This window comes from Populus nigra, chromosome 6, assembly GCF_951802175.1.
Source record: "Populus nigra chromosome 6, ddPopNigr1.1, whole genome shotgun sequence".
NCBI classification, from domain to species: domain Eukaryota; kingdom Viridiplantae; phylum Streptophyta; class Magnoliopsida; order Malpighiales; family Salicaceae; genus Populus; species Populus nigra.
The window spans coordinates 9,273,987-9,343,858 of record NC_084857.1 but is presented as its reverse complement, the minus strand read 5'-3'; the positions used below and the strand labels follow the sequence as shown (position 1 = coordinate 9,343,858).

General features: G+C 33.7%; 8 protein-coding genes, 1 long non-coding RNA gene and 1 other non-coding gene across 13 annotated transcripts; 2 read left to right on the top strand and 8 right to left on the bottom strand.

Moving 5' to 3' along the window:
* Positions 1–2,279: 2,279 nt before the first annotated feature.
* LOC133697539 (U-box domain-containing protein 11-like) lies at positions 2,280–5,596 on the bottom strand. 2 transcript variants are annotated; one of them, XM_062120168.1, is made up of 4 exons: positions 4,874–5,596; positions 4,209–4,325; positions 3,722–4,129; positions 2,280–3,597 (listed from the first exon to the last, which is right to left on the bottom strand). In XM_062120168.1, the coding sequence occupies exons 1-4, from the start codon at positions 5,198–5,200 to the stop codon at positions 2,527–2,529; spliced, it is 1,923 nt and encodes a 640-aa protein (XP_061976152.1). In that variant the 5' UTR covers positions 5,201–5,596; the 3' UTR covers positions 2,280–2,526. The 2 variants fall into 2 exon arrangements, with proteins under 2 accessions (XP_061976152.1, XP_061976153.1); XM_062120169.1 differs by having other exon boundaries at positions 4,209–4,320; positions 4,874–5,140.
* A 9,103-nt stretch (positions 5,597–14,699) lies between these two features.
* On the bottom strand, positions 14,700–16,333 carry LOC133696513 (transcription repressor MYB4-like). Its single transcript, XM_062118722.1, has 3 exons — positions 16,098–16,333; positions 15,807–15,936; positions 14,700–15,526 (listed from the first exon to the last, which is right to left on the bottom strand). Exons 1-3 carry the CDS (start codon positions 16,225–16,227, stop codon positions 15,106–15,108), a joined length of 681 nt encoding a protein of 226 aa, XP_061974706.1. The 5' UTR covers positions 16,228–16,333; the 3' UTR covers positions 14,700–15,105.
* A 3,577-nt stretch (positions 16,334–19,910) lies between these two features.
* TRNAN-GUU (transfer RNA asparagine (anticodon GUU)) lies at positions 19,911–19,984 on the top strand. The gene has a single exon. It is a non-coding gene; the product is annotated as a tRNA-Asn (tRNA).
* Positions 19,985–20,359: 375 nt separating this feature from the next.
* Positions 20,360–22,043, bottom strand: LOC133695904 (uncharacterized). Its single transcript, XR_009842573.1, has 3 exons — positions 21,489–22,043; positions 20,984–21,415; positions 20,360–20,863 (listed from the first exon to the last, which is right to left on the bottom strand). It is a non-coding gene; the product is annotated as an uncharacterized LOC133695904 (long non-coding RNA).
* Positions 22,044–22,538: 495 nt separating this feature from the next.
* Positions 22,539–24,071, bottom strand: LOC133696255 (uncharacterized). Its single transcript, XM_062118389.1, has 2 exons — positions 23,242–24,071; positions 22,539–22,800 (listed from the first exon to the last, which is right to left on the bottom strand). Exons 1-2 carry the CDS (start codon positions 23,554–23,556, stop codon positions 22,783–22,785), a joined length of 333 nt encoding a protein of 110 aa, XP_061974373.1. The 5' UTR covers positions 23,557–24,071; the 3' UTR covers positions 22,539–22,782.
* A 132-nt stretch (positions 24,072–24,203) lies between these two features.
* Positions 24,204–28,096, bottom strand: LOC133696254 (uncharacterized). 3 transcript variants are annotated; one of them, XM_062118386.1, is made up of 9 exons: positions 27,817–28,096; positions 27,567–27,701; positions 27,302–27,418; positions 27,060–27,188; positions 26,481–26,657; positions 25,495–25,635; positions 24,829–25,014; positions 24,536–24,607; positions 24,204–24,445 (listed from the first exon to the last, which is right to left on the bottom strand). In XM_062118386.1, the coding sequence occupies exons 1-9, from the start codon at positions 27,928–27,930 to the stop codon at positions 24,284–24,286; spliced, it is 1,233 nt and encodes a 410-aa protein (XP_061974370.1). In that variant the 5' UTR covers positions 27,931–28,096; the 3' UTR covers positions 24,204–24,283. The 3 variants fall into 3 exon arrangements, with proteins under 3 accessions (XP_061974370.1, XP_061974372.1, XP_061974371.1); XM_062118388.1 differs by having other exon boundaries at positions 27,567–27,696; XM_062118387.1 differs by lacking the exon at positions 24,536–24,607.
* A 1,823-nt stretch (positions 28,097–29,919) lies between these two features.
* LOC133697276 (multicopper oxidase LPR2-like) lies at positions 29,920–33,536 on the bottom strand. Its single transcript, XM_062119744.1, has 3 exons — positions 33,213–33,536; positions 30,968–32,425; positions 29,920–30,231 (listed from the first exon to the last, which is right to left on the bottom strand). The coding sequence occupies exons 1-3, from the start codon at positions 33,420–33,422 to the stop codon at positions 30,178–30,180; spliced, it is 1,722 nt and encodes a 573-aa protein (XP_061975728.1). The 5' UTR covers positions 33,423–33,536; the 3' UTR covers positions 29,920–30,177.
* A 10,365-nt stretch (positions 33,537–43,901) lies between these two features.
* LOC133696349 (heavy metal-associated isoprenylated plant protein 33-like) lies at positions 43,902–47,106 on the bottom strand. The gene is made up of 4 exons (XM_062118522.1): positions 46,722–47,106; positions 46,489–46,568; positions 46,229–46,304; positions 43,902–45,565 (listed from the first exon to the last, which is right to left on the bottom strand). Exons 2-4 carry the CDS (start codon positions 46,525–46,527, stop codon positions 44,256–44,258), a joined length of 1,425 nt encoding a protein of 474 aa, XP_061974506.1. The 5' UTR covers positions 46,528–46,568; positions 46,722–47,106; the 3' UTR covers positions 43,902–44,255.
* Positions 47,107–55,367: 8,261 nt separating this feature from the next.
* Positions 55,368–60,805, top strand: LOC133698006 (uncharacterized). The gene is made up of 12 exons (XM_062120863.1): positions 55,368–55,575; positions 55,674–55,776; positions 55,948–56,023; positions 56,119–56,215; positions 56,640–56,742; positions 56,864–56,997; positions 57,595–57,772; positions 58,083–58,237; positions 59,111–59,320; positions 59,639–59,986; positions 60,084–60,210; positions 60,458–60,805. Exons 1-12 carry the CDS (start codon positions 55,462–55,464, stop codon positions 60,607–60,609), a joined length of 1,797 nt encoding a protein of 598 aa, XP_061976847.1. The 5' UTR covers positions 55,368–55,461; the 3' UTR covers positions 60,610–60,805.
* Positions 60,806–65,945: 5,140 nt separating this feature from the next.
* LOC133696533 (heavy metal-associated isoprenylated plant protein 20) lies at positions 65,946–67,916 on the bottom strand. The gene is made up of 3 exons (XM_062118748.1): positions 67,725–67,916; positions 67,543–67,618; positions 65,946–66,581 (listed from the first exon to the last, which is right to left on the bottom strand). Exons 1-3 carry the CDS (start codon positions 67,806–67,808, stop codon positions 66,289–66,291), a joined length of 453 nt encoding a protein of 150 aa, XP_061974732.1. The 5' UTR covers positions 67,809–67,916; the 3' UTR covers positions 65,946–66,288.
* Between the last annotated feature and the right edge of the window lie 1,956 nt (positions 67,917–69,872).

Sequence of the window (69,872 nt, the reverse complement as noted above, 5' to 3'; positions counted from 1 at the left end):
TTTCTTTTTTAAGAAGTTAAAAATGTAATTATCATGAGTCTCCTTTTTATTAAAATTTAATATTATTTTTAATTATATTTTTTATGGAGAAGTTTCAGTTATTTATTAGGTTAATTTATTTACCCATTGTCAAAAAATAAATTAAAAAGTTTATGCATAATCAAATTAACTGAGAATTATATATGCTAATAAATAAATAAAAAATTATTAACAATATTTAAAAATTAAACTTGAAAAATCAAGAAACAAATGTAGATTAATATATGTAATCTTGTAAAATGAAATATTTACCTGGTTATATTTGTTAAATTTTATTTAGTACAATATTTCTTTTATTCAAGTCCCTCCTTTTCTAACAAAAAAAACTAAAAACTAAACAAAATAAACTTGAACTTGAAAAATATTAAGGTGCTGAAATTGTATAATTTATATTATTTTTTAAGTTTAAAGACTATAGAGCATCTTTTTTGAAACTTAAAACATGTCATCCATGTTTGATGTTTTTTTCATTCAAGTCTCTCTTTATTAATTTTACCATTTCATAAAACATTAAATTCAATTGGTTTTTAATTAGAATTACATCACTGGAAAAAAAAATATTTGAGGAGTAAATTGAAAAAATAAAAAAAATTACATATAACGTGGGAGAGGATAAATAGTGAGATCATGAACAGTGAAAGACATGTATTTTAGTTTTATACCATAACTGACACTAACTCAATCAAACGGAAAAACAGTAAAGGAACTCAAATCAAAACAATTCACGACCTATTCTGCTCGAGGAACTCATAAATTGACAAGAACTTTCCATCCACGATGGAGCTCACAGTGGTGCAAATGGGGTACCTGACGAGGACCTTGAAAAGTAGTTTCAGAATCTTGCATGCATATAACAGGCATGGTAAAACTAGTTCTTTTCCATTTTCCCCTGTTTCTTGTGATCTAAACCCGAGAAATAATGCAATCAGGGCAGTCCATTGGTACAGTTATAGGCATTCCCTTTTTTAACACAGCCTATAAACCCATATCAATCTCTGAAAATAAAAGAAAACGTTTACATTTATCCTTATTAATGCAGCAATTAATCCTCCTGCTGTGTCCAAGGCATCACTTGTAATCCAAAAGAGGCTGTATAGGCCAAAAATTATTTTGGCTCATTAGATATTGCTTCTTCAAAATCGTTGCCAAATTTAGCCTTTACCCCCTTGCCTGCAATACCTGAGAACTACTATTACTAGTGATCCGAGCAGGATAAATAATAAATTAAGGTTGATTTTGTTCATTTTCATTTCATTTGAAATGATAAATATATTTCATTTTACTTCGAAAAAACAGAATAAACTGCAATAAATTTAATCTCACTTGTAATCTTGACTTGTTATGGAAATCCTGAAGTTCCGACCAAATTTTTTTAATTTTATTCTTTAACACTTAATTTATTGGATATTAAACTTCATAATTTATTGTAATTTTTTTTCTATAGTTATCTCAATCTTATGATCCACATCACAAGTTTAATTGATTAACTCAATTGACTCAAGTTTTTTAAAAAAAAATTATTTTTTTTTTATAATTTCATCATTTAACATCTTAGATATTTAATTGATTATGAATTAAACTTTATTATTTGTTTCAGTTTGTTTTCTATAAAATTATCCTAATCTCATAACCCGAGTCATGAATTCTGCAAGTTAACTGGAGTAAACTTAAATAATTTTATTGTATCTTTTTTTAGATTGAACTTTTTTTAATTTCATCATTCATCAATAAATTTATTATAAGATGAATTTCATAATTTATTTTATTTAAAGTTATCATAATTTCATAATTCAGATCATAAATTTAAAAAATTAACCTAAATTTACCTGTTTTGATCTAATATATTATATCTCAACATTTTTTTTTATAAATATATTATCTTAAAGTTTTGTAAGTCAAATTATATTTTTATTAATCGTTCTAAGATATTAAGTATATTAAGTTATATCGGTTCAACTCTTATTTTTTTTTAATTGAATAATTTAAAGTTAATTTATTTTTAGGTTTAAATTGAAATTATATATGTTAAATTAATATTTTGAATTATATATATTTATATATAAGCCAGAAACGACAGAAACCAAAATATATCATTCAAATTTTTTTTTTTAAAAAAACAAAGTACCAACCAGAACAGAGTTGCCAAGCTTGCAATAAACAATCGAAATTGGCAGTTTGTTTTGACATTGGCAATATGAAAAACATCACACATGAACATAAGCTTCAGTTCAGACCCATGCTAAAAGATCAAACAGGAAAACAACGTAAAAATTTCCATGACAAAACACGATCAATTGTATTTTTTTACACACATAAAAAAGGAAACAATACACAGAGAGCAATGAGAATGGCTTTGTATCTCATGCTCGTATCCTCAGTTTTCACACTGTGATGAACTAGTGCGGCAATCATTGCCAAATAATAGGGGAATAAGGTTAAGAAAAAAAATAAAAAAATAAAAAATGCCTCTCCATACAACTACCTCTGTTAGTTCTGTTGTAGTCTCCGAAGATGTTCCAACATTGAAGTAGCCTTTCGCTTCGCCCTCTCTGTACCATTTTTAGCAAGCTCCGTCAAAGGTATGACAGCACCAAGTCTACTCATGCAGGCAAGATTCTCAGGATCTCTCTTGCACAAGGAGAGCAAAATGGCTGCTGCATTCTCTTTGTTGCGGGGCAGTCCCGTCCTCAACAAATCTATCAGAACAGGTATAGTGCTGGCTTTTACTATAGCAACCTTTGCTTCTTGGTTGCTAGCTAGAACTGACAGAATAGTCAATGCCTCGTCAACCATACAGTTTCTGGAGTCTGTAAGCATCTTTAATAAGGCTGTGATGATCCCTGCCCTTACAGCCCTGCCCTTATTCCCTTGATAAATGCAAAGATTGAACAAGGCTGTTGCAGCATCTTTCTTTCCTCTAGTGCTTCCATTTTCAAGCAATTCCACCAAAGCTGGTATTGCTCCTGATGCACCAATTATTATTTTGTTCTCATCTGCAAGTGACAAACTGAAAAGGGTTGCTGCAGCGTTCTCTCTTGCTTCCACACTCCCAGCTCTGAGAACTTGGACAATTGAAGGAACCGCACCGGCAAGCATTATCAGTGCCTTGTTATTTTCATATATAGAAAGGTTAAGGATGGAAGTAACAGCATTTTCTTGTATTGACGTATCTTCAGATGTTAAAAGGTTGACAAGAACAGGTATGGCTCCTGCTCCTGCTATCAGTATTCTGTTATCTGTGCTTCTTTTGGACAACGATCGGACTTCAGAGACTGCAGCTCTACGATCCTCAATCAATCGGCTTGAGAGCTTGCGGACAATTGCCTGGATGGGTGCAATGTCCCCGCTAACATCACGGAAAGATCCATCACTTTTTTTTATCCTCCCATTTGCTAACCCTGTTGGTTGCTCAACCTTGTGCTCTGCACACCACTGAGTTATTAAACTTCTAAGAACATAATTTGGGGTCAATGTCAAATGTTCTAGCTTCTGCTGAGTTTTTGGACATGTTGAGTTGCCGGTATCTATCCATCTCTGTATGTAAGACCTTTCATATGTCTGCAGAATTAAAAGAGAAAAAATCAGAAGACAAGGATAAAAGGGTTGGTTAGTTTTTGATATTTACATGCAATATTTGCTAAAGAAAGATGGAAATTTTGGTATTTGAGATTGCCAACTACACCTGTCCTGTAGCCACAATAACAGGATCCCTCATTAGTTCAAGAGATATGGGGCACAGAAAATCATCAGGGATTTGAAGTGTATCATGCTTCTTTAAGTCTTCACCACTCTTGTTGCCCAAAGAATCTTTCTCGCCACCATCAACAACATTCAATTCACTGGCCACTTGATATGCAGAGTGATCTTTTGAGCCATTACTTCCTGAAACTGCAGTCTGAATGTTTTCTGCAACTTTATTACTGACACCGCCACTATTCTCAATATGCCGACTTCTAGTTAACCTGTTGCCCATTGGTGATTGGTCACCATCTTTTTCTATCGGCTGGGCAAAGGCAAAAGAAATCTCCCTTGAGTTCTTTGATCCATATCTTTCCGTGGCTCTCCGCAACTGTGCCCTCACCAATGCAACCTGGAAGAGCAACAATAGATAAAGCCAAACTCGGACAGTAGCATAAAAAGGAGAAAACCACTCATTTATCGACCCATACCTGTTCTTGCACTTCCTCTGATATGTCAAATTGATCGTATGGTATGTTAGCCAAAGACTTCTCCAGTTTCCATGTCACGCTGTGAAAGAGGGTCGCAATTTTCTTGGCAGCACTATCCTTAATTAGATCAAGATATAAAATACTTCAGAAGAAGTACCTCACCACATTTTCAAGAGAATGTGCATGAACACAAAATAATTTTGGCAAACAAAAAAAAGTTTTCCAAGCCCGAAATCTTGCAGTGTCAATCATCAACACCTGAAACACTGGTTTTCATCATGACATAGAATCAGCACATGCAACAAACACCAATTCTCCGCCTTCCTCGTATTCATTTAGAGGAAGATCATAAAAATTTAGTAGTAACATAATTACATAATAGGAAGATTTTGCTATCATATTCAAATACATCCCTACAAAATTGTGTGGTAATTATTTGTTATCCCTGGTAATTACCCAAATAATTGACTTAAAACATTGTTCGATTCAATCACTAGTGGGTTCAAAAGACAAAAACCAAAAGATCAACCATAATGGAAAATGTTCAGGCATAAGATGAAAATGTCCAACAAACATTCTAGGCCAACCTATCTCATTTCTTTCAAGTTCCCAAAATAATTAAGAAAAAATGCAGCAAGAATAAAAGAAAAGAAAAGAAAGCATACAGAATCATTAGTGGATTGAAAAATTCCAGCAAGCGATAGGAGATTCTTAGCAGACTGGAGGGCAGCGACCAGATCCGACGACCAATTAATTTCCTTGGACGAAGACGAACAAGAACCCAACGCATTCAAACTCCCTAATTGCCCACTTATCTCTTCAAGAAAATGTGTCAACAGTGAAACCCTGCGCACCAGATCCATGCAATCCTTTCTGAAAACATTGTTGTTATTATTCTTATCGCCGGCACCGGGTGTCCCCACAACACAAACCTGGCGGACGAGGTCGAGAAGGAAGACGGACGTGACCAGGCTTTCCTCTCCGCCGGCCATTTTGGCAGGTTGGCTGAGGTAGCTATTAGGCCGGCTAGTAGGGTAGCTAATGAGTTAGGTGTGGTTTGTTTAGGAGGAGGAGGGGCTTTTAGATAAGATTTTAGAGAGGTGGAGAAATAAGGGTGAAATGTCCAAAGCTGAGGAGAAAACCAGGAAAGGAAATGTTATTGTGTGTTGCATTGGATTTTATTTTATTACAAGGACACCAACACTGTTTAGTTTCGTTTAGTTTAGAGAGAGAGAGATTCGCGGAACCAAGTTGCGTTGCTGTTGTGTAAGATGAAAGGTTGGGGGTGGCGTTGGATGTGGAATATTATGAATTGGATTACAATAAAAACAGTCACAACGAGAAGCACTGTCTTGTTTTAGCTTTTGTGATTATCATTTTCTTTGTGTTTTTGTGTGTGAATGTATGAGGTGGTCGTGTTTATCACTCGAATTATTATTGTCGTTGCCAGGCTGGAAAGGAGAGGGAGGGGGGTGTGCCTTATTTGTTGCTTACTGCCTCATCTTTTTTATATATATTTTTACTCTACATTATTGTTCTTCATACTGGGAATAAAATGTTCACCTTGGTGAGTTTAGATTTTTTTTTAAAAAAAGCTTGGAGAGCAATTGAGGGTTGATTAATCGTGCAAGAAACAGTCCTGGGAACAACTCAGTTGATTAAATCTCAAGGAGATAACCCAGAAGAGAAGTGCAGAATGTCAAAATGCCGGGCTGTACAAAATATTTTAATGAAATGATAATCAACTCAATAGAAAATGTCTTTGGTCTTCATAACTTGTAATTTTGAGAATGGAGGATGCCGCATGCCATGCAGCGATGTGGTTGACAATTTGTGTCTGAAGACTAGACTTAGAGGCTATTGAATGAAACATGCTGACAGGCTGGGGATAAAAAGCCTCCCCGGGCTCCAATGCAGGGAAAAGATTTGCCTTTTTTCAAGACGCGGAATGATCATTTTTCAATCCACCGGAGAAATAGTATTTGTCAACAAGACGCGGAATGATCTAACGTGCGAGCTAGCACCCTGCAGGTGAACTCTTTTCCTCCTCATTTTCACGATCCTGTACCGAAATTTCCATGAAAGTTCAAGAAAAGAAATGTGAGAGGGGGGTCACTCAGGCTATCCCAATTGCTACAGAACTGTCTTGCAACTGATCATGTTGTAAGATTCAGTCCAATATCCCATTTCTCTGCTTTTTATATATATATAAAAAAAAGCATGTTCATTTAGTAGGAAAATGTTCTAAAAACGGAAAATGTTATCATGTATAAATATATCATATAAAGTTTTCTTATATGCCAAATGAACAAGTATAGATCTCAGAATATATTAAATTATTGATTAAATATGTGATGATTAATTATCAGGTCAACTTGTTTAAATATTCTGTATCATGATTTATTTGTAAAAAATGTCAAATGTACCTAGCATTAGTGAAATATTATTTTCATAATTACACCTCACGTTACATTTCTAGGATATATTTTTTTTTCTCAACAGATTTTGTATGGGATCCTAGCTTGAACAGTAAGGAACAAAGGAGTTGAAGCGCATGCAGAAATCAAAGTTCTAAACCCCCTTAGCACACACCGATATTCCAAAAATTTTCATCAAAATTCTCTTTAAAAAATAATCAAGACTTTCTGTTTCTAAAAAAAATAATGAAATTATTTATTTTTAAAAATTAATATTAGAATTTTTTAAATCGAGAAATTGCCTGTTTTTAGAGATTAATGTTAAAATTTTCAGGAATGAATGAAATCATTTATTTTTATATATTAACATTGATATTTTTTTTAAATCGATAAAATCCTTTATTTTTGGAATTATCATTATATTTTTATTAAACCAAAGAAATCATTAATTTTATGGGATTAACAATAATTTTTCTTTAAATAAATGAAATCACTTATCTATAGGGATTAGTGTTAAAAGTTTTATTTATCACGAGACTTTTAATTTTAGAAATCAATGTTTTTTTTAATTAAAATAAATTATAAATAAACTTAGAAATAATTTTAGAAAATTAATAGCATGCACATAATAAATTTAGAAAAAACAAATATGGTAAATGTAACTTTTTGTAAGGGTAATGTTGATATTTCCTGAACATATTTAATTTAGTATCTGAATCTTTAAAATTAGTGTCTATTTTAGAATTTTTAATTTTTTTAATTACTAAATGATGGCTTTATTATTTATTTTAATTCCGGAGAGCTGATTTTTTCCCCTAAATTAAGGCTATACTACATAATTAACAGGAGGTAAACCATCTAATCCATTGTTTAATCTCGCTTTAAGGTTTAAAATCTTTATCAATCAAAATCATCGAAAACAACTCGATAGTTTTAATAATACTTGGAGAATTTACAGTACATATCCTCGTGGTGATCTGTCCTATCTCCTTTGATAAGATCCCCGGCTATATACATCGAACAAATTAAGGGGAGAAAAAAAAGACACATAAACATCAAGTAGTTGTGTCTTTCTTCTTTAGGGTGGTGCTACAATGAATGAATCATACAGGGACCTCTCCTTCCTTGTACAGTTGCGGGATCCACTAGCAAAGGAGAGTTCATACATGGAGATTTCGGTGATGTAGACGAAGCATTGCAATCGATATACAGCTAATTTAATTGAATTTTTTTTTGTGGGTCAATAGGGATTACGCTGTTGGACCTTTCTAGCTCTTTCAAAGATCTTGACGTGCTTACAACAGGTTGTGTTCATGGTGGTATGCTTGAGCTTGACGGCCATTGGCTGTGTCCCCGTTTTAAAATGGTTTCTTTTTATGGATATCCGCGTGTTCAACATGTCTACCATCTTATCTTGCTATTCACTACACCAAACATTTTCTGTCTTTGTTATCGTTCCCTTCTTAGCAATTTTTTTATTATTATATATATGTTTGTTCGGGCAGTTTATATAATCTTACGAGTTTTAAAATTAAAAATCATTTAAATTTTTAAAATAATTTAAACTCATGATCATTATATAACAAATTTAAGACTTAACCCATTAAAAAAATAACCAATTAAGATATCTTTTTATTACATCAACTTTGTCCATTGGCAAAAATACTATCTGATGCATTTGGAACCCGTCAGTCCCCTTTCACACTCGAGTAAAAGGTTGGGAGTGCTGCAGGATGTAATATGCTAATTTTAATTACATATTATAATTTTTCTCTTTTGATTTTTAAATTCAAAATTCGACATTAGTTATTAAAAGAATTTATTAGAATACATCGGATTTGTGTAAATAATGTATATTCTTAAAATTATTCAGAACGAGAATTAATTTCGCTTAATACATAAGTTAATCCGATAATACCTTACTTTTGTTTTTCTAAACGAAGGAAAATGGTGTAACTCAAATTTTAACAAATAATTCATGACACGACCTTTTCAAATTACTTGTAGGAAAAAAAGAAAAGAAAAGGAAAATGAATGCTCCATTTTCCACTGAACAGGTTTGGACGGTATCTGGGCATTTGTACAAGGCAGTTGATAAATTAGTGGTGACGGGGCCTTGCCAAATCCATCGATCTGCCTTTGTTTATCGAAATTCTTAAATTAAAGCCCCTGGCGTTAAAAAATAATTTATTCACTCGAACCTTCAATTCTTCAATGTTAAGTAGTAGTCCATTCAACCCAATTTGACTCGGTGTTAGTATTTATTGATAAATTCCTGTTTTTTTTTTTTTCGGAAGACATTTTTCGATTTTTGAAGAAGCTATTAAAAAACAATCAAGATGGTAAATTTCCAATCAAAGGAGAAAATTGGGAAGATGAGGGGAATAGTTTTTTCAACCTTAAAGATTGTGAGAACACCTTCCCTATGGGGATTCAAGACCCAAATCCTAAAAAATGCAAATTCCATTACAAAAGGAAAATTAAAGTTGTTCTTATCTATTGTAAATCAAACACAATAAAATGTTTTTCAATTTATTTTCATGATGTTTTTTAGTATCATAAAAAATCATTTTTATAGATTGTTTTTCCTACAAACAAATAGAATGAATTATATATATTTTAAAAAAAAAAGCACCATTCTCTCTGTATTCTCTGTCATTCTTTTTTTCATTTTTATACATAAAAAAAATTAACATTTTTTGGCATACAAGTAAGAAAAGCCTTGATAAAAAAATTCCAAACATGCAATTATAAAAAAACAAGATCCACATCCACCATATCTGCAACAACCAAAAAAGAATTTTGGAGCCTCTATATATTTATGTTTTTATCTTCTAATTTAGGATTTCTTTTTTTGTTTTCATTTCTTGAGATAACCAAAAAATAATGTTTAGAAAATTGGCATACAATCAGGTTGGTTCATCCCAGTTCGACACCAGGTTCATTGCTCAACAACTTAATTAATCAACCAGGCCCGATCTAACACCTATATATCGACCTCGGCGTACTCATGGTTCCTCCAGCTAGAGGGTGATCCCTAAGTCACCCTACTTAACTAAATCTTTAATAGACCTCCAGGGTCCGTTGACATGGGTGTTACCCCGGTGACTGAATCCAGGTTCAACCCCAAGGTTACTTGGCTTCAACCTGATCTCTGCTTCCATCGGCTATGTTTCCAGCTCGAACCATCCTGCTCGAGCTTTACCTCGTGGTCTGGCTACTGCATCAAGTCAAACTACTCGTGGGTTAACCAAAGAAGACAGCACATTACTCTTCTTTGGCCTTTTCTCCTCTTCTTCATTTTAATCATTTCTTATTTATTTTAATTTAATTTCCTTCAGAGTTCAGCAATCTGAGTAGAAAACGTTCTTGGCATGTAACACCAAAAAGTCAAACCGAACTAAGACCAAGACAAGGCTGTGATGTGTCTTATAATCTTATCAAAATTTCAATTTCAATTTACCATGGAAGTTAACTTCTATATCATGATACAAAGTACAAACAATATTTGAGCAACTATATTCAATACAAAAGAAGAGTGGCAATGGGGCCTGAGAACTGAACTGAAATTAGGATCTCCGTGGAAGCTTTGGGCTTTAGAGAAGAGGATAACAATCAAGAGGGGGAGCTATCTATTCAGTGCTAGGCGTTGGGCCTAAAGCATTTCATAAAAACCGAAATGAAAGGGCTAGTCGTCTGGTTATTACATAAATAATATATTTCTCCAGCAATACTTCTATCCACGAAATTGAGCTTTTTAGCCAGGAAAAATATATTATAAAAGCCATTAATTGCTGTAGTCATATAAAATATAAATGTAGTGCTGTCATAGCCTGTTTGAAAATGTAACTACGGTTAATTTTTAAATTATTTTTTATTTTAAAATATATTAAAATAATTTTTTTATTTTTAAAAAATTATTTTTGAGAACATCATATCAAAACGATTCAAAACATTTAAAAAAATTATATTTTAAAAAAATATAAATTTAACTTTTTAAAAAAAACCCGAATTGATCCGTGTTTTCAAACACTTTTTAGCTAGTAGTTGGCTCGTGAAACCTACAGGAAGCACTTAGCGTGCACTAAGTGCTATTGATAACAAGTTTTGGAGTTAAAAATAATAGAGTTTGCATAGAATTTTGTAATAAATATTTTTTTAAATATTTTTTTATTTAAAAATATATTAAAATAAAAAATTTAATTTTTTTTAATATAATATATCAAAACAATAAAAAAAACAAAGAAAAAAATAATTTAAAATAAAGAAATTTTTTAAAAAATATAAAAATAAACAGTATATTAGTTATGAAGAGTGAATAGGTTTGAACCCGTTATTTGGATAATTGTGAATTTCTAACTCTTCTGTGTCACTAAATCCAAGACATCTTCTTACCAAAAAAAAAAACAGAAGCAAAACTCGTTGAGGAATAATATGGTATGAATCACCTCACCGATCTGAAATTGTAGAGGAGTGGTGTGGATCTTGAAGCCCCAACAATATTACCCCACTATTTGTAAATGTAAAAGAAAATAAAAAAGTTCGTTGGTTCATGAGATTATATATAATGCTTTTCGATGTTCACAGGGAGAGAGACAGAGAGAGAAGAGGGTGTTTCTACAAATCGGGGACTTTTGTGACTACCTAGCTACCAATCATAGCAAGAACTTTTCCAAGCCCTGAATGACCAAAATATGTGGAGGTAAAATCGTGCGGTTCATATCCAGTGTCGTTTTTGTTTCTTTCTCGTGAATGAACACACATGTATATGTATTCAAACCTTCATTTGATAATGTAATTATTTATTTAGCCAACATCAGACAAGATGTAGGTCACGGTGAGAGACCTTGTCTTTCCTTTTTCTTACCGTGCAAGACTTGAAGAAGAAGACCCATGGCATGAAGTGGTTATAATTAGTATTACACAGGGAAAACAAAACGTAGGAGAGGGCGTACATCAACTGCAATTTAATTACGATTATATATTTAGTTCCTCACGGTAACTGGTGTTTAAGTGGGTTATTTAAATACGTAGTCGATCGTATCGGACTTGGTATGCGTACATACAATCAGTACATAGGATTTGAGAGATTGTTTAAGGTTGTCTTTGGAGACGGACGCAAGAATGTTTCTTCTTCGTTGGCCGTAGAACCTTTACACGCTTTATTGACAATATTTTCATTATTTTATTTTCATGTCTGGTCAAAAGAGTTACGCAAGATATATAGCAGAAAAAGAAGTAGCAGCTTTAAAAATATTTAGTTCTTTATTTCTAACAATCAGTTGATGATTCTTGACCGGATCCTCTTAGGTTAATTATCACCATACAATATACAATATGTATACATATACCCTTAACAGCATCCACGCATATCTGAGCAAAATTAATGTCAGATGAAAATTTGGTATAATTAAATTACCAACCCAATTTTTAATTTAATGCTTAAAGATTCAACTTTGATTAATCTTCAAGTATCAAAAGATTGAGCCAAAATTAAGATATACTACATGATGTCTGACTGCAGAAAGTGATGAAATCTCAGTAGGTAGCATTAACACTTGGTAAAGTGCATTTAATACAGTGCTGTTTCTCCGAGCTGTAGCGGTGCTGCTGGCTAGGTTGAAATCTGAGCACCTCCCGTAACTAACATTCTACTATAGTTGCAACTCCTGAGACGGTGAGATATACACATGGACCTAATTCGACCCCATCAAAATTATCTTTTCTCTTCTTATTTTTATCTTCAAAGCAATAAATATGTGATTGTAAACTGACATGGAAAACCTGCAAATTCAGCAAAGTCAAACAGATTTGGTAATTTCTCATTTGTTTGAATATTGCAGATTAATTTTTTTTCATGAGAAATTAGAACCACAGGATTTTCCTGTCAACATTCTTTCTCGGTCTTCTCCCAGATTATAACTTTTCTGGTGATGTATGTGACAGACAGCAGACCTAATTGAAGATGGAAAAAAAATATTATGATAAATATGAATGCCTTTGTTCCATTGAATGGTAGCTGAATTTATACGTTCGCCAATAGTTCCGCTCATGCAATTTTCCTTCAAGTCATGTTAGATGGTACGTAGCTTCTTTGGTGCACGTGTAATTAACTACTAAAACTAATGTAATAGAAACGGAAGTTTGATATATCTTCAAGCTACATTAATAGGATTTATTCCCAGCAGTTTCTTACTTGAAAATTCAACATACATCTTCGAACTTAATCTCCATTCTCAAATATGTTTACTCTTGTTCAATAAAAAAAAAATTATGTTTAACAAATGAGTTTATGCAGTGATATGGTGACCTATACGATTTCGCGGAATATGGTTTTCTAAATATATATATATATATATATATATATATAAAAACCTTGAATAAGTACAGCACATACAAGAAACAGGTGATTTATGTGTTTTGAAACCAGAAATTCTTCATCCAATCGATTCGGCGTAGGAGACAAAGGATAATTAAATAGATAGGGTGGCTGAACCCATAGTCTGATCAAGGCCTGTGTTTCTAAATGCCTTAAGGCTCAATATATTAAAACATCGTCTTTATTCTTCTATAACTAAGAGGGAATTAAGAGATTCTTAATGAAAATAAAAATTCAGTTAATTTAATATTGAAAATCAGAATAAATTACAAAATAGACTCACAGACAGAAGCCACCGTCCTACGTACCATATCTTTGATGAAATTTGCCAGATCGAATCATCAAATCCAAGACAAAGTTATATCTAATGGACGTTTCATGAATCTAATTAATATTGGTAACTTAGAAATTTTTTTTATCTTCTTATATAGAAGATCTTAAGTTATAAACAGCGCAGCAGATGACGAAAAAGTCTGCATATGGGGGGAAAATATATTTATTTTTTTATTAAATCTGTATGTGTCTCAGCAAGTTTCTGATCGATCTCAACGCTACTGACAAACATATTTTTACAGAAGGTACAGTACTGTATTCGTTTTTTACAGCTTTATATTTGTGTGAAACAAATACAGTAAAATATTTGATAATAAATCAAATTATGTTTTATACTGTGAAACTTATAAAAAGATTAAGTTTGAAACGTAATTTTTATATTTTTTTAATTGAATTTTGTAAAATTTTGTTTGTTTTTGTGTTTCAAAAATAATTTTGAAAATTTTGATTTTTTTTACTTCAAATTGATATATTTTTTGTATTTTCAGATTATTTTGATGCACTGATATCAAAAATAATTTTAAAAAAATAAAAAAAATATTATTTTGATGCATTTTCAAGTAAAAAATTATTTTGAAAAGCAACCACAACCACACTTGCACCAAAATATTTTATACATGTTTTTTGTTAAATATAAATTTCTATTATATTTTTTACCAAATACGTATTTAAATCTAATAACTATAATTAACCATAATTTTTAAAATTTTTTATTTTAAAATCACAATCACAAAAATATCCTAAAACACAAACACACTCGAAGTTGCTCTGCAGAGACAACAACTATTAGAAAATTCATGTACTGATAAACATGAACCTCTCCTAATTGTATGCATGAACTGCATACATTAATTCATGAACTCCTAATAAATAACGCATACATGAATTCCACATCTAGATTTTTCTTAATTATTTCTAATATCTTTTAATACTCAGATTATTAGATTTATGAGCACTGCCTATGGCTAATTGGAATTAACCTTGACAGGCAATGTCAGGAACAATATTATTAATGAAGGTAAAAATATGCGTGCATGTTCAATATGATCCCCAGGCGATAGATTAGTTTCTAGCATTTTTTTCAGGATCTACTCTATTTAGAGCGATTGCATGGCTCTTGCTCGATCTTATTTTTGTTGAGATAGATACATAGATGTATATCTTTATGCCAGGATTCACATATTTGTTATTGTTGCATTTCATTCTCAATTTCAAGCAATACTGTGCTTATTAACATTTTTTTTTTATGATCTATAGCCACGCAAGCGCAAGCACGCATATACTCTAAGGTTTGGGATTAGATTTATCAAGGAAAGAGAGTAAAACATGATATCATACTCGATAGAACAAAATCCAAAAATATGAAGAAGAATCAAAATTTCAAATATTAATCATGTTTTCTGCTATTCTAAATGTAATCGATACAACATACATGTCCAACTCAGCTATTTTAACATGGCGACAGAAAATTAATTATTCCCTTCATGAATTAATTAATCCATGCCCAATGTGAATGAACAATGCTTGATCGAGATCGCACTTCAGGTAACACCAAGCAACGGATCACTACTCATATATAATTAATAGTGACCTGAAACCATAGCATCTCCTGATCCGTCAGGTTGCCTTGCTTCTTTTCTCGTGATGTTTCCAAAGGGAATTCATTTCATTGTTTCCAAGTCAAGATTTACAAATGAGGCTTAATTCACCCATCAGTCCCTACTAAACACATTCTTCAGGGTGTCCAGAATTAGAAAGGAATTGTTTGCTACTGGGAGAGAAGAAGGTTGGAAGAAGGGGCAATCTTTTGTGGCCTCAAAAAATTAGACTCGTTATCCTTTTGATTCCCTTCAACATGGGCAATTGAAGAAGAAGGAATGCTCATTGTGAGGTCGAGGTTTAGGTCAGGCAAGGCACATTGATCATCCTCTAAGCAACTTCCGGCATCCGATGTTTGCTCACTGTCAACGCGGGGCTTTGTCGGCTGTTGTTTGGCCTGAATTTTCAATCCAGATGATGTTGCATTAGCAGGATTTGGCGGGTTACGTGAACGAAGGAGATTCTGGTTCAAGCGATGATTATTTGGATCAATCCCCATGTTTATAAGCTTTCTCCTTAAATGAGAATTCCAATAGTTCTTTACTTCATTGTCTGTTCGTCCAGGCAATCTTCCAGCTATTAATGACCACCTGAAAACAATTTTACCGTTAGAATCTTAATAAAAAAAACAAATGTGATGTACAGTTGTGCAATATTAAGAACAATACTGATTTTTCTTCGTAGAATTATTAGAATAGAAATTTATGCCTAGACAGTAGCGAAATTAAATCTTTCTAAAATACATGTCATGCATGGTGCAATTTTATTTTATTTTATTATGTGGAAAATAGTCTCTTCTTTAATTGCAGCAGTAGGAATGGAAACTGAAGGCAACGAAAAATTAAATTGTGGAGTGTTAATATATTTCACCTGTTTCCCAGGAGCGCATGAAGCTTGATGATGAGATCTTCTTCATCTTCACCAAAGTTGCCTCTTTTAAGGTCTGGCCTAAGATAGTTTATCCATCTTAGCCTACAACTTTTGCCACAACGAAGGAGGCCTGATCAATCAACAATATGGAAACAAATATTTTTTATAGGTTTCCAATAAATTGAATTAAAGTATTCAAACCATTTTTTATTTTTATTTTGAAAACAAAAGGGAATAGAGTAATGAACTTAATTAGTTCGAAAACAAGTAGCAGCTAGGAGAAGGAGAAACCTGCAGCCTGAGGAAGAGAACGCCAACAACCTTCGCCGTGTTTTCGAATATAATCTATGAGTTTCTGGTCTTCTTCCTTAGACCAAGCTCCTTTGTTGGTATCTTGTTTATCACAACACGGCTTCCTCATTATCTTAATCCAAAGTTTCTAAGAACAAAAAAGAAATTCCTCAACTGGAAAAGAATGGGAGAGCAGATACCCAAGAATCCGATAAGTTAGAAATAAGATCAAGTGGTGGTATTTATTAGGATGGTTGCTTCCATTTTTGCAAGAGAAAAAAGGTTGACTTGGACCGGTTGTTTGGCCATGCGTGTGCGTGCAGGTTGTATGGCTCTCCCTTGAAGGAGAAGGTACATCCTCAGAAGTTTCAAAAAAATAAAAATTATTTCTTTATTTTTTATTTCTTTGTGTTAGGTAAGTCAGTGGCCGTTCAGTATATGTCCCCATCCTTCGTGTTCAGTAGACAGTATTCACATTTCATGGCACTCATTTTTTCCAGCATTTCAGGATTATAAAATTAAAATTTCAAAATTTGTCTCTAAATTTTGGTTTGTTTGTTTTGAAAAAAATGATATTTTTTAATGAAAAATAAATATTTTATCCATATTAAATAAAACACAAACAAATGTAAAATGATATTTCTAGCAAAAACGAAATCCTTAATTCAAATGAATGAGATGGATAAAAAACTTATTGTTAACTAAAAGCTTATAGATGAACTTGAGTCATCATAAATTAACAAAGAAGCACAAAGAAGCAAATTGCACGATTGAACTCAATTGATGAAAGTTCCAAAACCACCAAATAGAATCTATCGATTTTACTCAGTTAGAAACTAGCTGTGGTAATGAAAGCAAGTTACCATGATGACTTGTTAATCTAATTTTCAACTTGGGTTGAGTTTGAAGGTAAAACAAGTTGGGTGACACCCATTTGACCTAACGAGTATATTCATGACTTAATCAATGATGTTGAAAATCAATATGAATTGTTTTTTAAAAAATTAAAAATAACATCAATTTAACATTATTTTAGAAAAAAAATATAGAAACAAAAATGTTTGGGATAGAACCCGGTCAACCCGATTACCTAAGGAGTATATTCATGACTCAAAAATTATTAATGTTATAAAATCATGTTAAAAATCTATTAAAAAAATAACAAAAACAAGAATTTTGTTTTCATTGAATCTTCATGAACAATTGTTTTTTTTTTTTTTTGCATATTAGGTATGTAGTAGTAATTGGAAAAAAAAAATGTTAACATTCCATAGAAAACTTTAATATTATTTAAGAAGTATGCCAAAATTAAATATTTAAGAAATATTTTATTTATAGTTCATTTCAATCAAAATAAAATAAAATAAGAAACATAGGAAGAGGCTGGGTGTCTAAGCCTAAAAGATTGGTCCGAGTATCCAGCTCAATAGAAAGAAGGCGTGGCTTGTGCCCCTGGTTTTCTTAACTATTTGTTTTTATTTTTAAGGGCGGAGTGACCTTTTATTAAGGAAAAAATAATGATAAAGCATACATAGTGCTGTGCTAGCAAAGGTTATTAGAAAGTCAAGTCACAGATTTTTTTTAATTTAAAAACTCATTTTCATAATATTTTCATCTGAAACACCTAATAAATACTCTAAGAATTTTAATAAATCAATTGTCAACCTTAAAATATTTTTAAATGAGTTAAAAAAATACAAAATTAATCCGAATAAAAAACTTCTTTCTAAATCCCAATTTACCTTCTTTTTTTTACCTGAAAAAAAGAGAGGATAACTTAGATTCTTGAGATTTCAAATAAGATGAGTGGCTAGTGAAGTTAATTATATAATAAATTCTTGGGACAATCAATTAGTTTAATTTTTCGTAGGTGGTAGATATGACAAGAGATAGAGAGACTGGGATTCCGTCAAGAAAAATAAGTACGAGAACAAGGGAAGTTGGCACCATCACATGTTCTTACGTTGACTGATAGTTTCCAATTAAAATCAGTAGATAGAGGAGTATGTGACAATTTCATTTAATATTTCTTTAAGGAAACAGTTCTTCTGGATAGCTTGGCGCTCTCTCGTCTCTCCAACTTCCACCGACTCCGGTTCCTTCCCTGTATGTGGCAGTGTGACCACTAAAATTGCTTGGTGTTGCTTTCAAAATATACATTTATCTCAACAAATATAAGTGTGTGTGTGTGTGAGAGAGAGAGAGAGAGGGAGGGAGGGAAGGAGTACTTCATCATTTGGCGTTTCAGTATTGATGAAGTTTTTTCTTTTCTTTTTTTGAATTTTTTGGATTAGAAAAAAAGGCCACGTACGTATATATATATATGTGTGTGATAGTCTGTGTGTAATGCTCTGTTCTAACGATTGGAGATACTAAAATTTTGAGTGACCATCTATGAAAGAGATGGGGGGAAAGGCGAAAGGAAACAAACTCACTCTGACTAGCTAGGGTTTCTATATCCAATGTTAATATTTCTTTTGAAAGCAAAACAGAAAATGGTAAACCACACTATTTTATGTCGCCAGAAGAACGGGGCTGTTTTTGTCGTCAATGCTGTGACACTGACATCAACACTTCGAAGTGGAAGGGAAGGACGTCATGTGCACCACCGCAACTACTGTTCATTAATATTACAACGAGTTCCCTAGCAAATGATTCCTTTTAATTTGGTGTTTAATTAGCTATATATATATGATTTCTCTCTTTGATTTTTTCTCAAATATGTTCTTCTTCTTCTATTTAATATCTAAGGAGTAAGTTCGAGCATTCACTGTTACATTTATGTGATATGAATGTGTGTGTTAGGGAATTAATTAATTGTTTTATGTTGGAAGGTATAAAGTTTTTAAACTGCTATAACAAGAAACTAGTCGGGAATTAATTAATTGATTGATTATATTATGGTAATTCCATTTGAGTATTGTAATAGATCTTAACCTAAATTTAATATTATAATTTGATAACATATTATTTTCTTAACTTTTATCAAAGGACAATTAGTGCAAGCAATAAAATCAATTTGGTTTTTGTTATTAATTCCATTGTTTTCTCAATGAATTTTCGTTTTATTTTCCAGCCCTTCATTTTTTTTTTTATCCAAAACATCACTGCAACTTGTAGGGTAGTGATTCCACGAAAAGTACAGATGTATGTTATGGAACAGTAAAATAACCCAATCCAAAGTCGCATGTCTGAAATTGTCGTTATGAAATATATATATATATATATATATATATATATATATATATATATATATATATATATATATATTTCATAAGAGAAAAAACGAAAAACATGTTGGGCATTTGGGCTGATTTCATTATAGAAAAACTTGTAACTATATTGCTAGCTAGAAAGGTAGTCGTACGGTTGTTTTGGTCAAATCCAATTTTCGAAAAAGAGAGAGGACTATTGATTAGTTCTATATAGAGGACCATTGGAATCTTTTATTCATAATTTAATTACTAAAAACTTTATATTTTGCAAACCATACAGGATAGTTTATTTCCTGGGGTTTCTGCCCTCTACTACTACTACATCCAGCAGCATTTCAGATATATTTGGTGACGCGATCTAAACTATGTTTTTTTTATTTAAAATAATTTTTTAAGTTTTTAAATTATTTTGATGTATTAATATTAAAAATAATTTTAAAAAATAAATAAATTATTTTAATATATTTTCAAATAAAAAATACTTTAAATCCGCACCGCTACCACGACGACTTCTCCAATGTGACCATGTTGGAATTTGGCAGGTCGTGTTTATTGATATAAAATATAAATATAAAACATCAAAAAGCTTGTGCAAGAAGCTGGAATAGCTCAGTTGGCTAGAGCGTGTGGCTGTTAACCACAAGGTCGGAGGTTCAAGCCCTCCTTCTAGCGATTATTTTAGCCGCTCCCTCTTTCTTTTTTTCTTTTATTTTTTAAAAAAGCCGGTCAGTCTATCAATATCATTCATCTACCTGAATGTAAGTTAAGTTAAACTCATTTTTTTTTATCTGTTATATGTTTTTTTAAAAAAAATAAAATAACAGATTTTTAAAAAATATCATTTTAGTATTTTTATTGTCGGTGTTTTATTGATTATTTTATTTCATCCAATAAAAAATATTGTTCCATTTCATGTATTAGAGTTTATCATAAAACCCATATAACTATTATTGCAATATTAATTATTTTGTACGAGGAGTGCTCAATATGTTGTCAGTAAAGAAAAATGAGTAGGAATGCTATTTAGAAGGAAAAAACAAGGGTTCATGCTCACATATAGGCTATGGCATTACACTTCATGAAGATGCAATGGTCACACATGCATTTTCTAAATCAAATTATAAACACAGAATCATACAAGTAAAGATGCAGTCTCTGTTATCTTTTTTGTTTAAACAAAAAAAGAAAACCCAAGATTTCCATACAAGTAAAGATGCAGTCTCTGTTATCTTTTTTGTTTAAACAAAAAAAGAAAACTTAAGATTTCCAGTGTCAGCAGTGACTAGACCCTGTGAAAGTGCTATTTGGACCATTAGGTAAGCTATACGGACACAAGAGCAGAACGTTTATCATGAATCTTCGATACCTGCCACCTACTGTTAGGTTACATGGTCCCTCTGCTACCACCGAACAGCCTAACTCCCTACCTATCCCGCCATTGGAACTGTAAAAAACCAGTTTCACGAAAGCTTGTCCCTTGCTAAGTGGGTTAAGGTGGTCGAAGATAGATGTTGGCTGTCGTTTTCTTCTTTCTTCTGTTTTTTTTCTTCCCTGTTGATGAATGTAAAATTTGGAAGAAATTCATTGACATGTACAGATAAGGGGAAAAATTGTGAAATGTCTAGGACTTTAGGAATCAATCAAGAAAAAAAAATTGTTTGGAGACTTAACTGAGAATCTCTATTCCCTGCGTATAAGAGTTGGAGAATTTATTCGAGGTTGCCCTCTTTCCCCCCCCCCTCCATTTGAACTGTCCTTTTCTCTTCATATGTGGTTATAGTAACATAAATTTATCTTAGGCTTCATTGGATTTGAAGTGAGATCAACGATAGAAAGCAGTCTTCTTGATGATCTGATCAGTATCGGGAACGAAAGGGGACCTGGACTTATGATCCATGTTGGTACACTCGGTGGATTAACATTGACGATGCTTACCATCAGAGCGTAGAGTGATTTTTGTCCATACTCGTTGTTCAGTAATTGAATTCTTTTTCTTCTTTTTTTCAGTTGGTATAGCAAGAAGAAACCTTCCCTTTGTTTTCTTGTCACTCCAGGAAATTACTGTATACGAACTGGTTGTTCAATTTGACGACAGCGCTCCAGCTGCAGGCCAAAACTAACTTGATTAGTTGAAGCACAGGCCTGAAACTAACAAAACATCAACATGTTTTCTTACCATTTATAACAAGACAGCTTATTCCACTTTTACGCTGGCGAGTTGCCAGTTAAAATCGCCAGCAGCAGTTCTTGATGTGTGTAGTTTTTAGCTAAGAAGAAATCTACTCCCTGCATGCTTTGTTTGTCGGTGCACCTGAAGACGTGAGCTTATTCCAATATTTTGCATGATTTATGAAAATTGATTTTAAAGTTTGGGTTGTAGTTTAAAAATTGTTTCTTCTTAAATAACTTGTAACAAAAACAAGTACATTTATCAAAGAAACCACTGTTAGAATTTAATGATTTGAAAACTTTTACATCCTTCACTGTCACAAATCGTCGCAGCTAGACCCCAGCACCAACGGCCACTCTCTTATCTCTTTTGAAAAAGAAACCACTTTGCCCCTGATTTTACTAAATAAGAAATTATTTTCGAAACTTGTTCCAAACACAGACTTTATAACGAAATTGAAATCAACTCTAAAAAATTCGATCGAAGAATTGGTTCCACAAAAAGCTTAAAAGTTTGATTTTTTAATTGAAGCAGGACTTTGACTCGATTTTGTATATATATATATTTTTTTAATTGAAGTCAAGAGTTATATATTTATAATTTTTTATTAAGTTAAAAGTTAAGAAACTATTTAAGTCAAATCACAAAAATTATACAAGACTAACTTTAATACTTTAGAAGTGATCAGTGCTCATTGGATATCCCTAAAAATGATTTCTTTTCTTATATGATCCACTCATTGATCTCAACATCACTATTTTTAATTCTCATTTATGCAACTGAAAAGGAGCGGAAAAAGAAGGTGAAAAATTATCAATTTCTACCCACTGAGCAGAAACAATCCAAATCCAATTCCTAGGATTGAATCACCAGATCTTTTTTCACAGCTCAGAGACCAGCTCAGTCAATTCAATCAAAGAAAGATGAGCTTGAAATAGTCTTTTTGACGCAATGCTAGATGGAAAAAAATGAATCTTGTGCCACCACGGAATATTTTTTTAAAATTCCCAGAAGAAAATAAGCAGCAGTAAACAGTGTATGAACCAGAGACTTCAATAATCAAAATGAATAGCATCGAGCAAGCTTTCTCTTATAAAAATATCCATCATCCGGGAGGAAACATGTTAGTGGTCCATCAAAGAAATTAATTATACTAACAATCGGATCCAAGGACTTGATGTTTTCTGTTCCTTCGTATTTTATGACAATACTGGTAACCGGAAGAAAATCCCACCACCCTAAACAGGTGATTATATATCTGTATTACCTACCAATCTCTGATGTTGCTATCTTCCGAGGATTAACCGTCAAGCCAATCCTATCATGCCACACCAGCACACATGAGTTGACAATAAGGGTTTAAAAATCACCATCTAACCAACCCATGTTGAATTACAACCTAGAGTTCTCTATTTTCCTCTTCCACGTTAAGAATAAAGGTATTGAACCTTTTAACTAGAAATTATTGTGGGTAAATCACTGTCCACGTAAACACTGTTTATATTCTCATGAATTTACTGGTATTGACTAAGAATAAAATTAAAAGATAAATAATCAAAATTAATTTGCAAATTATACATATTCAGTCCTTTTATATTTTTGCAATTTAATTTTAATATAAAAATTTATTTTTGTTATTTTTTAATTCCTGATTTGAGGAAAAAAAAAAAGAAAGATAACTAGAATAATTTTTTGGTCTTTGGGTTTGAATATAGGAATTATCAACAAGGATGAAAGAAGACTTTACTGAAGAACTTACAGAGTTGTGAATCCATGAAACAATCATGTCGTTGCATCTTTCCCATGCTTCTAGAAGAGGATCGTTGGGATCTGAAGGTTTTGTGATACTGCCATCAACAAAACCAAGTTTGTTCTTGGCTCTAAGGGCCCTCTTCATGGCTCTTGCCCAAGTAACATAGTTTTCTGTGGTTAAGAGATCAGTCACCAAACCAAGAATTGATGTGTCACCATGATCAAGTCGGTATGGATTGTTTGGGTCAGAGAGGTTATGGAAACGTGAGGTTGATTTTGCAGTAAATGGTGGTGGTTGTTGATTTTCAGCATCTTTTTCCATTTTTAGTTAAATGACCGAAGCTCTGATACCATGAAAGAAATGCTGAGGGTTGCAGAGGCTGAAAACCAAAAAGAAAAAGAAAGGAACAGAGAACAAAGACGTTTTGGCTGCTAACTTTCCAATGCAGTTTTATTATTCTGATTGTCTCTTTTCTACTTTTCAATGAAGAAACAGAAGGAATATATATACACGTATCAAGGCTGATGAGCCAGCCTTTCCCATGCAAAAGGAAATTATTCCCACACCAGCAGCATGGTTAACTAAGTTGCTATAAAAGAAAAGAATGCATAACTGACTATAGCTGAAAAACAGGGAAAAACTAATCATCCGTTTTCTTTTAACAACTTTGCATCCTCATCCTTATTCTTTAACAACTTTTTTTATTAGTAACACAAATGGTTCTCAATTTAATTAATTAGATATATACATGAATTTTTTAATTTACACTTAATACTTTTTCCTGTAAAAAAAAAGTGTTGAAAAAACATGTATGTTCAATTTTTTTATTGGGAAAAATATCTAACCCCGGTAGAGCATGGTCAAAAAGCTAGTTGATGAAATTCGCTTTTGAAAATAGAGTAGCAAATCCTGTGTTTCCCTATATTCAAACCCAAAGACCACGCATCTGACTCGAACCTATAGTGCGATGAATAAAAGGATGATATTTTTAAATAATTAGATGAAAAATATTAGTAGAAAAAGAAAACTAATGTCCAGACTTCTCCAATCAAGTCGTTTGAGTGGCACTTGAAACTGCAAATCCATTAGCTGGAATTGCAAAAGTACGTTTAATGTTACCAATTCTGTTTCTTCGGAGAGAATGTGGATTTATTCCTGCCTTGTGAGCTGCAATAACACCAATCGCTTCCCAATAATTTGCGACCTTGACCTGCACAACAGATTGCATTGCATTGTAAGTTCTGAAATAATCATAGTTTCCTAGGGGTATATTTGCAGTCATAATGATCATTAACCATACCGTTTCAATCCCAAGTTTATCTGGCGTATCATCGAGAACTGTTTCATTTTCTTCCACAGTAATTATGAGTGGCTGAAAGGAAGAGCAGTGATTCAGTCACAGGGATCCAAATACCAAACACAAATTGTCAGAGTTGAAGGGATAGCAGGTAGAGCAAGTTGGAAGGAGCTGGAACGCTATTATTGAAATTTGCCTCTAAAGTCTAAAGAGTTCAGTAAACCAGTCATTTTTCTTTCCCTGTTTTTTTTTTTTTTAATCTAAGGAACATGTAAGAAACAAATTCTAATCTCTACCTTGTTTATTTTGCTTCTTGCAAAAGCAAGAGCACCATCTCCTGCACAAGCATTGATAGGAAGAACAACACTGTCAACGTCGCTGGCTAATAGGCAACCCTTCTCTAGGGATTGGGAATCCTTCACCAAATATTGCGGTGCTTTACTCAGACCAGTTAGTACGCAGGGCAAGAATGTATATCCTATCTGTTGAACAAGATTTAAATATAAATGAATATAGATAATAGAAAGAGAAATGCTAAACCATCAGCCTGCAAAAGGTTACATATGGCATATAAATTGACAAGACTACAGGTAAAAATTAAGTTATTTCTTATCCAATTTGGAACAATGTAATATACGGTAGTTATGCGCATTGATTTCTATGTATACTTTGCCAATAAGGGCACGTATGTTATTGTGGAAATATCAGTGAGGATGTTTGCATGGTTGAATGAGGCTATTGATCCTTATAATTATCTCCAATCCTATCCAAATAGCACACTGGCTATGATCAAGAATCAAGAAAAAGAAGATAGCACGTTAGTTATGTCAGTCAATTTACGAGGCAACAGAGAAGTTGTAACTTAATGGTTAAACACACTATAGTGTACACTTGCTTGCACTGAGGTTCACTCCTATATTTCAAATGCCAATATGTTATTTCTTGTCTTTAACTTCACAAACCTCCTCAGCAGCTGATTTGGGGCAAAGATCTTCAGTCAAGAGAAGCGGTAGCATTGCAGGAGCATGTGCACAAGGAATCTGGAATTCCTTAACCACCAAGTGGCTTATAACTGCTTCCACTCCTGCCAACAAATCTATTCCCTGCAAAGTGAAGAAACTAAGATGGAATGACAAGAAAAATTCAAGAACAACTACACCTTATTGCTTCAGTCAGAACCAGTAATGGAAAACAGCCAACATATCATGTTTACTATTTTAACAGAACTATACATAAAAGCAATTTGGTGACCGAGCAATGCTCAAAAGAACAGAAGCCACATAAAAACATTACACTCTATAACTTGTTAAGTTCTGTGAAAGAAAATAAGAGCCACAGACCAAGCTTTTCATCTCACTGGGTAGAGGAGAAACAGAATAGTACGATATATGCTTGTAAATGGCTGGCTTGCACTTTAAGTCCAAATTGTAGGATAGAGGATCGTTTGGGTACTGGAAAAGTATCTGAGAAATGAGTCTGGATTCGTAACAGGATTCTAAATTTAGCTCTCTTTTTTTCCCATTATTTTACTTTGCTTTTCTCCATGCTCCAAACCCAAATCCAGGCTAAATGAACCAGGAAACATGCATCATACTAATTTTCTAACTTAAGTAACAACTTTCAAATTAACAACACCCGTATCAGGATTAAAAATTTACATAGTAATATGAGGAAGGAAGTAGTACAAAAAGCATCCTTTCTTATTCCAAAAATATTTAAATTTTAAACACCACTTCACCATTGAAATATTTCACAGGATTTTCAAGATATCCAGCAAGTTCTATAATTCTGGAAAATAAAAAAATATAATTTAATATGCATGTTCAAAAACAGAGGGGGCACAACACAGTGAAAGGTCTTTCCACAAAAATTCTATCTTGGAATTTAATCTGTTCATGCAAATATTACTTTGACATTGTACGGTTGTAGAACAGCATAATTCACGTACCACCCCCTGTCGATAATCATCAACATCTTCAACATCATCATCTGGAAAGCGTCCCACCACTGCAACAGCATTCACCTGAGATCGGTTAATTAAAGTCTTCACAGCTCTGAGTAGCGCACCAGGATGCTTAATTCTCCCAGTTGATTGCCCTGTCTTTGAATCAACCCACTTTTCCACCTGTTAAAGAAAAACCATGAATCATATTGGTAAAAATAAAATAATTTTTCTTTTCTCTTCACTAAGCAAATCCCAAACATAATTTCAAAGACCAGTAGTTAACAGCAAACAAACTGACTTGATTGGCAAAACTGCCATCACTAGAGACATATCCATTTTGAAGTTTCCCTTCTTAACTAAGAGCAAAGACAGATTCATAATGTAGAAAAATTATTAACCATAAGCAGTTAACTACCCTAGATTTATATAATAGACAGCTCAATAGTTTACGGTACATCCAACAAATGGCGCAATTAACTGTGAATGAAAAGAACATTTAGTATTATTTAGCATAGTGCAGAAATTGATCTATGTGTCATCAATAACAAGAAGAATTGTCTGTTGAGTTGTAAGGAATGATACTTCTAGTGGGGTGTCAGTGACAATATACTCCAAAACAGGCAATCCAAGAGAAGCCCTGGTGGCATCAGCCACCTGCAAATGATGGATTCGAAGCTCTTCCTCTATTCCACCATCAAGAACCAATCCCACCTACTTGGTACCACAAGCTCAAACCATGGAAAAATGCTAATCAGCAACTAAATAATTTGACAGACGGCAGAAACAGACGAGGGAAAAAATAAATGAGAGATGAACAAAGGCACCTTATTTTGGTGAACAGGCTGAAGGGCCCACAAACCTTCTGCAAACCGGTCAAGAGCATAACCTTCAACATATAGAACATTAGGCATCGGCCAGTACAGCATTGCAGCATTAAGCACCTGTGATTTACATTCAATTTAAAAGAGCTTTAACCACTTCCTACCAAAACGAGAAAACGCGCAACCATAGACTAATCTCTCGTACTCAAATTATTTGTACCATCAAATTGTATTTGCAGAGTAAATACTAAAGAAAAAGAAAACGTACATTAGGATGCGTGATAAGGCAATCCACGACGGTGGATAAAGCACGAGCAACAGGCAAAGCATCGCCGGCGAATCCACCTATGCTGGCTCCTACTCCAGTTGGTACTATCATCACGCTAGTGTACTCCCTCCTGAACTGTGTCCACCCCGTCCCCCCATTAACCAAGATAAATTGCTAACATTTAAAATTTATATATATATATATATATATATATATATATATATATATATATATAGATAACGAAACCGACCTTGTTCGAGCAGTAGGGAGGAGCAAAACATGAAATTCTCAGCCGAGTGGACGGTCGTGATTTGGTCGTTAATGGAATGAATGGACGGCTGTTATGGAGCTTTGCCGTAGCCATTTTTTCCTTTCCCCCTTTTTTTTTTTTCTTCTTTTTTTGGCTAAGGTAGCTGCTGTCCTGTTATTGTTGATTGCTGCAGTTCAGTGACTCGTTTGGGATTTTCCCTCTCTCCCAAGGTTTTTACAATTTTGCTCTTATTTTTGCTGATCTTTCCCTCTCTGCCTGCAGGCCCTGCACTGCTTGGTGGTTTCTATGCTCAATTATACAAAAAGCTAATGAGCCCATTGGGCCTCTTTCATTTTCTATTGGACTGCCAGAATTTTATTATTCGGTTTCTCTACTCAATTATATTTAAAAATAAAAACTATTGAGCACATATACGCTCTTACTAGTTGTATCACTCCTGTTCCACTATTGGTTAAGTATATTTATTTTTTATAAAAAAATTATATATGCATGTTTTTCAATGTATTTTTGTAATTTAAAAAATGTAAGTTCAAATCAAAATTTTTATGTATTTATGTAATTAAATAAATCAAAAGTTATGTATGTAAATAAATAAATAAATAAAAAGTCATTAACAATATATAAAAAATAACTTGAGAAATCAAGAGACAAGTATGGATGAAGATATTCAATCTTAAAATACATGATATTTATCCGATTGTATTTGCTAAATTTATTCATTAAAATATTTTTTATTCAAGTAAACGATAATAAAAATAGAAACATAAATTATAAACCTTTTTATTTTGATCTTGTTTCAATCTCACCTTTTCATAAAAAAAAAATCAAAAAGCAAATGGTCTATAATTAGAACTAAATTGTTAGGAAAAAAAAGTTTGAAGATCAAATTAAAAAAATAATAATTTGCACAACTCAACCGTAACAAGATGAACAGTGGAGTCTTGCACAATGAATAACCTACAACTATTAGAGTTATATTTAATTTTTGTTTGACAAGGTTAGACCCTTTTTTTTTCTTTGAAAAATAAACTGAAAGAGAAAAATATTTGGATAAAGAAAACAATAGAGGATATTTGAAAAGAGAGAAATTAAATTCTTATTTCAATGCCTCTACCTTGTCTATAAACCTCCTTTGGTTTTTATTCACTCAAACCGGACCACTAAATAGATTTGAAGGTTTATTAATATTCTCAAAAAAATCCTTTAATATAGGATCATTCAAGTCAAACGTTTTTATTATTATTATGATTATTATTCAGAAACATTCCCGACAAATCTCTGATAAGTTATTTCATTTTTTTCATCGAGTTTGGATAGAAATCAAAGGTCCTCAACAATTGATATGGCAAAATGACTCAAAAGATAAAAGAAGTGTAATTAATGTCTTCATACTCGTTCCAGGTTTGAAGTATCATTTCTACAAATAAAAATCCATTTCGTTGCATGATTTCTTCTTCGCATAGGTCGATATAGGATCTATAAAGCAATTAATTACCTAGAAATATATTTTATGCAACAATTCTTCTTATATGATAGAAAAGGATCCTATCATCATGAACAATCTTGCCTGGGATTAATAGAAATCTCAAGTTTTTCTATGAATAACATATCTAGTTATATTAGAGTTTATAATTGATTTATTATGTGTAATAAATCTAAATGATAGGGCCTCAACCATGCAAAGATTTACCTCTGTGAAAAGGATGAGTCCATCTTCATTAAATAGCTTAATTCTTCTTATGATGAACGATTTACAACGTAACTATCGCTTGAAATTCAAATTTAATCTCCTTCCATACTTCATAGGCAGTTGCTAGTTCAGGGTTTTATTTGTTAACCTCACGGATAATTTTATTAGTCAATCATCAATCGACCGGAGGGGTAAGAATATTATTTAGCTGCTACAAACAAGGCTTTACTGTAGCAAGAGCATGAAAAACTAAGTGTTTCTTATAAAAACCTATTTTCATAGCCAAAGTATTGATTTGCATCTCTTTTTACCACGCATCATAATCTCTCCACTGACCATCTAGATTCATACAAGGATCTGTAAGTAGAAAGTCTAAGGGGAAAAAAAAGTAATAGAAAGTGAAAAGTGTCTCTTTTTTTCATTTAAGGGATAATTCTTATTTGATTCTGAGATTTTTATTTTATTAATTAAACATTATGTACCGAGCACCTCAAATTTCATATATACAAGAGCATTGACATCGTTGGTAGAAATCCCAGAAGGAATTCGGTCAAGCCCAAATATATTTTTAATACTCGATGACACCTACTCTAATGAAACAATCACCGGATTAGGTAGTGACATTTTGAAGTTCTCAGCTCGCCTCCTGATCAACTTATCAGCTTCAATGGTCGCATCATCACATTGTCTTCATGATCCAAGATCTGCATAAATAGAAAGGCCATGTTCATTCTCACTACAAAAGAAGTAGCTATGAAAAAACATCAGTTCAATGTACAAGTTAAATTTTAATAGAACAAAAGAACCATTTTTGAAAGCAAAGTGTGTGTGTGTGTGTAACAAAAGAACCATGGCCGGCCTCTGTAAAGCTAGAAACAAGCATGATGGAGACAACTCAAAAACCTCGGGATACCAGTGGACAAGAAAGTTCACATTGGAATGTGCAACACGTTCCTGCATTTTGTTTTGTTATAGACAGATCCTGGATTCTATAGACGAGTACTAAGTGGCTCAGACAATTACTTTACAGAACTCACAAGGAAGCTAATCAACCACTTAGACTGCAATATGTTTTCTTGAGTAGAGAGATGAATTACTTTCTCATGAAACGGGCAATAAAAACAAAGACTAGATTACAGTGGAGCGGCGACGATCACAATTCGACAATTTAGCTTCTTGTTGGTTTGCCAACCACCCACCAAGAAGAATAGAGTGAGGTCATTAGCTGTAGAGCAATAGAGTACGGGCAATCACAGGGGATTATTCGGTATAATTCAATTTCTTATGCTCTCTTTTCACCCATAAAAGAAAAATTGAGATGTATGAATTACTTTATAGAAGTGAGGGGAACGCAGCTCTCCTAATATCTAATAAATTGTCAAAATTTAGATAAGCTAAGCTGCAAAATCACAAGATTTGTTCAGGAGAAATATTACTTACGTGGCAATGGTAGACGTAACCAGGCTGAGCAGTTGCATCAAACGGATAGGATTCATTTGAGTGTATAAAAGCAAATCTGACAAGAATCTTTGTCACAAATCCGGGTGTCATCTTGTACACATTCTTCCATCCCTTCTCATGGGCCGGCACCTCTATCTTATCTCCACGTGCATGCTGATGTATTTTGCACTTGATGGCATCGTTCAATTTCAACATGCACGCCTTAAACTCCTCCTCCTTGACCAACTTGGTTTGATCAATCACCTTAAACAATCCCAAATGAATATGCAACGGGTGATTATCCTCCGTCAGATTGATCACGTTCCATATCTCACTGGTCCCCACTCTTGGGGTCTCGGTAACTGGTTCATCAAACGGTTTTCCGTTGACGTAAAGATGGGTTGGCTCATCAATGTCGCTCGTGTACTCGTACATGGCAATGTACCGTGTCTTTGATGCACTGGATATATCAGCATGAGGGTATTTTACCAAGGTTTTGGGTACTCTCCAAGTGTCAAGCTCTGGCTCCTTCTTGATGATAAACTTCATGACCTTGCCATTGGCTTCATTCACTGCGTCCCCGGATGGGTAGGGATACACTGCATCATTGCCTAGAATTGCACTGTCTGACTTTGACTTTGAAAAGTCAACCATCACGTCAGCGATTTCAGATGGAGCCAAGAGGGTTTCATTGGTTATCACTGGCTTCTCAAGGTATGCTGAATCAGCTGCCACATGGATGAATTTCAGACCGTTGCTGAAAAAAAACCTGAAGAATCTTGCATTGCTGGCATTGATGATACGAAATCTGTATTTACGACGTCGTACGGTCAGACGAGGCCATGCTTTGCCGTTGACGATAATTACATCACCAAAATACTCTGGCTGCCACTGAGGGTGTATAGAGGGATTATTTCCTGTGGAACTCATGTATATCGAACCATTAGTGAGAAAGCTACGATCGAACACCATCAACGTCCGATCGAATTCATCATCACACGGCAGTCTAAGTGGGGTCTCAACATCACGATCACGGATAATGTAGGCCCCAATCAAGCCAGCTAATAAGTTGACTCTAGTTAAACCCATGGCATGATCATGGTACCATAAGTTTCCTGGATGTTGCAAGTTGGGGTAGTGATATTCCTTCTTGGTCCAAGTGGGTCCTACCTCTTTAAATCTACGGGTGAACCATGAGTGCGCATGTCCATCACTCTCAGGCTCACCAATGCTACCGTGGAGGTGCACCACTGTAGGAATGCCCTTCTTGGTTCTAGGTATAGCGGTTGGTATAGTTGGGTCCCACGGAAGTATATGGTTTGAAGGGAGATGATTTTGCCACGTGACGAAGGCATCGATTCCATGAATGGCCTCGATGGTTGGACCAGGGATAGTTGCATTGCGCTTGGATGTACCATAAGCATACACTGGTGTGGGGGGGAGGTCTCTGTGGAATTTCTGCGACCAAAGATAGTCAAGAATACAGCATGCAATGGGTTTTTGCTTTTTTAGAAAAATAAAGTATGAGAGAAGGCCTTTTCAGATAAGGCGACAGTTCTAGCAGACACTGGGGACGGTGCAAACTAGGAGCATTCTAATAAGCATCGAATTCGGTTCTTTTTCCAGAAAAAAAAAAAAAAAAAAACTCCTAGTGACTCTTCCAAATTTCCGAATAGTATCATTGTATGATGCCTGTATTTGGCGCATCGAAACTTCGTGGTGGAAAACGAACAACTTTGTGAATTTTTTATGAATTTATACATAGAATCATCAGAAAAGGATAGCCTATGATGCAAAAAGGATAGCCAACAAAACAAAGAACAGTAGTCCTATATATATATATTAAATGCGGCTCCAAGACGTTGGATTTCAGACCGGGAAGTGGATGTTTTTATATATTTCCTCTTCTATTCATCAGGGTTTTAACATAGTTCGCCAACCATCCACGTCGAAATAATTTTTTTTTCCTGGGGATTTTGATTGTCTCAGAGGCAAGAAAATGCTTTTAGAACCCTCATAAGCAGTAAGCATGATAATAAACAAAAGGAGACTCTATGTAATTAACTAAAAACTTCAATTCACCAAAAAGAACAAGAGTTCCACACATCGGATTGAAAAGAAATACATGTGTGTGTGTGTATATATATAAACTAGGAATCCTGCAGTTAGGTAATTATGATATCGAAACATGCCAGATAATCAATTAAACACGTACGGCAAAGAAATAAAGGCATAGTGATCTTACCCAATGCTTCTTGAACATGCCAATCTCCAGCGGCTTGGATTTGAAAACACCATTCACTACTTCAAAACTCTGGATCTTGGGCATGTCTGGAAGTTCATCGACGAACTTCTCCAATTTAGATGGACTAATAAGATTGTCCTCGGCCCGTATTGTAGGAAGCACTATAAGCAGGGCTAAACAGAAGATGTTAAACACCAGAATTCTCTCCATATTAAACAGCACACACAATGGCTGGAAGTGATAAACACCTAGCTACTAGATAAGGAGAGAGACTTTTTGAAGGAGGGAGGGAGAGATTGGTGAATATGTTGAGTGAAAAATTATCCAAGGGAATATATAGTGATAGAAAGTAAGAAAGACAGGAGTTGCTCTTTCTTTGGCATTTCGTGGGCTACGATGACTTGGAAAAAGTAAGATCTAAACAAGGACATGTTCTGTGCGGGGCATGCTTGGGATTTTTTTATACATCGTATTTTGTCGGGTTTCTTAACTTGTATTAAAGAGGTAATTAACTTCTTTCCTTGAAAAAAAAATTGTCATTAATTTTACCTAGGATTTCCATTTCTTTAATTTGCGGTTTTATATCTTTCCATTGCTAACATTTTTATTTTATTTTTTTAAATTGGGGCTCCATGCCCTGAGAGAATTAAATTAGTTGGGGTAAGCTGAAAGTCATAGTACAATAAAAAAATACAAACTTATGGAAGGGTATTTTACTATTTTAGCATCCAAAGTTTCCTCTCTAAGATATTTTATATATATAACCTGGAATATTTGGACTAACTTATGCGTACCATTATTAATTTTTAGATTTACTAACACCCTACCAATCTTTCTAGTAAATAAATAAGACATTGTAAGGGTAACATGCATAATAAAAAAGGAAACAAACATGGGTGATGAGGAAGGAGAGAATTCCCTGTCATTACCACTGAAAGACGAACTCCAAGGGATTTTTGGTTAGACTGAAGTTAGCCAACCAATTTGTTGATGCATTTGCTTCACGACAGCCATGTTGAACCTTGACCTCCCTGTCTCTTGCCGACAAAGATTTCGCTATGGTGATCAAAGCATGATTATTGTCCACTCTACTAGTATCCTGTGTAACGAGTGTTAATGCAATATTCATCAAATCCGATTCCAGCACTAGTTTCCTGATTCTTAACGCCGAGGCCATTTCCAGCCTTGTCATAATTGCCCACAATTGATCCGTTGTGACCGAAATGCAAACTCCAGTGTTGATTGCAAAGCCCTTTACCTATGTCCTAAAGCTATCCCTTATAAGACCTCTAGCTCCTGCCAAAATAATGTTCTTGCATGGGAAGAAGATGAGAAAGCCTTCCATTTCCATTCTTTATTAGTTACCATGTATGCTATAGTCACATTAATAAATTCCCCGGGCAGCCTTGCGAAACCAAATTCTTCGAAAGAGCCAAAACCATTTAACTAGATATCCATCCAAAACCTCACATTCTTACCATTCCCTATTGACCAGCTTGTATAACTTGGGCCAAATCTTGCAAATAGCTTTCCATAAAGGGGAGTTTTTGCCTTTAATTAGCCTGTACTTGAGGGATATGATCCTTGGAACAGATATATTTGCCTCTTAAAACTCTCGCCCAAAGACTAATACAATCATGAACTATCCCCCATCCTAGCTCCATCATGGAAGCCTTGTTCATACCATATATACTGCGAAGTCACAGTCCACCCTCCAGCTTTGGTTGGCATAGGGTCTTCAAATTGATGCACCATTTTTCCTTTCCCCTCGTTATCTCACCATGAAAATCCACGGCACACTTTCCCAATCTCATAACATATGGATTTAGAAATCAGGGCCGATTGCATAGGATATAAGGGGATCATGGAAAGGATTGATTTACATGAAGTATTTTATCCCACTAACGAGAGGCTCTTAGCTTTCCAAGAAGCTAGTTCTGTATGCATACCCTCGATAATGTAGTTGTAAGAATGCTTAATAACTCTCTAGTGCAATATAGGAACGCACCAAGGTCATTTGTGATGGTATACCCCCCTTCGTGAACATCCCTGCCGCCAGCGGTGAAAGAGAAACAACATCTCAACCTTCATCATCTCTTTCCTCATTGTCGCTACCTTCTTTCATCATCAACCAACATCTCCTTCTTCTCAAAACTTCGTGGTGCCACCGTGAGTGACAACACCCTCATGCACCAGCAATAGCAGTGTCCAGTAGCTGCTTCTTGCTCAACTGAACCGTGAGCCTCCAGCGTTCCTTTCGCTTTTCCCCAGGCCGATAGCTACATCTAGTAAGTTGTCCACAGCAAACAGGAGCACCCAACAACACTTCCTCCCTTTCCATTCATGGAAATAAATTCTCAATTAATCATTAAATTTTTTTTTAATTTTACATCTAATTTTAATTAATTAAGTTCTTATAGTTTAACACATTTTATAAAATTTATTTCACTAGTATCAAAATCAGAAATACTAATATTCATTAATGTCAGAATTAGAAATACCTTCAACATTCACTAAACTTAAAAATTATGAATATAAACACCAAAATCAAAAATAATTTTGACACCCTAATATTTATTGATGTCATAATAAAAAATATCATACATGTTCTTTATGTAACACTTGCTAGCACCAGAGTTTAAGATATTTATATTTAAATATTCAATAACATTAAAATTAGAAATATTATAGATAAATCATTAATAACATAATATAATAAATTATTAGCAATTTAAGATAAAATTAGCGATGCAGCTTACAACATATAAAACATTTAAGGAATGATAATATTTTTATTTTTTTTGCGTGATCAATCTCATATCATAAAATCTTTATTGATTGGTTAAAGCTTCTAGTAATTATAATACTATATATTAATTCTTTAAACAACATACCAACTATTTATTTTTTTAAAATTACCATGATATCAAGTGCGGCAATCATGAACTATATCCATCCTCATCCATCCTCTCCTCTAAAAACGAGGACCCCGTCAATGAGTATGTGTAACTGAGGTTACCCTTGTTTTCTGCTCCCTCTTAAGACTCTCCGATTTCCATTCCACCACTAAATTTTGTTTCCGGCCCCTCGTTAACGTTGATTTTTTTGCTAGAGAGGGATATCAAATATGTTTCTTGGATAAAAATTCTCGTAGGTTCGCCATTGACAGACATGATAGTTTTTTTCTACGGTGTTTCGAGTACACAAACAATTTTCTATTAATATAACTAGAAGTGAATAAATACACAATAAGCTTGATTAGATTCTATGGTTGCTCCCCTAATTTGTCACAATCATGAGTGCCATTTTATGCAAATTCAGTGGGGGAAGTCAGGTTTCATCAACAAAATCCAGTGGTGCAGTGACCAAAGAAAAAAAAAGGACAGTCATTAATATTCAGTTAGTAATTGTTTGTTAATGTGATATACAATGATTGTTTGTTAATGTGAAATATAGTGTTTTTTAATTGGTAAATATATTAAAATAATATTTTTTATATATATAATTTTTAATATTAATATATTGAAATTATTAAGAAACACCTAAAAAAATAATAATTTATAACTTTTCAGGCAAAAAAATAATTTTTAAAAAAAGTGCTAAACGGACACTCCAATAAAAAGAGTGATGCTGGCTTTTCCCCTTTTTAGGGCACTAACAAAAACAAAAAGAAATCGATATTAATTGTCTTTAATTATTTATATTATTTTCCATACCTAACCTTTGCATTTATAGTTTTTCTAATTGCATTAACTTGGTTTAAATAATTTCTCAAAAAGAGAGTCTGTTTAATAAAAAAAAAGTTATTTTTTTTTTCGGAACACATAAAACATTCATATTTGAAGTTTTCTTTAGTAACTAATGACCAAAACAATAATTTATTTGCAAGTACTTGTCATTTTGTAATACAAGCAAATAAATCTTACTCTATCAACTATTTGTTTATGGAAAATAAAATTATTTTAATATGTTTATGTTAAAAATAATTTTTTAAAAATAAAAAAAAAATATTTTGATTTATTTTAAAGAAAAAAACTATTTTAAACCGCAACTATTACCGTACTCCCAAACAACCTTTAAAATTAAAATTATTTTTTTATACAACAAATATTGCTGCTAAGAAAGTCTAGATTTTTTATAAAAAAAATATCACGTCATATTATTCAAAAAAAAAAAGAGACTGCAAATACATCACCAGTTACAGCAACAATGCACACCCAAAACTACTAACGACCATATAATTTATACCCTGTTCGGCTCATTTCTCGGTCCTTCTGCTCGAGCGGGGAGCATCCACCAGTTTTTCAACTAGAAACCATTCGTACATGTTTCTTCGCGATCACCATTATGCTATCTTTGTTATCTTTTTGCAAAGGTCAAAGTTATCTATTATATAAACTTTAAAGATATAGTTGAAATTATATAGATATAGATATTTTAATACTACCATCAAATAATTCTTATCGACAGTTTTATTGCTAAATCTTTTTCAAATTCTTAATGATGGACCTCCATCGATTTTTAAAGCTTTTTGTTAATACTCTCATTTAAATTGTACTTTAAAAAAAAAAAAGAAACAAAGTCATTTTTATAGAGAATTTAACATTTTTTGTTAAGTATTTTAAAATAAGTCCTTGTTTGAAAACAAAATAATTTGATGGTAAAAACGAAACAAAATTAACAATACTTCAATAATTTGGTGATATATTTGGAGTTCGCCCTTATCTATTTTAAGAAAATTAAATAAAAATCTTTAAAACACACACATGTGTAAGGGATTATTTTATTTCTTTTTAATTTTGAAGATTTAATAAAATATATATAAAAAAAATAAGTGAGGAGGAGGAGGAGGTAATTGGGATATCCCACCTTCCACTTTTGCTATGGTCTCCTCTCTCCTGTAAGATTAAAAATTTATGTGGATATCACCCCCCACCCCCCCTCGTTATACGCATCAATGAATGTAGGCCACATAGCATGTTAAAAAAATCTCATCATGGGACCATTTCTTCTTTCACTCGAGAATGGTTCAATGATTGAGGCCTTTTTCCTCTGTAAAGTATAAACACAGCGGAAAATGAGTGTGACAAAGAGACTATAAAAATATCATATCACCACCAAGTCTTCCACCTACTGTTGGACTTGACGTGAGCCCTGACGTTCTGAGATGAGCGTGACAGTTCTCAGTATTTAAATGAAAACTAAGCATGTTCTCCTTTGCCTTACAATTTGGATAATTCAAGTGTGAAAAGAAAAAAACATTGACATAACAAATGCATTGTTCCCGTTACATCATGCTTAGCCTTGTAATTTCAAATTAATTATGAGATCACTAGTGAAGGCAGGATTTATTATACTGAAGATTCCTCGGTTGCTACTTACCGAGTCTTTATTTTGTTGTGCAATAGGAAAAGATTGCTCTTAACGGTCAAAGTAAACCTTTTCATTTTAAATTAAAGAATTTGAAATGAATCAAATCTCCCCCAGGTAGAATTCGAGTCTACTTTCGTTTACTTTTTCTCGACTCGTTTTATTAATTAATTTTGACTTGTAGATAAAAAACGGGCAATATTGAATAATAAATAGACTTTATGGTGCAAGATGAATAGTAAATGGGCTAGCTTGTTTTTCTCTCTCGGCAGGGAAGATTGACTGAAGAGTTTGATAGGCTAGCTGGAAAAAAAAATATTTTCGTGTCAATAATTTATTAAGCACGCAGCCTGTCCTCATATGTCAGAATGCCAGTTATGAAAGAAATTCCCATAGGATGAATAGCACAGCAGATTCCATCAGAAACTTCAACGATTACATTAAAGTCACGGACTTCTTTGCGGGGTTGTCTCCCCGTCCAAGAAACATGGCTAGTCAAGAAAATACAGGGCTTTCACTTTCGAGGTTTCCTCCTGTACAATTAATCAGCTCGGTCAAGTGATCTCCAACGTGTAAACCACTGGCTTGAGTGGTGAGAAAGTGACCATTATATGCTCCGCTCGGCATAATCTACCAACCTTCTCCTCTCTTTTTTTAATGAATGAAGGCAAAATAAATCTTATACAAATCGGGTGGATACAAAATTATCTACGAAGTTAGTTAGATAATGATAAATTAATGAGAGGAACCGGGAATATTACCAAGCGGGGGGCGTTTGATAAGTTAATTTTTCTCTATTGTTTTGAACAATGATTAGATGTTATGTAAAGATTGATGAGAATAAAATAATATTAATTAATCGTGCACAGCACTGATCAATGGATTGAACTATTATTTTCTAAAATAAAAAAAAAAGTACTAATTAATTCGTTTGTAAAAACTAAAACTAATTTATAATTTACTCGTCTTTTTACTAAATATCATAGGAACAACAAGTGTGAGATTTCTAAATATACAACCCTCCATGCAGAAGATGAAACCTGTAGCTTATCACTACCTGGAATTGCTGCACATTGCAAGGTCTTGCTCGGAGAAAGAAAATTATACCAGAAGATGAAGCCTCTACACATTACTATTTGGAATGGCTGCATGGTACAAGGTCTTATTTGGACAGAGAAAAGGATAGGAGGACATCACCATGTGCACGCATTGCTGAGGTATTAGTTTTTCATTGGTCAAAGATTATAAGCTTGGGACACATAAACGTGACGCTTAGGGTCCAAATTTTATACCAATTAATCAGACGTGAGGCATCTCTGCAATGGCCGCACGTACAAATTTTATAAGGAAATTCAACCCCCTCTGGTTAAAACAAAAGGATGCTGGACTACTGGGGCAGAGTTGTCCTGCTAAATGATAATTGGATTTGACAGAGGATTGTTCGGGATGGCTTGAACAATTAGATTTCGTTTTTGTTCTATCATTGTAATTTCATTGACAGGAGGAAGTCCTTAAACGACAGAGTTCAAGGAGACTGCAGGAAAGAAGCGTAGTATTTTTTTTTTTTAAGCCTGCTCTGATATCATGTTGAATATGGCAAACATACAAACGAACTTTTTGTTCTGTGAATATTTCTCTGCTGCACATTTTATTAATCTTTTCAGGAAGTATATATATACAAGGAAGAAAGAAAACCTAGTCTACCTAGACTCTTATTCTAGGTAAGACAATAATATGTATAAGGAAACAAATAAACTTCCCTACAATCTTGGGATTCACACATATCTCACCAGCTAATACACAAATCTTCCCAGCTAACAAGTTCTTTAATATTTAACTGAAAAATCCTGAGATCATTAGTGAAGGCAGGATTTATTATACTGAAGATTCCTCGGTGGCTACTTACCGAGTCTTTATTTTGTCGTGCAATAAGAAAAGGTTACTCTTAACGTCAAAGAATACCCTTTCATTCTGAATTAAAAATTTTGGAATGAATGAAATCTCCCCCAAGTAGGATTCGAACCTACTTTCGTTTACTTTTTCTCGACTCGTTTTATTAATGAATTTTGACTTGTAGATAAAAAAAAAAGGGGCAATACTGAATAATAAATAGACTTTACGGTGGAAAATGAATAGTAAATGGGCTAGCTTGTTTTTGTCTGTCGGCAGGGAAGATTGGCTGAAAAGCTTGATAGGAAACATCAAATTATTATTCTAGCTGGAAAACAATATATTTTCGTGTCCATAATTTATTTAGCACGCGGCATGTCCTCATATGCCAGAATGCCTGTTATGAAAGAAATTTGATTATCGCAAGCTACAAATTCCCTTAAGATGAATAGAGCAACAGATTCCATCAGAGAAACTTTGACGATTATATTTATATTGGGATGTTTGTAGATATGATAGTGGTTATTTTTTAAAGTGTTTGTTGTTTGAAAATATATTAGTCATGTATTCTCTTGCTGGGTTGTCTCCCCATCCAAGAAACGTATAATTAATCAGCTCGGTCAAGTGATCTCCAGCGTGTAAACCACTTGGCTTGAGTGGTGTGAGAGTGACCATTACATGCTCGGCTCGGCATTATCTAGTAACTTTTTCCTCTCTTTTTTTAATGAATGAAGGCAAAATAAATCTTATTTAAATCGCGTAGATACAAAATTATCTACGAAGTTAGTTAGATAATGATAAATTAATGAGAAGAACCGGGAATATTATCAAGCGGGGGCCGTTTGATAAGTTAATATTTCTTTGTTGTTTTGAACAATGATTAGATATTATGTAAAGATTGACGAGAAAGAAAACATAGAGAATAAAATAATATTAATTAAACATGCTCAATATTAAATGTGATGCTTAGGGTCCAAATTTTATACCAATCAGACGTGAGCAATTTCTCTGCAATGGGCGCACGTACATGATAAATTTTATAAGAAAATTGAACCCACCCTGGTAAGGTGTGTTTGTAATTATAATAGTGGTTATATTTTAAAGTAATTTTTACTTAAAAATATATTAAAATAATTTTTTTTATTTTTAAAATATCATTTTTAACATTAACCTATCAAAATAATCTAAAAATATCAAAAAAATATTAATTTCAAGCAAATAAAAAAATTATTTTTTAAAAAAACAATTATGAAATATAAAAATAAACATACTCCTGAAATAAAAGGATGCTGGACTACTGGGGCCATTCTGGGGCAAGCCCGAGCCCTTGCAAGTCGTAACCTACATTGATTCTGTGAGCGATGTCCGTAGTACCGGGCTTGGTGAGTGGGCTTTGTAGTGATGGCCTCATCAATTCTGCTGCCACGTTCACCCCCCCGAGCGAAGCCTATGATGGACCAATGGCGAAATAAAACTTCCTCTCCCTTAGCTCTCTGACAAAACAAGCACCTTACCCATAATTACCTATCTGCATGTCATTATCACATATACGTGATCAATTTAACTATAGATTGCGCCATTGCGCGGATAGTGATAGACTTCCAGTAGTTAATCGGCCCCCCTGCGCAGTGCCTGTGATTGTTTACGCCTTGCTGGAGTGTTTAGGAGGGTGTTTTCATTTACAAATGCATGTCTTTCTTCTTTGGTTTCATGTTTCTCCCATCCACGAATGCACCCTGTCCTATAATCTATCTTCTCATGTGAAATAATCACTGTTTCTTTGATTTCTCCACCATTTTTGTACATGGTTCCCACTTTAGCACTGGTGGGCAAGTATGCTATGACCATTCCACCTTTAAGGCGACTCTAGTAACCCACTCAGGTATTCGTCCAGTCACGTCGTCTGCCTTTCACTGTCCACAACATTCTTTCTCAGTGCCTCTGTGGCAGAGGTTAACGCTTTATAATGGCTTCAATTCTAGACGCTCTTGTAAGTCCCTTCCCACTTCTTTACAAGGTGATGCACGCTTGAATCATTGTTTTCGTGGTGGTGGTTCGAACAAACATGCATGAACTTGCATTTGACAAATAATAAGTTGAACTTCAAAGTAATCATGATTGATCATTTAGGCATCTGTTTAAAGGAATTGCTTGCTAATCTTACCAGCTTCAAAGAATTAATTTTGAAGTGTATACTTAAAGTGTCCTTTTTAGTTATTCTAGATACATGCAGGTAGAACATCATTATTAATAATGTGATTATTTAAATTTATAGGCTTGCATAAATACATGCATTGAAAGAGTTGGAATCCAAATCCAAATCCATCGAACTTCCTCTCTCTTAAGAGAGTTATTTGATACACGAGTTAAATGTGTTTCACCTTGCTTCCCTTCCCCTTCAATTATCTCCCTGAGATATAAGTTAATAGGGTGTTTGAATGGTGACTTTTTAAAATATTATTAGCTTATAAATATATTAAAATAATATTTTTATTATTTTTAAATATTAATTTTGATATTAACACATCAAAATAATCTAAAAATATTTTAAAAAATATTAATTTAAAGTAAATAAATAAAAATAAAAAATATTTTTTAAAAACATATAAGCAGCTCAACATCTACTGATGTGTGAAATTTTTGCTTGCGAGATCTTTCTTGCAGCTCTGATTGGTGTGTTTGGTTTGGAGTTATAGTGGCTTTTTGTTAAAGGTATAATACCCTTTAAACACAAACCATATCTTTAAAAACTGTAAAAACATGTTTTTAATTAAAAAAAACACAAGTTACTTCCCATTCAAACACCCATCAATGACCGCACAGCTAGTGACATCCTCCTTTTAATCACGGGCTGGTCCCGTTCATTCTGGTTGATTGTTTTGGATCAGAGCACTAAATTGGTCCACTTCGGCCTGCTTATTGTATTTGGAATCGTACTTGAACCTCTAGGCTCTAGTTACTAGTTAGAGCCAAACACATTTTGATGATAAAGGTGTTTCAAAATTATAATCATTTTTAAAATAGTTTTAAGAAAATAGTTTGTTTGATAATATATTAAAATACTTTTTTTATATCAAAATATCATAAAACACGTAATATCAGCGGCTATCACCATAGAGGAAAATGGTGTTAGTGAATGAGGGCCAACTATGTTAGGGTTTCCACTTTCCAGCGTCAACCATACCTGTAGTTGTCGTGTCGGCTAAACCACATTATACATGATTTGCACGTGAGGAGCACGTGTGTTTCTAACCTGCACAGTACCAGTACCACCGACGCGAGATGCATTTGTCAACCCAGCTGTTCTTCCTACTGGTCTCCGCAAACGGGGCCATCGTGTCTCTTGTACTATATACAGTACCCAACGTCACCTTGGCTGTCATGGGGGTAAATTAAAGGCACTCAGAATTTGACAATGCTCCTCAAAGCTATACACCAACATTTATATATTACTCAATAATTCACTCCCTTCTGTTTATTTACTTGCTGGTAGCGTGGCTTACACAATCCACAAACCAAGACTCTCTTTCTTTCAAACAAATAAAAGAACAAGAGAGAGCTCGACTAATTTAGAAGCAAACATCTTAACGACTACACGATACACTGCTAAAAAAAGAAGATTCAGAACTAACTACAGAGACATCCTGCATCCAATTCTCAATCCGACCTGTTCCTCTAGACCACACCACCGGATAATACTGACAAGAGGAACCAACTCCCCTAAACATTACATTTATTCAAGTCAGCACACCATTCTTTTTTTACTCTTTCTACATGCTTTCATTACATTATGGAACAGCTGCTAGTGCTCTCATCACTGAACATTTCTGTTGATGCTGCAGCAGAGCAATCACCATTATAATTAGGTTGTTCAGCGTAGGGGTGAGCTAGATGAGGGTCAGCGTAGGGGTGAGCTAGGTGAGGGTCAGCGTAGGGGTGAGCTAGGTGAGGGTCAGCGTAGGGGTGAGCTAGGTGAGGGTCAGCGTAGGGGAAGGGGTGAGGGTCAGGGTGAGGGTTGTAGCAATAACCAGTGGTCGGTGGATTATAAGGAGACCTGTGATACATCATCTGGGGTTGTTGCAAGCCATTCCTGTTTTGCATGTTCATCATCATTGATGCTGGATGGTTTTGCCCAGTCATGTTCATCTGGGGTTGTTGCATGCCATTCCTGTTTTGCATGTTCATCATCATTGATGCTGGATGGTTTTGCCCAGTCATGTTCATCTGGGGTTGTTGCATGCCATTCCTGTTTTGCATGTTCATCATCATTGATGCTGGATGGTTTTGCCCAGTCATGTTCATCAGCATGGATGATGGGTACTGACCTGTGCTATATCCACCAGTCGGGAATCCCGCTGCTGCAGAAGGTCCTTGATGCCCGTTATTATTGGATTGAACTTGCAACCCTAGACCGTTGGGATTACCTCCTAATGCAGCAATAGCAGCTGTAGCATTGCTGACATTAGCATCATTTCCACGAAAACCAGCAAGGTTCATCATGGTACTAGTGTCATTTCCCCTTTTGCCCTCCCCAGCACTGATGTTTCCACCACCTAATTGGGCATTTTTCATTTGCAATGCTGCCATGGTTTTCTGATCTATCCCCCCTGGATTGACCTTCATTCCCATATTCTGATTTGGGTTTCCTTTCTTTCCAGCATTCCCATTTACAAGATTTTTCATTTCATTACCATTGTTAGAAGCTGGAGGAATGGCACCGATACCTTTCTTTGCTTTGTTTGCATCCATGATATGCTGCCTGAAAAGACCCAGTTGGCTTGGTCCAAGAAATCCGAGGTCATCCCCATCATCTTCTTCATCATCAAGATAGTCATCATCTTCTTCAGAGCTGAATGCAGGGAATTTCTGCTGGTTCTTTAAGGCCTCGAGGCCCTTGACCAAGCCTTGCTTTTGACTTTTATTGCTCTTGTCATCTATGATGCAGTTGTTAATTTGTTTTTGACTGGACTTCTGGGACCAAACCTCAGCATGTTTCCCGGCTCTGACTAGTTTCTTGATCAAAGTTGCGGTATCTACAGTACCTGAAACTGTGACTTTTTGTTGCTCGGCATCTATGTTTACTTGGTAAACTCCTGTACCAAAAGGGTTTCAGAAAACATACATAAATAAATAAAAACCTGAAGAAATCGATCACCAAGTATAAGTCAGGGTTTTTTTTTTTGACATATAAATCTAAGTCGCCTAATCTTTCTAAAGTACAAATATCAAAATCACTGGCTAGTAGAATGATCATTAGTCGTATGAAGGTAAATTTCGTCAATTCTGATAACCGATCATTACATAGTATGCTCTTTATGCAGAGATTTTACATTTTGACTCCTTAATTATCTCCATTTTAAAAAAAAAAGTCATGGAAAATTAATTAGTAGCTCGACGCTAGGAAAATCAATAAAGTGACAAAATGAAACGAGGTCATAAATTTATTCATGACATGGGAAATAGAAGAACACAAGTGTTCTGGCTTGTCCCTGGAAAAATTTGAGGGATAATTGTTTTAATTCTCATTTCATTCATTCATCGTGCTCTGGTTTTCAACTGGAATTCAAACTATTATACAAGAGCAAAACCATTCCTCTTTTGCTACCAATTATTAGCATCAAAATAAAAAACTACAAGAAACTCTGCTGCACTATAAAAATGAAAAGAGCAAACAAAGCAGTCCAAAATCCCACATCAAAAAGGAAAAGGCAAGAACATTATATATAGTATAGAAATGATGATAAGAAGCTGAGCACCTTCAATCCTCTGAAGGTGTTTCTTTACTTTCTGCTTACACCCATCACAGTGTATGTTCACTTTGAGAACACAAGTCTGTACAAAAAGAAGAAGAAAAGAAATAAGCAAACAACAAAAACAAGAAGAAAGATGCTAGAGAAAAAGAGGCCACCACCAAACTTTACCAGCAGATATAAAAAAATACAATGAAAAAGTGGGACTTTAAGAAAGGACACAAAGAATGTGGCTAAGAAAGAAAGAGAGGGGGAGAGAGAGAGACCTGGATCTTGAGGAGCTTAAAGTCATCTTCTTTGGTCATCTCTTCAGTGTTTTGTAATGAAAGAGGCTCAAAACACTCAGCTAAAAAAAAGGGGAAGAAATAAAGTAGAAAAAGTTAGCACATATCATCCATCTATATAAGCTAGTGAGCGTAAATGGTTGACACAGGTTCAAGTTACACAACCAATTATAGATAAAAAGATAGTAAGAGAATATAGATTCTTCATTTCTTACTCTCTTTTCCTTCTCTTCTTCCAGTTCTCAAAAGCAAACAAAATAAAAGCACATGGGCATTGTTTTAGCTTCTTCAGACTTCAGAAAAATTTAAAGGATCAACCAAAGAACACAGAAACCAAAACAAACAATGCCAGGACAAACAAAGCGAAAAGGAGAAGATAAAGTAGGCGCGGGAGGGAATAAAAGTCAGAATCGGGACATGAAACATATGGCAGTGTAGCAGGGAGAGAAGTGGGAGAGAGGGAAAGGAGGAGGAGGAGGGGATGCTCTGCTCTGTGAAATCGAAGGTGATGTGATTTAACGTTAAATACTGAAGGGGAGAAAACAATAAAAGTAGAACAGCGATTTGACAGGCCGACTTCTTTCCCTGACCAATTTGTCCGTATTCATTTTTATCGTTGGAAACACAAAAAATATAGAGAGACTGGTGTACTGGGTGATTCTGTGTGTATCTATCGTGGATAGTATAATCGATATTTATGGATAAGTAGGATACATTTAGGTACAAGAATATATATTACGCAAGATCAGAATAATTATTAAAAAAGGTTATTATTTTTTATTCGGTCATCATGTTTAGATTTTTTTAGGAGTTTTTAAATGTTTTTTTATAGTAGTAAAATAAAAAAATAATTACTTTTGTCTGTTGGATTTTTAAATTTTAAAAATTTCACTGAGATTTTAATTTTGACAGTTTTTATGATTTTTTTATTATTTTTGTATTTCATGCTTTTTTTGTAATTTTAAATTTTTATTTTGTTATCTGGTTATGATATGATTTATAACATATTTAAAGTTTTGTAAATATGTACATGAAAATTATTATTATAGAAAAAAATAAAATATGCAAACTTGAAGTTTATATTTTTTTTATTAAAAAATTTGTGTTTTTTTTTTATTTGTTGCTTTCTTCACTGGGGTTTGTTATTCATTTTTATCGGTGGAAACATAAAAAAAAAAAAACAAAAAAAAACAGGGAGAGAGGGATGTTTTTGGAAGTGAGAAGTGGAGTGGTAATCGGCCTTTGTTTTTGGAGAAAATGTGGAAAATATCTCACAACATGACAGTATATTTTAAAAAAAATGGATATTTAATAAATAAATATATGAAAATTCAATGATAATGAAACAATAATTATGTGCTCTGATAATGAAACAGTGAATAAAGGGTCGAGGAGGAGACAGTGACAGTGATGATAATGGAGGCAAAGGTTGCAATGGAACTTGTGTGTGATTAAGATAGTGATGATGGATGGTGGCTGTTTGGAGGTCGAGGTGATGAGACCATGTCACTTATAATTCAAATTATTAAATAATATCGTGAGTTAATTAACATTGGGATTTTTTAAGAGTTGAATATATATTTTTTAATAAATAAAATAAAATTTAAAACTAACTTGAAATATTTTATATTTTTAAAAAAGAATTTCACGAGAAGAACACGGGAACATGGGTAGAAATATTTTATGCAAAACAGAGGAAGCGAATGTTTTCCAAGGTTTAAGCCCTGTTTTTGGATTGCGGGTCTTAATATAAGTGGATAAAAAATTAATATTTTTTCATATTTTTTTACTGTCGTGGTGGTTAATATTAAAAATAGAATAATATATTTATAAAGAAGAGATGTTTAAAAAATTAACCATTAAAAAAAAAAAACCAATACTGACAAGCAACCAATACTGATTTGATTAGGAAACAAGCAAGGAGTGCTGCTCTGAAGGGATAGAGTCAGCTCATTGATTCTTGGACCGAACACCATCGGGCTTTTTTTTTCTCTTCACTTGATTGTGTTGATGACTCGAGCGACAGAGACATCCTTGCTGCATCTTGAGGATATCTGTATGCTGGCAGTACTGTTTCTAGGGTGGCTTACAGTTGCTAGCCGTCTGATGTCTCGGATTTCGGATGATTAAAAATGTGCTTCTGTTTATTTTATTTTTTTGGGAAGAGAACAGATCTGTTCCCGCACTGTTGCTCGGTTTCAACTAGTTCCCCCGAACAAATTAATTTTTAAATTGGGGCCCTCTTCAATTGGATATTTCGTAATTAACCCCTGACAAATTTTTAATTTTTTTAATAAAATATGAGGTGCTCCACAATGTGATAAGAGTTATTTTTAAAGTATTTTTTTAGTAAAAATACAGCAGAATAATTTTTTAATTATTTTTTAAATTTTATTTTTGACATTAATATGTTAAAATAATTTTAAAATATTAAAAAATAATTTGAAAATATTATTTTTTTATAAAAATCATGTTAAAATCTCAATATCAAACAACTCCTACATAAAAAGGACTTATATGTCATGAAAGGACATGATTTTCTACGCTGACTTCAACAATTAAGATTAATGGGTGATATTCGATAGATGTACAATCCAAATTGAGAATTATTTTTGTTTGGTGACCGTTGAGAAATCAATAATAATAAACGTGGATAAACCATCCAGATGGTAGTCCAGTGATAAAAACTTAAGATTAAAAGGTTTGTTCTCTTTGTGGTTTTAGATTCGAGCATTATAGTTGCTTATATAATAGCCACTGTAAGTTTACATGGTCGTTAACTTCAGGTCTTATGGAATTAGTCGAGGTGCGTGCAAGCTGGTCCGTGCACCCACGTTAAACTAAAAAAATAATAGTTGTGGACAATCTTTCATTTACCCTATTTTTATTACTAAAAAGGAATATACTAATTTTTGCATGCTTATCATTTTTTTTTATAAAATAAAAATAATCTAAATAACTTACACCTCGTTACTTATTAGTTTTGAACATTTATAAAAATTAAAGTGTATAGAACATATGAATTAGTGGTCAAGGATTAAAGTATCAATGCTCATTAGCAACCTGATTTTTAAGTATAGATCGAGTAGGTGTTTAAAAATTAAATAATGGTTATAGTTTAAAGTACTTTTTAGTTAAAAATATATTGAAATAGTATATATTTTTTAAAAATTATTTTTAATATTAATAAATTAAATTATTTTAAAATAACTAATTTTTTTATAAAAAAATTAAAAGATTGTGGCTGAAACCGTTTCCTATAATATGTTTGGAAATGTGATACTGATTGCTTTTTAAAATGGTTTTCATTTCAAAACATATTAAAATAATATTTTTTTATTTTTTAAAAATTATTTTTCATATTATCATATTAAAAATACATGAAAACATAAAAAATAATAATTTTTTTAAAACATAAATAAAATTTAATTTTTTTTAAAAATATTTTATTGCCATGCTAAACACACATATTCTCCTGTACTAACTGATAGCGCGACTCGCTAGCACTATTTTACAAACTATTTAAAAAGATAAAATCTCCACTGGAGGAGCCTGGCCCGGCCTCTTGAAAGCCCGTAAAAACCGAGAAGTTGAAAAGAAATGCGAGAAATTGAAGAGATAGAAGGAGATTGTCAATAATGATGCCCCTGTCCCTCTGGGGCCTACCTCACCTAATTGTCGAGTGCACGACAAATAGGGTTTCAGTTTCGAGGAAAATTTCGCTTTTTGTCATTGTCACCTCTGAACTCTTGCTTGTTTTACAGAGTGGCCCCTCTACTTTGTTTACATTGCCTTCGGCGAAGGAAGCTCACGCTAATATATTATTTTCCTGTTTGTCACCGTGTTTTTTAAAAACAATTAAAACTTTTTAGATTAAAATTATTATTTTATATTTTTAGGTCATTTTAACATATAAAAATTCGAAATAAATTTTTAAAAATAAAATAAAAATATTATTTTAATATATTTTTAATTAAAAATCACTTTGAAAAAAACATCTACCGTACTCTCAATTGGAGGTGAGCAAAAAAACTGAAAAACTGATTAAACCAAGAAAACCGGAAAAAAAATAACAGAAAAAACCAAACTGTAAAAAAAACTGATTAAACTGATTAAAATTTTGAACAAACCAACCGGTTCGGTTTGGTTTCATAAGCCTGAAACCGAAAAACCCGAACTGAAACCGGTCAGTTTGAGCCGGTTTTGGTTTTTTAAAATAAAAAAATTCCAGTTTTTTTTTTATAAAAACTAAACTGAACCGAAAACAATCCCCCCTATTCTCAATACTTCTAGTCACTTGCAAAATTATACTGCTTGATTTTTATTTTTATTCGAGTAAAAACTTTAATAAAAGAATTTGCTTGGTCTGCATTAGGAGTTATTGTTTAAAGTATATTTTTAGTTAGAAATGTATAAAAATAATTTATTTTATTTTTAAAAAATTATTTTAATATTAATATATCAAAATAATTTAAAAATATAAAAAATATTAATTTAACAAAATCAAAATGTAAAAAATATAGCATCTACTGTATTTCCAACCACATTTTAAAAAAAAAACACTATTATTCATCGTACAATTTGTAGGGACACTACATTTTCTTGGGTGATTTCGACGACGAGCCCTCTTTTTTCTGATTAGAAAAATTAAATTCCAGCTTTTTTTTTTTGCACGGTGTGAGACATTCGAAGACCGTTTCAAGAGCAAAGAACGTACAGAACGTTGCTGGTTCGTCGATTTTCCCATGAAGATAAGACAATGTCGATAAGATGGTAAAAACACTCGTCTCCCATGAGTGGCCTGATTTTCTCTTCTAACCCTGCTTGAAGAGGTAAGAGCACCTTGAATGGTAATAATTATTTGAAAAAACTAAATTATTGAAGAGAAAAAAATCATCTTATTTTCTGGTGGCGTGAATAAAAATATAAAAGATTCGCGGGTCAGCCATGCAAAGAGAGGAAGGAATGTGACCTTTTGAACCTTTACCATGATAGAGCCTGTCTTTATTTTCTGGTTTTTTAACGGGAAAAAACAAAAACAGAGGAGACAAAGTCCGCTTTTTAACTTTTTTGGCGCACAATTCCCCAGCACCCTTCCTCCTATTTTAACCCTTTCTGTGCAATTATCCATGCCTGCCACGACAATAGGTTGATGGAGGATGGGTGATAGTGTTTTTTTTTATTTTAAAAAAAGCCAGTATTTGCATAAAAAAAATATTTGATAAATAAAAAAATTAAATTTTTTTTGATAAAACAACAAAATTTATAAATCATCTCATCTGCAACAATTTGCAATTTTGAGAACACATAAAAATTGCTTAAAATAAAATCTACCGGTTTTGTTGTTTCTAATATTTAAATTTAATCAAGTGAATTATGATTATATTTTATATTCAAGCATCAAAATCAATATGTTCCATGCAACATGCTCTAGTTTATAGATTAGATAGATGAAGGAAAGCTCGCTAAATCAACTTGAATAATTTAGTTGAGGCATAATGGCTAAATCATGTTAAATAAAATTCAAATTGTTCTACATACCTAGTTTTAATTGATTAGTTGTGCCGGGTCAATATAAAAAAAAAAACAACAACAAAAAATATCAATTTTGTTATTTTTTTTTGAGGTGGATTCTTTTGGTTATGTTTTTTTTTTTTTTATCTCTGGATAAACATTTGATGTTTTGGTTTTTTATTTGATTTTTAAATTATCAACTTTCTAAAAACTATCATAATTTTTTATTTTTTCTATAATTTAGAACTTTATTCTTAAAGTTCAATGACCCTAGTTTTTATACATTCTACTAATTGTGTCGGAACCTCAGGCTCCAAACCTAAACTGAGGTTCTCCCACATTTTAAAATTATGATCCAAAATATTTAAAAATACAAATATTTTTTAAAAGCAAAAATAAACATACCCAAACCTGCTTTGTTCGAGATACTGTGAGCTGTGGATTATATTATTCTGCTCGGAATAGTGTACCTTTATATTTTTAAAAATTGAAAACAACAAGACTTGCAATTTTGTAAATATTTTTTTATCTGTGATATTTTCTCAGATAACTTTCTTACAGGTGCTATTTTTGTAATGAAAACCTCCATTGTTTAAGGCTTTTTATTTTGTTACGCCATGATCAGAGGGTGGCACGCAATCGCACGAAGGTTAAAGTGAAGAAGCAAAAAATGTGTAAGAATTTTATAGAGTCTAAAGAGGGCAGGGAAGTGTGTGTCAGGTCCATCATTACTTGCTCCCCAGCTCCTGCATGTCTCTCTGCACGCTGCCCAAACCACACCAGGCTACCTTTCCCTTTACCTTTACCTGCCTTTATTTATTACCTTCGCTTCTGTCTCAAGCCAGCGTGTTTTCTTTTTCCTTTTCTTTTTTCTAACCATGCTTTTAAAAAATTCATTTTTTTTTCAAATTATTTTTTAAAGCATTTTTAGATATATCAATATTAAAAATAACTTTTTAGAAATAAAAATATAAATTTTATCACGGCTAAAATCTTGATTTTTCTAATCTACCGTAATAATTACCTCAAGTGCTACTAACTTTTAATTATTTTATTTTATTATATTTTTAAATAAATTTTTTTTTTTAAAAACACCATTTTACTGATCTACCCAGCCTTCACAAATTCTCAATTACCAAAAAGAGGTAACATTCGCTCTCCGCCCAGCATCTGATGAAATTTAAAAGGAAGAGTGTGGTACAATTTGGCCGAGATGGGTGAGGACAGGACTTTTATTTATTTTTTTATTGTAAATATATTAAAATAATATATTATTTTATTTTTAAAAATTTATTTGCGATACAATTACGTCAAAATGATACATAATTTTTTTTTAAATCAATTTTTATTTAAAAACGTTTTTGCATTGTGTTTAAATACCTTCAAAGATCTGGGATGGTTTTTATGGCATGGACCGGGGTCCATAAGAACTACGTTTATTTGATGATCAAATAAAAACCACAATCAAAGAAAGGACTTTACGCGCAAGAGCTCATGGGCTCTCCTTGAACCAGGGCCCACAAGCCACGGTTAATAACTACCTTCATATATTGGTTTAAAATAAGATCTCATATTATTGAATTAATTCAAGGCTAGAGCTTGGAGAAAAAAATTAATGTTGAACAACGTCTGGTAACAACCAGTCAATTCCCTGTAAATATGGTTAATAACTACCTTCATATTCCCATTCACCAGGTTGCTGACGTGCTCGAGAAGCATGGAATACTTGCTGCCTGGGATTAATTGTTTTGCTTAGCAGACAACTTCCATTGACACGAGACTTAAAGCTCCCATTCCAAATTAACTCAAGGCCGAGTTGAATAGCCCAGGTTCTGGGCCAAGGATGGCTGAAAAACCAGGCTTGAACCGGGCAGGGAGTCCGAATAAGGCCGCCTGCATCCGGTTTGCTTCGATTTAATCCAGCCTTCAATCGGAAAGCCCAGCATGTGTGATTCTCGGGAGGGGGCCTGAGAATTTAATCCCCTGGCTTCTTTTAACTTCCGGGCAGCACGAATCAAAGCGGCAAAGGAGATTGACTAGGCTTGGTTGAGCATCACCACCACGATGAAAAGGAAATTCATGATCATGCCAGGCATCATCATGACGTTTTATTTTTATTTTATAAAAGAGAGGTGTGGATTTGAAGTCTCTGTAAAGAAAAAGTAACAGATTATATAAGAAAAACATTAAAATATTTGAGGTATAAAATATTGTTTATATGAACAACTAATCACCCCAGCTTTATCTTTTTTTCATTCAAGTCTTTTCTTTTTCGTTGGATTTTTTTTCATTCAAATATTTCCTGGATCCTTTTCTCTCCATTTGACAGACCTCGATCTTTTTTAACATTAGCATCCTTTTTACTGGTCATTTTATTTCCCATTTAACAATGTAATGTGGTTTTGAAAAATTGATATTCAATAAACACATTATAGAATAACATTTTAAATTATAAATATATGAGATAATATGAAATAAAAAAATATAAAAAAATGATAAAAATATAGCATAGAGAAATGATATAATCTTCAATGAATCTTAATAGTTATCCACCATGTTTTTTTTAATATTTTTTTGTCAAGAAAGTTTTTTTAATTCTCAATTTAATTATTTCATGTTAATTTCATTTTGGATTGAATTTATTATTTTGACTTCAAGTGATTTTATACATGGTTCTCATAATATTAAGAGAATAAGTTTTGATATCAAATTGATATAACAATCAATTAAAACTTTTAGTTATGATTTCAAATATTTAATTTTCATATATAAAAAGTAATATATTTATCTAAATTTATAATTCAATATGTAATTGTAATCAACAAATTTATTGTGATTTATTAATATATATAATTTTTTATTTATTTTATTAAATACATGTATAAAATTCTCGTACAGAAATTTGAATGGTAGGAAAATATGATAGCCTGAAACACATCGGAATATTGTTCGTAAATTGCAAACAAACAATGTCAAACGAGAGGGAAGAGAAGGTTTTGTTCAACGAGTTCTTTTTTTCCCACTCTACCCTGCGAATGGCACGAACGAAGACTCAAATCAGGGATGGTAATATAGTCACTGCGAAAACCCACTAGTGGCACAAACGAAAATAGCACTAACGCAAGGGGTAGTTTTGTTTGAAGTGGGGGGGGGGGGTGGTGTCATCTTGGTTACCCAGATGAGCATATCGGAGAAAACGATAGAATGACAAAATTGTCCAAGACCTCGTTTTGGTTTGGTGTACAATGTGGATGACATGCCGTTTGGTGTGTTTATTTATTCAGGGGCAGCCGTGTCAATCTATACATATAAAAAAAAGAGGTGGACCGCGGTTAATAACACCTTGGAGAGGCAACATCAACCTCCACAAAAACATAACAACGGACCGCGTACTCTACTAAACTACTACTCCCTGTTGCGGGCACTCATAAACCCTGAGATATGTTAAGCTTGTCTGCTGCTCCCACCACAGCCGCCCCCGCCGCTAAGCTTTCTCGTGTCCCCTCCGCTGCACTTCACCAAAAAACTACTTCCGCTGCTTTTTTCTCCCAAAAGGTAACGCAAAATCCTAACGAAAGACCATCTCTCAACTTCTGTCTCCCTCTCCGCTGTGTTTTTTTATTTTATTTTTAACAAAACGTAAAATCCATCAGGTTCAACTGAACTCGCTGCGCTCGAGCTGCAGTGCAATCAAATCCATGGCTGATTCTCAAACTATTTCAGTACCGAAGAACGAGCAACAATCCCCTGCTTCTGGTGACTCCTACTATCAAATTCAATTTTCTTTGTTTATATTTTTTTGTATTTTCTGTTTTGTAGTTGATTCGGGTTTGTATTTATATATCAAAGTGATTTGATCTTTTTTTTTAGTGAAAAAAGTGTTAAAATCAGCTTAAAAATGTAGTATATTATGTTTATGTGTTGCAGGCAAGAAGCAAGCATTGATATCTTTATCAGACAAAAAGGACCTGGCTTTTCTCGGTACTGGGTTACAACAATTAGGGTAAGATCCTCATAAATCTGCATTTAGGTGGTAATTTTGTTTTAAGGCTATTGGTGTTTATGTATCTTATGGTGGTTTGTTTTTGTAATCTGAAGGTACACGATAGTTTCAACAGGAGGAACGGCATCTGCTTTGGAAGGTGCTGGAGTTTCTGTCACTAAAGTAGAACAGCTTACCAATTTCCCCGAAATGGTAAAGTAGTTCTTATTTTTGTCTGCTTTATATTTTAACGGCCACTCTAGCCTAAGTTGATTTTAGTCAGTGACTGGTCATTGAAAGCCTACCTAGTACAGTACATGCTTATTTATGTTGGTGAAATCTTATGGTTATGAGAATGTTGTGTTAATTATTCCGATGCCCAAATGTATAGCTTTAATAGATGAAATTGTAAAGTGCAATTCTTGACAAAGCTTGTATTTGGAATCATAAAGCTTGTATTGCAAGTTTAAGATTTAGCCCTTTGAAAGTGATGAACTTATGTCCTTGCTGATTGCCGATGTCTTTTGCATCTCTTAACACTGCTGCATTTCATCAAGAAATTCGCTCCCTGTGAGATTTCCTATGGCTGAAAATCTTATGTTGAAACTTATGTTATCTTTGCTACCCTTTGTTACAGCTTGACGGTCGTGTGAAAACTTTACACCCCCACATACATGGTGGTATTCTTGCTAGAAGGGACCAAAAACATCATATGGAAGCTCTCAGTGAACATGGAATTGGTCAATTGTGAAAAAACTCTTTTCTCTCTGTAATTGCATAGCTGTAATATATTTTTCAGTAAACTTTCCATTTGATGTCAGCTCCATACAATAATTTTTTGCTAATATGGTTGCCCTGCAGGTAGCTTTGACGTGGTGGTGGTGAACTTGTACCCCTTTTATGATAAAGTTACTTCAACTGGAGGAATTGAGTTTGAGGATGGAATTGAGAACATTGATATTGGTGGCCCTGCCATGATCAGAGCTGCTGCAAAGGTTTGATTTGAATGCCTGCTGATTTGTTAGTGATACTACCAAACTCAACGCATCTCCAAATTTGTAACATGTCAGGTTTAAGTAAACTTGCTATGTTTTGCTCTTTGATCATATGCTGTGGGTCTCTTTGTCATGACCAAAAAAATAATAAAGACCTGAAGATAACTTGATGCACGAGCGGGCCTATAATATATGGCAGGTTCTTGATTGACATGACAATAAAATTATTGATGATTGTTCACCAAGGCTCTGGTTGAAAAGCGCTTAGTTGTAACAGTAAATTTGGCTCAGTTTCGGAGGATATAGAAGCATTTTATGAATGCCTCCTACTCTGTTGCTTGCTACTTACTGGTTGAGTGAGACACAAATTTTGGAGACCTGTTGGGCCAGTGACATACAACATATCCAAAAGTTATCTGCTGCCTATCAATGTATAGTGCTTTGAAACAGCATGCCATTTGCAAAACCAATATGTTACTTCCCCTCCATCTTAGGTTCAATGCTTAATGTGTCAAAAGTACTGTATAATGGTGCATATCATTGTAATGTACAAATTTTGTTATTTTAGATTCCAACTGACACTTGCTTTCTGAACAGAACCATAAGGATGTCTTAATTGTTGTTGATAATGAAGACTACCCTGGACTTCTGGAATTTCTTAAAGGAGATCGGGATGATCAACAGTTCCGAAGAAAGCTTGCTTGGAAGGCTTTTCAACATTGTGCTTCCTATGATTCTGCAGTTTCAGAGTGGCTATGGAAACAAACTATGGGAGGTACTCTTTTGATCCACCAGTCTTTAGTCATGCACTTTTTGTTTATGTGGCTAATAAACATCAGCAGTTATCCAATCTGATTTAAATAACATCATCCAGATGAAAATAGTCCGATCAATTACTAAAATAATTTGATAAAAACAGAAAGGGACAACTTCAAGTTATCTTGACTAGTTTTGCAAGTTTCAAGTAAATAAGAACTGGATATTTTTTTTTTCAAAAATTTTGATGTTGTGAATTCACTCGATCGTGTTTCCCTGGTCCATGATTGGGCAGATGGATTGACATGGTTGTTTTTATACATTTGAAGATAAATTCCCTCCCAGCTTCACAGTACCTCTTGAGCTTAAGAGTTCGCTTCGTTATGGTGAAAATCCTCATCAAAATGCTGCATTTTACGTTGACAAGAGTATTTCTGAAGTAAATGCCGGTGGTATTGCAACAGCTATCCAACATCATGGGAAGGTGAGGCAATCCACAGCTATCGTTTTAACCTCTATTATCGTCTAGAATTGAGATTCGAATCCGGTGATAACAATCAGATCATTTATTTTGTTCTACAAATTGTAGTCCTAGAACAGTATCCTCCATTTCTTTTTATATTACCAATGACTCCTTGACTGAATGTCCCAGAAACTTGCTAAAAAACACCAGCTTTGTATATTGGTTGTCGCTTGCTTTCATTAATGTAGAAGTCAAACTTAATTTTGTGGGGGACATGTAAAACATACTTGTTTAGGATATCTGTAGCTGGGAGCAAGATTACATTGAGTGTCATCATTGTTGCTGTTAATGTGGACATGAGAATCAATGGCAGTAAAAAGTTCTGTAGGGAAGCTCATAGAGAATTAAGGACACTTGTATTCAGTAATTCCTGCTTCTAAATATTATATTTTTTGCTCCAATCAGTAATCCTGTCTTCTAAAAAATTATACTGGCTCCGATTCTACTTGCTTTTATACACTGGAGCTTTACTTACAAGTCTTGATTTGTTTTAAAGCTACCTATTGCTTCTTTATCTTTTCTCCATAGTAAGATTTTTGTGCCTGTGGTCACATGTTTACATGGATGTTCAGCTGCACTGTGGGCAAAGTTCTTTGATATTTATAACTACTGGATCTTTAGTTTACCCCTCTTATTGTACCATTCTTGTTCAAGTAGTTATGGGAATATTGTCAGAAATCATACGATGTGTCATAGTGTTCACAAGTTACATTCCTTGGCTATTTAGTTTTTTGTTTTCTCAGAATTTATTTTTTGCATTTCCCCACCTCATCACTCATCTGGCAGGCTTATGGTAACAAGTCGACATAGCTTATGGAGTTACTCTTGGTGCAGGAGATGTCATATAACAACTACTTGGATGCTGATGCAGCTTGGAATTGTGTGTCAGAGTTTCAGAACCCTACATGTGTAATTGTAAAACATACAAATCCCTGCGGGGTATCTTCTCGTGGTGATATTCTTGAAGCTTATAGGTTGGCTGTGAAAGGAGATCCAGTGAGTGCATTTGGTGGTATTGTAGCCTTTAACATAGAAGTTGATGAGGTAAGCTGTGTTTACAGGTTTCAGGTTCGACGTTGAATATTGAAAAACTCCAGTTAATATGAGTTTCTCACGAGTGTTTGGTCATTAATCAAATTGTAGTTTCTTAATGTTTTGATTGGTCAACTACTTACCAATGGTTGAACCTTTTATGGAACTAGCAACAATGAAAATTACGAATATCACTGGGTTATGCATGCTTTTTCACAATCACAGAGATAGAATTTGATTAGTTATGTGAAAACTACATACATGAGAACCATAGCAAGGAGCTAACACCTTATTTTGTCTGGGTTTTTATTTGTTTATTTATTGCCATAGGCCCTTGCTAAGGAGATTAGGGAGTTCAGAAGCCCAACAGATGGTGAAACCCGGATGTTTTATGAGATTGTTGTTGCTCCCAAATATACAAAGAAGGGACTCGAGGTCCTCCGTGGCAAATCGAAGACACTGAGGATCCTGGAGGCAAAAAGTAACGAGAAAGGAAAGCTTTCACTAAGACAAGTCGGTGGTGGATGGTTAGCTCAGGATTCAGATGATCTTACCCCCCAAGACATCCAATTTAATGTTGTGTCTGACAAGTCTCCAGCAGAAAGTGAGCTTCATGATGCAGAGTTTGCATGGCTGTGCGCGAAGCATGTTAAGAGCAATGCCATTGTAATTGCAAAGGTTTGTGTTTCTCTGATGCTTAGATTCAAGAATTCTTTGCAATTGTACCAGTGACAAGTTTCCAAAGAATTTCTCATCCTTGTCATTGTTTGGGCAGAATAACTGTATGCTAGGCATGGGAAGCGGGCAGCCAAACCGTTTAGAAAGCTTGAGAATATCCATGAGGAAAGCAGGAGATGAGGTCAAGGGAGCTGCTTTGGCCAGCGACGCATTCTTTCCTTTTGGTATTACTTCTGTCAGAGTTATTGCAGTTTGACATCATTCATAATGATGCTTAAATAAATTAACAGTAGTTTTAACTTTTAAAAAATATTGATCTTGGGAATGAAATAGAAATTGGCAATTGCATGAGCACAGTGCTATGGTTGCTTTTAATTTTTTTTATTTGAAGAACGTGGTATCCATTTGCTAGTAAAACAACAGCAGTGCTGGTGTCTTTTTGTACTAACAACATGCATATTCTGTTAACAGCTTGGAACGATGCAGTGGAGGAGGCATGTGAAGCTGGCATTGGTGTTATTGCAGAGCCTGGTGGTAGCATCAGGGATAAGGACGCGATAGAATGCTGCAACAAGTATGGAGTTTCACTGCTTTTCACCAATGTGAGGCACTTTAGGCACTGATGAGTTACTTTAAGCATTTCTCTCGTCTTTTTTGGTCAACACTGTTTCAAGCCCGGTACCGTAGTTTCAATGTTTTAGCGTATCTTCTGTTGGTGAGAGTTCTTGCAGTTTGTCGGCAGAATGTACAAGACAGGCCAACGTATTTTTGAGATTTTACAAATTAATAATATACTAGTATCGCTTTTATGCTCAAGAATGCCCTTTTCCCCCCCTTAAAATTGGAAAAGAGTCACAAGTTACCCAGATAATCAAATATTTTCATCTCAATTGATCGTACTGCGTATTTCACCTTTTCATTTCTATTTTTAAGTCCATGGTACTGGCCAACCTCTTTTGGCAATTTTTTGTTTGGACATTATACCATGGTTGTAAACGTCACCCGTTCTTGATACTTTTCCCTCTCTTCCATAATCTGTTCATAACTAAGATCCAATAAAGAAAGAAAAAACCTGTAGACGGAATAATGGAAATGGAGACAAATAAAAGAAAGTTGAAAAAAAATGCAACAATGAGCAAAGAACAACCCTGGTGCAATGTATACGATCGTTGGAGGAGTGGATTTGTGTCGTAGAATCTCCTTCACCTAGGAGCTTTGAAATGCCACAATCATTTAAATGGGCAACCACATCTTCTTCTAGCAGTACGTTGCTGGGCTTCAGATCACAGCCAACAATGGGTGTTGAACGACCGTAATGCAGATATTCCAATGCCCATGAAACATCTATCATGATGTTCAGTAACTGTTGAATATCCAAACAGTGGTCGACAGAATACAACCACTTCTCCGAATTCCCCTTGGGCCACGTGCTCTAGCACCAAGGCTTTGAAATCATTGCTTGAACAAGAACTGATAATTTTGACAAGGTTTTGATGACGAATGTTACGCAGCACTTCACATTCAGCATCAAAACTCTTAAATGCTCCTTCAAGTTGCAGGTTGTCAACCTTTATTGCAAGTTGCAACTTTCATCCCATGCCGAAGTGTTCCTTCATAAACTGAACCAAAGCTGATGGGGATTTGGAAGCCAGAGGCCATTGCATGGTGGAGACTGCCTGAGAGCTGATTAGCAGTTAGTGAGATGACTTGCATTGTTAAAATATTGAAGACTGCAGAAGGAATGGTTCCATTCAGGCTCTACTTGGCAAACTAACTAGTACTAGATCATGTAGGTTACCGATTTCCTCTGGGTCAGACACAACAGTCTACTAGCTGTAAGGTGATTGCAGTGAGCTTTCCATTATTTCCCTCTGCCAGCACTATTTCTTTTCAACTTCATGCAGCACTTGAAAAATTTGACCATTGCATCAATTCCCACACTGTTATCCTCATTTTTTTTATTCTTCTTCTTTTCTAATTAGGAGGAGATAAGAAAGTGACAGGTAAAAATAAATTTTGTTATCATGGATCAAATCTTGAAATAATAAATTCTTTTGCGAATAATAAGTTCTGAATCCTACTGTTTTCTCAATAAAACTGGGGTTTTCTAAGTTTTTTTTGTAATCTAATTTAATGCAATTCCTCAGGGATATTTTTTTGTTTATAAGAAAGACACAGCATTTGCTGTTAGTTATTAATACATTGCTTTAATCACTACAATTGGATTGCTCCTTCCATCAGTATCATCAATATGTGCTAGGAAATGTCATATTAAATCTTCGCATATTCTTTGGAAGGATGGTGATGGTATTATTAGCGCATTAAAATAATTAAAAGCGAAAGACTTTTTTTTTTATTTATAAAAAAAACCCTTTTATGATGTTGTAACACTTGTGTGTGTGTGTGTGTAACACTTTTGTAGTTCCTTGCTTACAATATGCGATCAAAAGTTGACTAACTATCAAAGATTCAGCAAGGTCCAGATAAAGGCAAGCTTTGATAGATGATAAAAAAAACAAGAAAGATCCATGAATCCATTAGTAGAGTTTATTCTTCGTAATTGGCTACGAAGAACCCTATACCGAGTCCCTTTCGTTAAGTTATGTCTGGTTTCTTATTCATGCGGCTGAAGTTCCCTCCCTCCCTCCCTTTTTCTTTAAATCAAGTTCATGAAAGCAACAGATAATTGATGCTAATCAAAGCTAAATGTAAAAATAGTTTCTTTATCGAAGTCTATGTAGCTCAATGGGTCAATTGAGAAGAGGCCTAAACCAAGCCCATGCTATATAAAAAGCCTCCAATACTCACAGCCCACTGGATGACACGAGTTATACAGCGTTTAATTTCTATCCTTTCGTTTTAAACTCGAAAAAGAAAATGGAAGCACTTTCCAGTTTCCAGTTGAATTAATCGTGATTAAGATGCTTTTATTCTAGTTAACGAATATAAAAAAAGGGTAAGCATAATTAAGAAAAGAAACCCTCCATGCTGTCGCTGGTAAGCTCTTAATTATTTGGGGAATATATAAATGTTCGCCGACACGAATTGAAGCATCTTTTCGTTTTCTGGGTTCCTTTTCCTAGTCTCCAGAAAGGGGAAGCCTAACAATTCCAACGCAAAATAAAACGCTCCAAATTCTTGACAACTTTGTCAATTCCCTTTCCTTTATTTTGCTTTATGTATTCTAATATTCTCTTATGAAGAAAATATTCTCTAATTATATTATATATTGCCAGAATGTGCCACCAAAACGCAAGTATCAGCCATTATTGCCTTGCTTAATGGTTCTAACTGGATTAAGAGGTCGTTGATTTGATATGGTGTTAAAGTTCATTAATAAAAGAGCAACCAGTTCGAACTACACTGTTATTTCTAATAATTGAACTAAAAAAATCTTCAACCCAAGATAATTATGATACGATGGTTATAAAGACTTAACCAAGAAAGAAAGAAAGCTGGCTATGATAGAAATTTTAATATAAAATCATAATTAGAGTCCTGCCTTGCAAGTTTCCTCGACCTTTTTTCTTTTTCAATTATTACAAATCCCAGAGATTCTCGTCGGAATATAGCCCTTGATGCTTGTCTCTGAGGGACTCTAACCACCTTAAACAAAAAGAGTTGACATACCAGGTCAATTTCATACAATAGATCAGTGACATCGTATAATTCCTCGATGAAAAAGTCTTGGAGATATTAGTCCATTGATTTTGCAGTTTAGAGGTGGGCAACTGACGTCCATACATTCCCCTTGGCGAGCCATGATTGCACATTAAATTAATATTTTTTTCATACAAGTAAAACCTCACCTAACCAGATTGCTACAAACGTCACATATATAGTTTGCTTGTATAACTTGATGATCATCCAGGGATATTGTATAAAAGAAAACATGTTTTTTTACCTCAGAAAGTGGCCTCTAGTTAATTTTCACATGATACCAGAGTAAAACTTTTTGATGAATTCATTGAATTCGTTACGATAATGCATTGTATTTGTGTAAAAAAAAACCTCTGCCTCGTCATGCAGTGACTATTTCAAGTAAATAGGCAAACTTAGCACCAAAGAAGATCAGAGACAGTGAAACTTACAAAGCCTATCTCCCACATACAAATGCAATACTACTTTTGGTTTGGCGGAACAATTATATGGAGATGAGATAACATGGAGCTTATCTTTATGAAGCTATCCTTTAAGTTGCCCTCGCAAGTGCCAATTTTCCACTTCAGCCGATTTGCATAATTGGGCATAGATAAGAAATAAGATGGGAATACCATGATGCATCTCAACTGGTAAAATTTTAGATTTGTTTTTTAAAAATTATTAGTTTGAGTCTTATAAATTTTAGATTACTGGAAATTTATATGATCGTTAATTTTAAAACCCGTGGAATTAATCAAGATATATACAACCTGAACCAAACATCTATATTAATTAAAAAATAAAAATAAAATGATTACGAGACTATGCATGGGACTAGCACACATGGCAAAGGCCCGGATGGTTGGGAGTTATGCTGCTGTCAACAGCCAAGTAATTCAATTTTACATGATCCAAGCCAATTGGAGTGCGATATAAATCAAGGTCTACTATGATAATTAGGTCGACGAGGCTACCTTTGTAAAGATATTCACATGGTACGTAGCTCTCTCAAGGATAGTTCAATGATTTAATTTTTAATTTCAGGTGCCAATTATGCGATGGTTTCAAATCGAGTTTTATAGGGCTAGCTTGAAATTAATCCCATCTTTGTGGGTGAACCAAAAGTACTTTTTTTTCAAACCCTAACACCTACGAACATACGGGTGGTCATTGAATCATAATCTTGCTTTCCTTTCCAGCCTTGCTAAATTATTAGTATAAGATTAAGGTATGGTTAAGAGTGTGATCTCTCTATAATCATCAGAGTTCAAGTCTTAGATTAGACTGTAAATTATCGTAACTCTTTTTTTTTTTTTTAAATCATTGACTGCATCCGATATATACTTTACTTTTTAGTGCGTAGAAATTGATTTCAAAACTCTCAATTTTCCATGCCCATAAAACCCAGTAAAGGGAAAAAATAAAAATTACAAGACATATCATAAACAAAGTGATCAATAAGATTTGTTTTGCTGTGCGAATCAAGCACGGCGCTCATTTGCTATTTAAATGGCTTAGACTTGTATACATGAGCAACGAGAAAATCCCGAATGGGAAGCACTTGTACCAATATAAGCTGGACAGCGCATGGATCAGTTGAGGTGCCCATCATCATCCTCCCAGATCAATTCTTGCGTAATTAGCAAATCTCAACTACTTAAAAGATAAGTCGAGTGTGGCCAAAGACACGTATGTCTTTGTTTATTGGAAAGATGATACAGGATTTAATTTACGAGCCCTGTCCTACAAACAATTATTCCTCCATGCGCTCTTTTACGGGACAGATTTCCTAAATTCATACTATATTGCTATATAGGTTGACAATTTGGTTCTGATTAGAATATTATAGATTGCTTAATTAAATATTGGACACTAATTGACCTGAGAGGATGGCAAAGGAGTATATATATTTGTTTTAGTGATCATATGTAAAGTTGTGAAACATAAAATCAATTCCCATGAATTCCTTTAATATGATTTCAACAGTGTGTTCTTTATGATCCAACCAAAAAGTATCCTGTTTTAAAAACACCCCTAGCCATAAAATAAAAACAAAAGGAATAATATTTATTAATTAAAAAATGACAAAGAGCCTTCCTCGTTGTCCAATTCCTTCCCCATTTGCAAGTACAAGGACATTCGCTTCGTTGCTGATGTCACCTAGTGGCTCTTTCCTTTTTTTGTGGCGTAAACAGTGGTGTAATTTTGTCCCATATCAAATAAATACAGAATATAGATCAGATGGGTTCAAATTAACAGAGCTTTTTCTCGATGCATTTCTGTTTAATTTACATCTCTTAATTAATTTTCATGAAAATTGGAAACTTGATGATGTGATCGTCATAAACTATGATATCAACATCTATAGATAAGAAGGTTATCTAACTAAGCATGATCAGCACATCGATATATAGATATCCCTCACAATTAGTAGAGCCTCCATGCCCTGTAATATATATATATATATATATATATATATATATATATATAAAACCTAAACTCTCAGTGAAAACCCAAGCCCCTTCTACTGAACTACTTACACTAACCAGCTAAACTAGCCCTAATTAAACAGCAAAGCTTACAACAAAAAACAAACTATATGTATATATATATATATGCTAGCTCTTGCTCTTTCATTTTGCCAAATGAAATTAGATTTCCTACATGATGGAACATGCATTCGGGTTTTCATCGCTGAACATAGATGTAAATCTTTCATCTGTTGCGTTGGGGCTCGGAAGTGCCTGAACCACATTCTTCACATAGCCTGCAGGTGCTTTCTTATCATAGGCTTGAGCAGCATAAGGATAAGCCACCAAGTTGTATGGGACATATGGCCAAAACTCAGCCCTCTTTCCTGTGCTCTTCACTTTCTTCAAGACCTTGTTTGGCTCAACATTCCCGCTGACAGTCACCCGGCTTTGCTTTCTGTTCACTTCTACTGATTTAACGCCTGAAATTGAAAAACAAAAACATAATTATATTAATATGAGGTAATTAATTGAGTAACTATTCATAATAGGTGTACTTATCGTAGTTAAGGGTTCATAATTACTGTCTCAAATGACTAGAAATTATGTGGCTGGTTCATTTAGAACCTTATGATCGGTTTTCTATCTTTCCTTCTTTTTTTTTTTTTTTTGGTGAAACCTTTTGAGCAGTTAAAAGTACAAATATGCATCTGGTTGGTGGCATTTAATATGGCAAATGCACTGAGCTGCAAAAGGGGGCTCTAAATGATGTCCTTTTCTGCGAGTAAGTGATGGAAAAAGGCTTCCAGAATCTCTAAAGGGAAAATACTATTGCTGCTTCCAACAATAATTTTGCTTATTTCAGGGATACCATTACTTTGAGCACAATGAAAAAATACTCCATAAATTTTGACCTGGAGACATCTTAGAAAAACATTTATTTCAAGTGAATAGAAGTGACAAAAAGATGTCAGGAAATAGCAGTCTCTCTGCAAAAAAAATTGCATGTCAGAGTACTTCAAAGACAGAACAGAGTCAAAAAAGACTTGTTAGGTTTCTTCTAGTTTCCCATACGAGGAAGCTGAGAAAGTCTAATCGTGCTTCTTTGACTTCTATTTTTCTTTGTTTTGATTATATATAATTTTTTTAAAAGGGCCTGGATCTTCTCTTGCATGCCTTCACTTTAGCCACAAAGAACACCCTGAAATGATATACAGATTTGAACCTTTTGCTTAATGAAAATTGAAAGAAAAGAAGTACTCCTATATACTGTATTCTTTTCAAAGAAGATCAACATAGGCCTTTTGCCTGTATCGTTTCATTAGCTACCCTTTGATAGGTTTCAGGCAAATCCCTTCTCTTCTCTTTGTATATTTGTATTATGCATGGACAACCTGTAGGGGAAAGAAAATGAAGAATATAGCTTAAGTTCAAGATTCGTACCCTTCATGGAGGAAACAGAATTTTTGACCCTCCTTTCACAGCCATCGCAATCCATCTTCACTTTGATATCAACTGTCTGAAAAGAAGAAAAACAAAGCATGAGAGTATACTTTAAATCAGTAACCAAAAACCAATAACGCACATAGAGAGGGATAGACCGGATTGTTGTATATGATCAGTACCTGCATTGGTTTTCTTTTCCTCTTCTTCCTGGCAGCTGTAAACAAGTCTGAGAGGTAATCTGAGAGATCGTCAAGAGCACCCATTTGCTTCTCAAAGACAAAGCTAGCAGAAAGTTTTGAGAGAGACAGGGAGAGAGAGAGCGAGAGGAGAGAGATATGCAGCAGAGGCTTGCAAGAATGGGAATTTATGTAGTGATATTTATCTATTTATAATAAGGTAGAAAATAATTGTGGTGGATTTTGAGAGGAACCGTGTTTGTGCAAGTTGTCTTTATTAAATTGAATTAATACAAAAATGACAATGACTTGTGCCCCTTAATCATGCCATTCTCCTGAATATCATGGCCGCACAGCACAACTGGACACATTTGGGTCTTTGCTTGGCGCCTTAGGTGGAATACTAACCTGCATTAGATTATAAAAATTATTTTGAATGAGTTTCTGTCTTGGTGGCTTGCTTATATGATGGGCTAATAGGGGAGCTGTTCTCTTTTGCCCCAAGAAAGGGAGAAATATGTTGTTTAAGTGTGGCTGTTTGCTTTTACCAGCTGCTGCACAGTTGTCTACAGTACCATCCATATGTGTGAGATAATATGATAAAACATTAGATTGGTGTCACGCGCTATACTCGCTGTAATGTGAGTCAGTTTAATTTTTTTCAATGTAAAAAATAATATTCAAGTAATGATAATTTGAAGATAAATCAAATTAAATTTATTAAAAACATTATTCGTGATATATATGAGATCAAAACAATTCACATAAAGAAAAGTGAAAAGAAATCGTAAAATTCAAGATCTAATAATCTAATGTCAAAGATGAAAAAAAATTCAAAAAATATAATCTCGAAAAGAAAACCTGAGTCAACTTGAGTTAACTTGACGAATTTATAATCCGCGATATGAGACCAAGATTAAAAAAAATTCAAAAGAAGGACAAAAAAAACAAAAGTTCAACAAAAAAACATATAAAAAAACTTGAGTTAACCCGGGTTAACTTTACTAACCCGCTATCAGAATAACTAAATTGAAAGAAAAGTGAAAAAATAACAAAGCTCAAAAGCAAATTATTTTTATGCAAAATGATGAAATTGAAAAGGAAAACTAAAAAGAATCGAGAAAAAAAAAGACTTCCGAAAGAAGCACCTGGTTAAAAAGACCAAAGCTAAAAAAAAACTTAGTAAGAAAATGCAAGTTAACCTAGGTTAACTTAATCAACTCGCATTTGGGATAAACCATTAAGCACTGGCGTGTTCATCGTTTTTTCAAATAATATTTAATTAAACATGCTCAAGGATCAATAATTCAATGTCAAATGATAAAATAAAAAAAAATTAAAAAAACCGAGTCAACTTAGGTTAACTAAACTAACTTGCAACACGAGATATGAGATATAGATAACCTAACAAAAAAAAAAGTAAAACAAATTAAAATTTCAAGGTCCAATAAGTCAATCTCAAATGATGAAAATAAAAAAATAATTTTTTTAAAGGATTTAAAAAAAAACTTAAACTGAGTTTATTATCAAAATTAGTGGGCTGAGTCATGAGACTGTAATTATCCTGTGAAAGAAAGACATGAAAAAACAACAAAGCAAAATTCTATATCATAAAAAAATAAAATTAATATAATGAGGACTGAACCATGCAAAAAAAATAAAATTGAAAGAAACTAATAATTAAGTGATTAAATCAAAAAACAAAATAAAAAAAATATGATAAAAAAAAGCAATAAAAAATGAGAAAAAAATTGAAAACTAAATAAATTTATATTAAATTTCAAATGATAAAATCAAAAAATAAATTAATGAAAAGGATATAAAAAACAACAATTAAAAGAATGAAAATCAAATTAGATATAAAAATCTAATAAAATTAAATAATAAAAAACAAAATAAATTTTAAGAAGTATTAGATTAAAATTAAAAAAAGAACAAATTCAAAACAGGCTTTAAAAAATTTAATCATTGCTCTATATGACGGAGATGATCAACGAATCATGATCATTAATATATCAAAAGGGTCCCCAGGTAATGAGCACGTGGCAGAGATTTATGGAGCAGCACCGATCAATACTCGGTACTGCTCTGATGTCCTCCTTGCATCAAAGCCAGACCACAACATATGTCCTTTGCATTTTTTTAAAACCT

Excerpts from the sequence above, each read along its gene's own strand:
- LOC133696513 (XM_062118722.1), bottom strand. The coding sequence starts at position 16,227 with ATGAGGAAGCCGTGTTGTGATAAACAAGATACCAACAAAGGAGCTTGG. Across the intron at positions 15,937-16,097 it reads TTCTCTTCCTCAGGCTGCAG|GCCTCCTTCGTTGTGGCAAA; the intron begins GTTTCTCCTTCT and ends TTGATTGATCAG. Across the intron at positions 15,527-15,806 it reads CATGCGCTCCTGGGAAACAG|GTGGTCATTAATAGCTGGAA; the intron begins GTGAAATATATT and ends AATTGTTTTCAG.
- LOC133697276 (XM_062119744.1), bottom strand. The coding sequence starts at position 33,422 with ATGGAGAGAATTCTGGTGTTTAACATCTTCTGTTTAGCCCTGCTTATA. Across the intron at positions 32,426-33,212 it reads GCATGTTCAAGAAGCATTGG|AAATTCCACAGAGACCTCCC; the intron begins GTAAGATCACTA and ends CTTTGGTCGCAG. Across the intron at positions 30,232-30,967 it reads GTTACGTCTACCATTGCCAC|ATCTTGGATCATGAAGACAA; the intron begins GTAAGTAATATT and ends CTATTTATGCAG.
- LOC133696254 (XM_062118386.1), bottom strand. The coding sequence starts at position 27,930 with ATGGCTACGGCAAAGCTCCATAACAGCCGTCCATTCATTCCATTAACG. Across the intron at positions 27,419-27,566 it reads GCCTTATCACGCATCCTAAT|GTGCTTAATGCTGCAATGCT; the intron begins GTACGTTTTCTT and ends TGTAAATCACAG. Across the intron at positions 25,015-25,494 it reads CCAAATCAGCTGCTGAGGAG|ATAGGATATACATTCTTGCC; the intron begins GTTTGTGAAGTT and ends CTTGTTCAACAG.
- LOC133696533 (XM_062118748.1), bottom strand. The coding sequence starts at position 67,808 with ATGGGTGCTCTTGACGATCTCTCAGATTACCTCTCAGACTTGTTTACA. Across the intron at positions 67,619-67,724 it reads GGAAAAGAAAACCAATGCAG|ACAGTTGATATCAAAGTGAA; the intron begins GTACTGATCATA and ends TCTTCTTTTCAG. Across the intron at positions 66,582-67,542 it reads TTCTGTTTCCTCCATGAAGG|GCGTTAAATCAGTAGAAGTG; the intron begins GTACGAATCTTG and ends TTTCAATTTCAG.
- LOC133697539 (XM_062120168.1), bottom strand. The coding sequence starts at position 5,200 with ATGGCCGGCGGAGAGGAAAGCCTGGTCACGTCCGTCTTCCTTCTCGAC. Across the intron at positions 4,130-4,208 it reads CAGAGGAAGTGCAAGAACAG|GTTGCATTGGTGAGGGCACA; the intron begins GTATGGGTCGAT and ends TTGCTCTTCCAG. Across the intron at positions 3,598-3,721 it reads TTATTGTGGCTACAGGACAG|ACATATGAAAGGTCTTACAT; the intron begins GTGTAGTTGGCA and ends TTAATTCTGCAG.
- LOC133696349 (XM_062118522.1), bottom strand. The coding sequence starts at position 46,527 with ATGACCAAAGAAGATGACTTTAAGCTCCTCAAGATCCAG. Across the intron at positions 46,305-46,488 it reads TTAAGCTCCTCAAGATCCAG|ACTTGTGTTCTCAAAGTGAA; the intron begins GTCTCTCTCTCT and ends CTTTTTGTACAG. Across the intron at positions 45,566-46,228 it reads ACACCTTCAGAGGATTGAAG|GAGTTTACCAAGTAAACATA; the intron begins GTGCTCAGCTTC and ends CTTTTGGTACAG.
- LOC133696255 (XM_062118389.1), bottom strand. The coding sequence starts at position 23,556 with ATGGAAAAAGATGCTGAAAATCAACAACCACCACCATTTACTGCAAAA.
- LOC133698006 (XM_062120863.1), top strand. The coding sequence starts at position 55,462 with ATGTTAAGCTTGTCTGCTGCTCCCACCACAGCCGCCCCCGCCGCTAAG. Across the intron at positions 56,743-56,863 it reads TCTCAGTGAACATGGAATTG|GTAGCTTTGACGTGGTGGTG; the intron begins GTCAATTGTGAA and ends GTTGCCCTGCAG. Across the intron at positions 57,773-58,082 it reads ATGGAAACAAACTATGGGAG|ATAAATTCCCTCCCAGCTTC; the intron begins GTACTCTTTTGA and ends ATACATTTGAAG.